This window comes from Schistocerca gregaria, chromosome 1 (assembly GCF_023897955.1).
Source record: "Schistocerca gregaria isolate iqSchGreg1 chromosome 1, iqSchGreg1.2, whole genome shotgun sequence".
NCBI classification, from domain to species: Eukaryota; Metazoa; Arthropoda; class Insecta; order Orthoptera; family Acrididae; genus Schistocerca; species Schistocerca gregaria.
Window position 1 is genome coordinate 263,032,749 of NC_064920.1, and position 72,089 is coordinate 263,104,837.

At 40.6% G+C, this 72,089-nt stretch overlaps 1 pseudogene; it reads left to right on the top strand.

The window, feature by feature from the left end:
* Positions 1 to 40,088: 40,088 nt before the first annotated feature.
* Positions 40,089 to 54,822, top strand: LOC126341974 (V-type proton ATPase subunit E-like; annotated as a pseudogene).
* The last annotated feature ends 17,267 nt before the right edge of the window (positions 54,823 to 72,089 follow it).

Sequence of the window (72,089 nt, forward strand, 5' to 3'; positions counted from 1 at the left end):
CTACAGTGTCCGACTTTTTCGCAAATTTGAGCGTAATACAGTTAAATTTACAATTCGTCCCGTTCTATTGCTCTTTTCTTAAGTACTTCAACTATTGGCACAGCCTTCGTGATAAACACGCACGAAGGCGGTGTTAGTAGGTGACACCAGGATCGGCAATGTTATCGTTGATCGACCTATAAGCGAATGCAAATATCGATTATTTAAAATTTTCGTTTCGTATCTTCGCTTTGTATTGGCTTTCTGTAGTGCACGTGTGATTTGCGAGTGTAATTTTTAACCCAGTGAGTTACGTAAAATATTTGGCTATGCCTAAACGAAAGTGTAGATCTTCTGAAGTCCTTTCCTGCAAATATCCGGCTTTCAAGAAAGGGAGAAATGAATTTGAAGCGGAATGTAAGATATGTGGCCAATAAAGGTAAGAAATAACTCGACGGATTAACTGTCATGGTTTTATTTCATTGTTTCATAGTCATTCAATTTATTTGTATTCGGAAGGTTAAAGTGCAGTTTATATGTCGTCACCTGCTGCTTGAATTGTAGATGTTGGTAGCGGTGCGTCGAATGAAGGGAGGTGTATGGTCTGTATAATACAGCCAATCGTTTGCATAACCCAAAAAGAATAGACAAAATGAAGATTCTACGTTGAGAGAATAACGGGTCGAACCTTGGATCTTCAGAGATATAATCAGTAAAAATAGTCTCATTATAAATGAAAACAAATGTTTGTTTAACGCTTTTGAACGTTGCTCGCAACTAAATGATGTTTTGGATTATGTTTCTTTACACTTCCAGTCCGGAAATGTTGGTTTCCCCATTGCTTACCGGACTCGGATTTTACTTGTCGATAGCATGCCACATGCCACTGTTTTCTGTGCAGGTTTACATGAAGAATATTTTTCCTCTTTTTTCATATTGTAGTATCTTATTAATTTGTTTTTCGGTAGATTATTTACTAATTTTCATCAGTACATATTTTTGTAACTAACCAATTAACGATTTTATTCATTTTGTGCTAGGTACTGTCGTAGTCATCTTTTTAATAATTATTTTGTTTTTTATTCTCTTTTATACACTGAAGTGACAAACTCGTGTCGGACGTCCTTTTGCCTGCCTTAGTGCAGCAGCTCGAAGTGGCATGGACTCAACAACTCGTTGGAAGTCACCTGCAGTAGTAGTATTGAGCCTTTCTGCCTCTAGGCCTACAGTCGTTCATAACTGCGAAAGTGCTGAGGGTGCATGATTTTGTGCACGAACTTACCTCTCAATTGTGTCCCATAAATGTTCGATTGGATTCATGCCGGGCGATCTGGGTGGCCAAATGATAAGCTCGAATTGTCTAGAATGTTCTTCAAATCGATAGCATGCCGCATTGTCATTTATAAAAAATTCCATCGTTGTTTGAGAAAATGAAATCCACGAATGGCTGCAAATGGTCTCAAAGTAGCCGCACAGATCATTTCCCGTCAATGATAGCATCAGTTGGACCAGACGATCCATTTCATTCCGCGTAAACACAGCCCACACCATTATGGATCCATCAGCAGCTTGTGCGGTGTCTTGTTGACAACTTGGGTCCATGGCTTCGTAGGATCTGCGTCACAATCGAACCCTACCGTCAGCTCTTACCAACTAAAATCGGAGCTCATATGACCAATTCTAAAGGTGGCAGGGGTAAAATACAGGGAGCGAAAGGCTATTTATAATTTGTACAGAAACCAGATGGCAGTCATAAGAGTCGAGAGGCATGAAAGGGAAGCAGTGGTTGGGAAAGGAGTGAGACAGGGTTGTAGCCTCTCCCCGATGTTATTCAATCTGTATATTGAGCAAGCAGTAAAGGAAACAAAAGAAAAATTAGGAGTAGGTATTAAAATTCATGGAGACGAAGTAAAAACTTTGAGGTTCGCCGATGACATTGTAATTCTGTGAGAGACGGCAAAGGACTTGGAAGAGCAGTTGAACGGAATGGACAGTGTCTTGAAAGGAGGATATAAGATGAACATTAACAAAAGCAAAACGAGGATAATGGAATGTAGTCAAATTAAAGCGGGTGATGCTGAGGGAATTAGACTAGGAAATGAGACACTTAAAGTAGTAAAGGAGTTTTGCTATTTAGGAAGTAAAATAACTGATGATGGTCGAAGTAGAGAGGATATAAAATGTAGACTGGCAATGGCAAGGAAAGCGTTTCTGAAGAAGAGAAATTTGTTAACATCGAATATAGATTTATGTATCAGGAAGTCGTTTCTGAAAGTATTTGTTTGGAGTGTAGCCATGTATGGAAGTGAAACATGGACGATAACTAGTTTGGACAAGAAGAGAATAGAAGCTTTCGAAATGTGGTGCTACAGAAGAATACTGAAGATAAGGTGGATAGATCACGTAACTAATGAGGAGGTATTGAATAGGATTGGGGAGAAGAGAAGTTTGTGGCACAACTTGACTAGAAGAAGGGATCGGTTGGTAGGACATGTTTTGAGGCATCAAGGGATCACAAATTTAGCATTGGAGGGAGACCGAGAGATGAGTACACTAAGCAGATTCAGAAGGATGTAGGTTGCAGTAGGTACTGGGAGATGAAGCAGCTTGCACAGGATAGAGTAGCATGGAGAGCTGCATCAAACCATTCTCAGGACTGAAGACAACAACAACAACATGACCAGGCCACAGTTTTTCAGTCGTCTAGCGTCCAACCTATACGGTCCCGAGGCCAAGCGATGTCGTGCTGTTCGCAAAGGCACTAGCGTCGGTCGTCTGCTGCCGTAGCACATTAACGCCATATTTCGCCGCACTATAGTAAGGGGTGCGTGAGTTGCCAATCCGACATTGATTTCTGCGGTTATTTCACGTATTATTGCTTGTCTAGTAACACTAACAACTCCCCGCAAACGCCCCTGCTCTCGGCCGTTAAGTGAAGGCCGTCGGCAACTGCATTGTCTGTTGTGAAAGGTAATCCTGAAATTTGGTATTCCCGGCAATCTCTTGACGCTGTGGATCTCGGAATTTGGAGTTCCGTAAAGATTTCCAAAGTGGAATGTCCCACGTGACTAGCTCCTGCTGCAATTTCTCATTCAAAGTCTGTTAATTCTTGTCATGTAGCCATAATCACATCAGAAACCTTTTCACATGAATCATTTGAGCACAAATGACAGCTCCGCCCATGCACTGCCTTTTAATGCTTTGTGTACGCGATACTACCACCATCTCTATACTTGCGTATTGCTATCCCATGACTTTTGTCACCTCGGTGTAATGTCCTTGCTGTTACGCTATGTACAGTCTCTTCTGTTTAAAATACTTAACAGTGCATCATACTAATGTATTACTGCTTCAGTTACATATTTCATACAGTAGAGCGTTTATCACGAAAGTAGCACCCTGCAGGTTGCGTAGTCTGTGCTACTTTTACGTGAAATCGCAACTAGTTGCCACACTTTAGTGGAGTAATTCTAACTTTTTAAATGGGGGATTTAATCTATGATTACCACTTGTACGAATATCAAGAGCTCAGATGGAAACCCAGTCCTAACCAAAGAAGGGAAAGCAGAAAGGTGGAAGGAGTATATAGAGGGTCTATACAAGGGCGATGTACTGGAGGACAATATTATGGAAATGGAAGAGGATGTAGATGAAGACGAAATGGGAGATAAGATACTGCGTGAAGAGTTTGACAGAGCACTGAAAGACCTGAGCCGAAACAAGGCCCCGGGACTAGACAACATTCCTTTAGAACTACTGACGGCCTTGGGAGAGCCAGTCCTGACAAAACTCTACCATCTAGTGAGCAAGATGTATGAGACAGGCAAAGTACCCTCAGACTTCAAGAAGAATATAATAATTACAATCCCAAAGAAAACAGGTGTTGACAGATGTGAAAATTACCGAACTATCAGTTTAATAAATCACAGCTGCAAAATATTAATGCGAATTCTTTACAGATGAATGGAAAAACTGGTAGAAGCCGACCTCGGGGAAGATCAGTTTGGATTCCGTAGAAATATTGGAACACGTGAGGCAATACTGACCTTACGACTTATCTTAGAAGAAAGATTAAGGAAAGGCAAACCTTCGTTTCTAGCATTTGTAGACTTAGAGAAAGCTTTTGACAATGTTGACTGGAATACTCTCTTTCAAATTCTGAAGGTGGCAGGGGTAAAATACAGGGAGCGAAAGGCTATTTACAATTTGTACAGAAAGGAGATGGCAGTTATAAGAGTCGAGGGGCATGAAAGGGAAGCAGTGGTTGGGAAGGGAGTGAGACAGGGTTGTAACCTCTCCCCAATGTTATTCAATCTGTATATTGAGCAAGCAGTAAAGGAAACAAAAGAAAATTTCGGAGTAGGTATTAAAATCCATGGAGAAGAAATAAAAACTTTGAGGCTCGCCGATGACATTGTAATTCTGTCAGAGACAGCAAACGACTTGGAAGAGCAGTTGAATGGAATGGACAGTGTCTTGAAAGGAGGATACAAGATGAACATCAACAAAAGCAAAACGAGGATAATTGAATGTAGTCGAATTAAGTCGGGTGGTGCTGAGGGAATTAGTTTAGGAAATGAGACACTTAAAGTAGTTAAGGAGTTTTGCTATTTGGGGAGCAAAATAACTGATGACGGTCAAAGTAGACAGGATATAAAATGTAGACTGGCAATGGCAAGGAAAGCGTTTCTGAAGAAGAGAAATTTGTTAACATCGAGTATAGATTTAAGTGTCAGGAAGTCGTTTCTGAAAGTACAGGATGTTTCAAAAATGACCGGTATATTTGAAACAGTAATAAAAACTAAACGAGTAGCGATAGAAATACACCGTTTGTTGCAATATGCTTGGGACAACAGTACATTTTTAGGCGGACAAACTTTCGAAATTACAGTAGTTGCAATTTTCAACAACAGATGGCGCTGCAAGTGATGTGAAAGATATAGAAGACAACGCAGTCTGTGGGTGCGCCATTCTGTACGTCGTCTTTCTGCTGTAAGCGTTTGCTGTTCACAACATGCAAGTGTGCTTTGGACAACATGGTTTATTCCTTAGAACAGAGGATTTTTCTGGTGTTGGAATTCCACCGCCTAGAACACAGTGTTGTTGCAACAAGACGAAGTTTTCAACGGAGGTTTAATGTAACCAAAGGACCGAAAAGCGATACAATAAAGGATCTGTTTGAAAAATTTCAACGGACTGGGAGCGTGACGGATGAACGTGCTGGAAAGGTAGGGCGACCGCATACGGCAACCACAGAGGGCAACGCGCAGCTAGTGCAGCAGGTGATCCAACAGCGGCCTCGGGTTTCCGTTCGCCGTGTTGCAGCTGCGGTCCAAATGACGCCAACGTCCACGTATCGTCTCATGCGCCAGAGTTTACACCTCTATCCATACAAAATTCAAACGCGGCAACCCCTCAGCGCCACTACCATTGCTGCACGAGAGACATTCGCTAACGATATAGTGCACAGGATTGATGACGGCGATATGCATTTGGGCAGCATTTGGTTTACTGACGAAGCTTATTTTTACCTGGACGGCTTTGTCAATAAACAGAACTGGCGCCAGAATCCAGAAACAATTGAACAGCTGAAGCAGTACATCTTATCTGCATGTGAAGCCATTCCGCCAGACACGTTGTCAAAGGTTTCGGGTAATTTCATTCAGAGACTACGCCATATTATTGCTACACATGGTGGATATCTGGAAAATATCGTACTATAGAGTTTCCCAGACCACAGTGCCATCTGTTGTTGACAATTGTAACTACTGTAATTTCTAAAGTTTGTCTGCCTGAAAATATACTGTTGTCCCAAGCATATTGCAACAAACGGTGTATTTCTATCGTTGCTCGTTTAGTTTGTATTGCCGTTTCAAATATACCGGTCATTTTTGAAACACCCTGTATTTGTATGGAATGTAGCCATGTATGGAAGTGAAACATGGACAGTAAATAGTTTGAACAGGAAGAGAATAGAAGCTTTCGAAATGTGGTGCTACAGAAGAATGCTGAAGCTTAGATGGGTAGATCACATAACTTATGAGGAGGTATTGAAGAGAATTGGGGAGAAGAGGAGTTTGTGGCACAACTCGACGAGAAGAAGGGACCGGTTGGTAGGACATGTTCTGAGGATCAAGGGATCACAAATGTAGCATTGGAGGGCAGCGTGGAGGGTAAAAATCATAGAGGGAGACCAAGAGATGAATAGACTAAGCAGATTCAGAAGGATGTAGGTTGCAGTAGGTACTGGGAGATGAAGAAACTTGCACAGGATAGGGTAGCATGGAGAGCTGCATCAAACCAGTCTCAGGACTGAAGACCACAACAACAACAATCTATGATTTCTGCAATATGACTTGAGCGTTTCAGCTTGTAATGTATACTTAGAAATTAAACGTACTGATTTGCATGAAGATAGTAACTGTTCTCGAAAGAACAGATACCACTGATGACCGAGCAGCTTCTCTAGAATAAATGATAATTGAAATGTGTGCCTCGACCCTCGTCTGTGCGAATGTGCACTTGTTGCTCGAACTCTTACGGAAATCGTCACAGTGTGAGCGACTAATGAGTGGATGGACAAATACCTATTAGGTACATTACATATGTATATTGTGGACAGTTGGGAATGTGGGTCTTACGGGAAGCGTGCAAGGGATAAGTCCCTGCAGTCGCCCTATTCATCTGTGTCCTCGGTGGCTCAGATGGACGCCGGCACGGTAGCTCAGCGTGTTCGGTCAGAGAGCTGCTCGCCCTCTGTAATTAAAAAAAAAAAAAAACTGAGCAAAGGAGTCAACTATAAACTTGAACCGTTGTCTTGTGACATCCGCCCAGACCAAACGCAACGAACAATAGCGAACAAAATGGAAAGAGAAAAAAAAAGATGGATAGAGCGTCTGCCATGTAAGCAGGAGATCCCGGGTTCGAGTCCTGGGCGGGGCACACATTTTCAGCTGTCCTCATCGACGTATATGAACAACACCTGTGTCGGCAACTGAGGGTTTCAGTTAATTATGCTTTGTACTGCTTTATTCCATGTACTTCAGTTCATTTTTGTGAAGTATTGGCTGGTCCCGGCGGAGGTTCGAGTCCTCCCTCGGGCATGGGTGTGTGTGTGTGTGTGTGTGTGTGTGTGTGTGTGTGTGTGTGTGTGTTTGTGTGTGTGTGTGTGTGTTTGACCTTAGCATAATTTAGGTTAAGTAGTGTGTAAGGTTAGGGACTGATGACCTTAGCAGTTAAATCCCATAATATTTCACACACATGTGGACACTTTGTGAAGTATTGGTTAATTTAAATGTTTATTTTGTCATATGTTTAAAATTGTAGGTGAGCTTATTCCTTATGAAGAAGATAGCTCTAGTGATACACAGACCTGATCAGTCCTTACTACAATAAACATTATGCAAGCGATGGGTTGTACCTATCCTTCATAGAATATTTAAAAGGCTGTGTATTTCGGTGGCATAGTCTATAGATGGTATGCAAATAAATCTCAGTCTGGAACAATTTCAAGAAATAATGAAATTTAAAATTTTCTGTCAGAATCGAGTGTAACTAAGTTTCTATACATAATCTGACATGCAAAAATATTATTTGGCATTTCATTGAAACTGATATACCTTAGTATAGTTCGTTGTGTTCCTGAAATATTCTTGCATGTAGACAAGTTTATTATAAAAATAGAGTACTGAGTGATAAAAATTATAAATATTCACTTCAACATATCCATCCAGTTATATAAGAATTTTAAAATAATGAAACAGCCAAATGTAACGGATACCTCTTTGGTGGATCTACATTCAACAGTTATTCAGTGTAAGGTTTATTTGGACCATTCTGTTGATAATTATAGTTATAACATTCTGCTGAGTGATTTAAAATTCACGATCTTTCGACCGCGTGCTCCTGTCAAATGGTGAATGCCGCGCAATTGCTGATTATGCCGTTTATAGCCGCGAGCCTCGGTGACATCACTGGTGTTCGCTCCTGTGCCGTGTATGGTAATGTTTTCGTTGCGCAAACTCAATGCCGACTTCAGCCTTCCAATGGCCAGATCCAAACTGTACTTATTTGCGAGCCACCGTCTTTGTTGAGAAGTTGTCACTGATTTTTAATTCGGTCGCTTATATTAAGATGCCGTCTTAGAAGCCGTTAGCGTGTTTAACAAAACTTGTCTCGTCAAAGGCAATTATTTTTCAGACCATATTGTATATCACACAGATTTTTCTGGATACCGATGGAAAAACCTTTAGTGTTCTATAGCGTGCTGTTCAATAGTACACAGTCTGTCCGACACAGAACTGTCCATACCCGCACAGTACTTTATATACTACAGGTTCTCTGAGGCTTATATTGTCTTTCTCAGGCCCCATAAGTTGTCGAGGTTTTTGTGAAGGCCTGAAGACAGAAGCGATTTTATGCCTCTTCAGGAGACAGCTGCGTATTCTCAGAGAGATGGCTTGCGATATTTGTCGGTTGCTGTGGGTGTTTTCCTTGAATACTTTCCGTAAATAGCCAATTCCTTCAGGAGGTTTCCACATCTGAAACGGCTTTCGCTCTATGCACCACCGTTCTCAGAATAGAACGGTTCTGGGATGGTTGGTTTTAGCTGGTCGCGTGCAGGTATCAGTCCGTGTGCGCAGGTTTCCTGTAAACACTCTAGCTGAGACATGCATTTGCTTTTCGCCGAACGCGGGCGGACATTAAGAAACGGTGAGGCACTATCCATCTTTATTTACATTGTGAACTTGATGCTGTCGTGGACGTTTTTCACACGGTCCGAGAATTCTCCCAGCTTTTCAAATCCATGAGACGTAACGGTGAAAGCAACCATGCTTTGTAGGAGCCGTCCGCAGAACGTTGTCTTCAAAGTACTTCATAAAAAGGTTGGCTACACATGGAGCGAATGGCCTTCCCGTCTGCCTGGGTGAAATATATTCTCCACGGTACTAAAAATACCACCACCCCAGAGTGTGCTTAAATAAATCTATAACGGCGTCGTCGAGTAACCAGGAGATCAGATCTTTGATGGGAACTTGTGTGACTAAAAGGACCACATTCCTCAAGACACAAAGATTCAATTTAGCTTATGAAGTCGGTCATATTCTTGATATGGGGCACGCAGTAACCTATTTGCGGAGTAAGAAGCCTTGCCAGATGTTTTGCTCGTCTGTAAGGCGGTGAACCAATGGTGCTCTTGTGAACTTTCGGTAGGCCATAAAATGTGGGTGATCGAGATGCCCGAGGGAGAAGATTTTTGATGTCACACTCTTCTAGTGAAGACCACTGGAGAAGATTCGACGTCTTCTCATTACTCTGGATGTTGGGTCTGATGATAATTTTTGGTACGTCTCCTAACATCAACCGAATCTTCGCCTCACTATCGGCTTGCTCCATGATGACGGCTGCATGGCTCTTGTGAGCTGGTAAGACCACAGTGAAAGGATCGTTGCGAGCTCGCGAACTATTTTATGCTCAGTTATTGGATGAAGTCTTCTCGGATTATCAGCTGAGTCAAGGCGTCGTTCTGCGGCAACGTTTCAATAAATTTCCTACTAGTCATCTTCAGGCGAAGTGACAATTATTGAACTGTATGAATTAAAATTGTAATACGTCTGAACGGTTTGCTTTAGGACTTTTAAACTGCACGGTCGGCCGCGGGGCATGATCGAGATTAGTGTACTCATGTATGGTTTGGTCTAGCGAAGAAGCCCACTTTCACTTGGAGGGATTCGTCATTGGCGCATTTGAGAGACTGAGAATCCGCATTTCGCTATCGAGAAGTCTCTTCACCCTCAACGGCTGACTGTCTGGTGTGCAATGTCCAGTCAAGGAATTATGAGTGCGTTATTACTTGATGGTACAGTGACTAACGAATGGTATCCAAAGTGCCCTGACTTCGACAAGATGTGGTTTATGCAAGACGGCGCTCGGTTTCATCGAAGCGAGAGAGTGTTTGGTGTCCTAGCGGAGCACTTTGGAGACCGCATTCTGGCTGTAGGGTACTCAGAGGCCACTGACATGGGCTTCGATTGGCCTCCATATTCTCCGGATCTGAACACGTGCGACTCCTTTCTGTGGAACTATATTAAAGACAAGGTGTACAGCAATAACCCCAAAACCATTGCTGAGCTGAAAACGGCCATTCAGGAGGTTATCGATAGTATCGATGTTCCGAAACGTCGGCGGGTTATGCAGAATTTCGCTATTTGTCTATGCCACACAATCGTGGTAGGCATACCGAACATGTCTTAACCTAAATTCGAATCTGTAGTGACGTTTACGTGTTGAATAAAGTGTGTGCTCGTCGTCGTTTGTAACTAATTTACGTTTTTTGATATAGTTCAATAATTATCACCCTGTACGTGTAAACAAACAAAAATATTTAAAATTTACAATAAAGAAATTACAAAAAGAAAAGTTATACGTGAAAATGAGACAGCTGAAAATATAAATATGTACGACAATGTGAAAGAATGTTAAAATACGTTACAGAAAATAAGACAAACTGGAAGTAATATGTATATTGGACTTTGCTAGTAAAATTCTATAATTTATTAAGAGTCAATGACGTAGCTTATAGAATCACTAACGGACTAGCGACACATTTCAACAGTAAATCATTTAAAAAGACGCAGGAAATAACACAAAAGTTTAGCTGTACAAAGTTAAAAAAATGTGTCACTGTATATTTAAAATGAGAATTTCAATCCCCTGTGAGGGAGACCACTGCAATAGTGTCGTTTTAATGGTGTATAAATAATTATTTTATTTTACAATATGACACAGCTCCATTTCCAGATAATTACTCTATCTGATGAAGCCTATGTAATTACATCTGCGTTTACGGTTCAAAGACATGAAAGCCACATGAAAATCAAAAGCTTTCGCGGAAAGTATACGGTTCATTTCTATTTTAATAACTTCGATAAGTTCATTGTTTCTATTAAATCACTGTGCTCTCGACTTTGTGTGCATCTGTACAGTATAGCATTTACGTTGAATCAGGCTTGTGTCAACTGAACAAAATTTATCTTCATTTGTCCCTATTCCAGGATCCACAGCTGACTTTTTGACACCAGTGAGTTCAGAGCAACTCCAGAAATTTGTTTAAATTTGAGGACATTTAAAGAATCAGAACTGTGACTCAGTGTAATTTACTTCTCACTGTCAGCCATTCTCATTGGTTCAGACTCCTCTAAATCTAATGACAACAGTTTTATATTCAGTGCCGCTGCCTTTTCTACATCTACGTAATTATTCTGCTATTCACAATAAAGTGCTTGGCAGAAGGTTCAATGAACCATCTTAAAGCTGTCTCTCTACCGTCCCATTCTCGATCGGCACTCGGGAAAAGCGAGCACTTAAATTTTTCTGTGCGAGCCCTGATTTCTCTTATTTTATCGTGATGATCATTTCTCCCTATGTGGGTGGGTGTAACCTAATTCTGTAACTAACCAGAAAGGATTCCTTGCCATCTGAATACTATTAGGCTAACTATGAAACTCCAAGCCATAAATCTGCCGTCAATGGTAGTAATTTCAGCTGTTATGCAGGCTGGATGTTCACTCCTACTTTCGTCATTACGGCGGTCACTTGTTACGGAATTAAAGCAAATAAAATCGCTCTGTGGAATGAAACCTGGATAGAATTATTACTTCTCCGAAAAATCATCGCTACCGGCTTGGAAGATCTGCGTTGTTCACCCTCATTTGTAATTATTCACTTCGTGAATGAACAAAAAAATGTTTAAGAACACGATTACATTAAAGTAAAGAGCTCGGAGGGTGAAAAAGAATATTTCGGCAAGGGTCGATCACTTACAAACTGATTTCCAGCGGAGATATGCTAGCCGGCAGCTTGATTAATGTGACGAGGTGAGGGCAATAAATTCTCTACGAAGGACTAGGAGCACCTGAAGGCAATAAATCCTCGTCTCCTGTCCGCAAGAGAGAAAGCCACCGAGTCCGACCGTGAGCTATTGCTGCCGGAAAGTCATATCGCCTTCTTGCTGAGGTCAGCAGAGATTAGTAGAGTCAGCTCTTTTTACAGAAAAGGAAATTAGTTCGCTTTCTGCGGTGAAGTTAAAGCATAATTTCACACTAGCATCTCTTCAACCGTCAGGTTTCCTGAAACCAATTATTCTTCTCTGATTACCATATCAATTTTTCGTTACGTCCTTGTGCAAGCACACTATCCGGGCACACATTTAGAGTAAGAAGCATATGCAGCACACAAACCACGTAGAGGCTGAAATGACTCCATAACTGCAGTGCTTCCGACAGCTGTCGAGGCACTTTCTTGCTTCGTAGTGTTGCCAGAATGCTAACGATTTCATCACGTTTATATACACATGAAGACTGTTTTACCTGAAGAGGATGAGATATTTCAGCAAGATAAGCGCCTTGCCACTTGGCTAATAGTGACCATGAATGGGTGCATCATCACGACCAAGATTTCAAAATACTGTTTTCCTTTCTGGGTGTAAACTGTCGAGATCTTATCATAATTGAGCGTATGTGATACCGTATAGGTCTTCACGTTCACCTTCGTCGACAGCTGTGGGAATCAATGAAGTATCACGTCTCAAAAAATAGTGGATATTTATAACTTTATAACACTACCGTCTGCTACGGCTATACCATAACCTCAAAGCTGGAGGCAGTTTGTAAAATGGAACTATTTTCTTAGCGTGATTATGGTATAAAGCAACAGAGCAGTGTTACCCTCTGAGAGGATTTTGTTATGTTGACCGTAATATACCTAACGGAGGTGGCGTATCGGAAGCGAAAGTCAGAATGACATAAATATTCAAACAGTAACAAACAATCTTTTTGCCTATCTACACTGTTTAAAGAATAAGGAAAACGGTCGCCAGCCTAATTAGGCAAGAGAATGATTGACATTCTTGTTCAAGAAATTAAATATGACCAACCTTAACCGACAAACACAGCCTTTACTTTGCTACACGCGAGTGCAATGAACTCTGACGTCTGCATATGTTCACGGTAAGATTTGAACTGACAGAGCAGAACAAACAATTTTCATAAATGTAACAGCTAACGAAACACACTATTATTTTCAGACTATTAATATTCATTGCAGAATCATTAATTGGACATAGATTCAGTATCATTGTTCAAACATTTTCCTAGCTGACATAAAATTATAAATGTAGTTCACTGCAAAATTATGAACTGGTCACAGGTTAAATATCTCTTAGCTAAATACAACTTTATTTAGAATGAAAGTTAATTGGAATTCACTAACAGATTGATTCTCACTGTCTTTTGAATAAAGCAATTATTGTTTTCATAAATAGTGGTCTCTGTATTTAATTGTTATTTATTCTGAGCATAAAGGATAACCTGTGGATCCTATTACACTATTAATATGCACTTTCATTATCCAAAAGAAACAAGTATTTAGCAAGCGTGAGTATATAAGTTTCCACTATTGCAGTTTTCCACTTTTACTACAGGGAGATACAATGTTGACAATTTTGCAAGAAACTGACTCACCTTTTAAAATTTACTACAGGCAGCACTATGATCCTTAACTAAGCAAAACTTGATAATCCTCAGTTCTAAGAACTTTTAATCTTTAAAAGAAAGAGCAAATTGTCATTATTACCACAGTCTTCTACTTTCAAGTAAATGATTAAATAGGTGACTTCGAAACTCCACAAAACTTTAAATTCGACTGTTTCCATCACTCGGAGGCTTTCACAAAACTACATTTACTACCTCCCACAATTTCACTAAATCCACAGTAAATCTGAATACTCCCTTCTTACCAAAGATCAAACATTATTTAATTAACTGTTTGACTTTGAGGCTTTCATTTTTTCCACAAACTAGGACACTCGGTAATCATAGTTCAAATGGAGAGAAACCTGAGAGATGTTGTGATAAGGAAAAAATCAAGGTAGGTACATAAATTCAGTTATAAGTTACCTTATATTTGTGCACACAAAAACATCCAATGAGCTGATCCTTCACTGTACATTACTATAGTGCTCCATTACAGTGACTGCGCAGTGTGGTAGCGATTGCATGTTGGTAGGTGGAATTGCAGGTAGAATTGCTGGACTATGTCATTTCTTGGTGGCGATGATGAATACCAATTCCAGAATAGTTCCAGCTATGTATCCATCCATCCGAGGCACTGGAAAGCGGAAGGAAAAGCCTCTCTCGGAACCAGCACAATATACAACTCTTACATGGGCAGTGCACAGTTTGGTAGCTCGTCCCCGACTGACTCTTGTTTCCATCTTTTCTACCTAGCCAACCACAATTTGCGCGCGCTACACAGTTCCGTTCCCAAGGGGAACCACAACAACTTTTACGTAAAACTTAGCTAAGAACCCTAAGCGATGGTCAGCAGTTTACATAACACAGAACAAACATTTTAAATAAAACAGAACCTTTGAACATACTGACATTTCTAAAAAAATTTTAAACAAGTTTCAAATATATTCAGTAAGTTTTTGTCTCCCTACAATTGGGACAAATAATTTAAATGACAGATACACTACATTGCATAGAGTCAAATCGTGATATCAAAGTTTTTACAAAGAAAGGAGTATACAATTTTGTGTTATCGATTCGATCAAACAACATTTACAGAAGTTCTACGATGTAACACTAAATGAAACAAAAGCAAAATAAATAAGTAGAGTTATGGTGTTACATCTTGCTTACTGAGCACTGATTAAACCTCTACATCATTACAAAATAGGCTAAAATGTACTGCTGAAAAACATTTACTGATGACCTCTAAAAGTAGTAGGGTAAGGGAAATGCTGGTGCCATTTTGATATCAAATTGATATGCAAAATTAATTAAACTGATCAATTAATTATCTTCGGCCACGCTCACTCCCATTCCCACTATCAGATAATGTTATGTGTCTTCCTCATCTTGCACGTTGGACCCGGCTCCCACCCCACTCCCTACCCCTCCTCCTTCCCAAACTACCTTACTGGGGGAATTTCGAATTTTGGCAGGAATTTCATTGTAACAGGCTGTGATGATGTCCCATCCCTCCCTCAAACCTGGAATCGGCGGGAAATTAAAAATGGCAGTGCTATTTCTGTGACTCAAACCCTCGTACTTCTGGACAGAAAGCCCAAGTGCGCCCCCAACACATGGCAACTGCCCAGATGCAGGAGAGGAAGGTTAGGTTAGTGAACTTTATTTACTTCGGTTGGAAAACTGAAGTACAGATCGATGTTAATTACTTAATTAAACGTGGATCGTTCATAACTACACAATTATACGCACAGCACTACACAAAGACTACCTAAAATTGAAATACAGCTCAAAAATTGACGATGTGATGGGACAAAATTTCACAATACCACTCGAAACTAGTGGCAGATGCACTTAAAGTCTACCCTTCACCGCCGCGCGGGATTAGCCGAGCGGTCTCGAGCGCTACAGTCATGGACTGTGCAGCTGGTCCCGGCGGAGGTTCGAGTCCTCCCTCGGGCATGGATGTGTGTGTTTGTCCTTAGGATAATTTAGGTTAAGTAGTGTATAAGCTTAGGAACTGATGACCTTAGCAGTTAAGTGCCATAAGATTTCACACACTTTTTTTTTCTAGCCTTCACCAAAAAGCTGGTGGGAAAAAGTGTGGGCTATCTTCATTTTTTTGGTGGGAAATATATTCTATAGACAAGAGCCGAACAGAGAGGAATTTAATAAGTGTTTTACCTGCAAGCATATACACTAATGACCATTAAAATTGCTACACCACAAAGATGACGCGCTTCAGACGCGAAATTTAACCGACGGGAAGAAGATGCTGTGATATGCAAATGACTAGCTTTGCAGAGCATTCACACCTACAACGTTCTGACATGAAGAAAATTTCCAACCGATTTCTCATACACAAGCAGCAGTTGACCGGTGTTGCCTGGTAAAACGCTGTTGTGATGCCTCACGTAAGGAGGAGAAATGCGTACCATAAACTTTCCGATTTTGATAAAGGTCGGATCGTAGCCTATCGCGATTGCGGTTTATGGTATCGCGACATTTCTGCTCGCATTGGTCGAGATACAATGACTGTTAGCAGATTATGGAATCGGTGGTTTCAGGAGGGTAATACGGAACGCCGTGCTGGATCCCAACGGCCTCGTATCACTAGCAGTCGAGTTGACAGGCATCTTATCCGCATGGCTGTAACGGATCGTGCAGCCATGTCTCGATCCCTGAGTCAACAGATGGTAACGTCTGCACGACAACAACCATCTGCACGAACAGTTCGACGACTTTTGCAGCAGCATGGTCTATCAGTTCGGAGACCATGGCTGCGGCTACCCTTGACACTACATCACAGACAGGAGCGCATGCGATGGTGTACTCAACGACGAACCTGGAAGCACGAATGGCAAAACGTCATTTTTTCTGATGAATCCAGGTTATGTTTACAGCATCATGATGGCCGCATCCGTGTTTGGCGACATCGCGGTGAAAGCACATTGGAAGCGTGAATTCGTTATCGCCATATTGGCGTATCACCCGGCGTGATGGTATGTGGTGCCACTGGTTACACGTCTCGGTCACCAGTGGGCGTTACATTTCAGATGTGTTACGACCCTTTGCTCTACTCTTCATTCGATCGCTGCGAAACCCTACATTTCAGAAGGATAATGCACGACCGCATGTTGCAGGCCCTGCTCGGGCCTTTCTGGATACAGAAAATGTTTGACTGCTGCCCTGGCCAGCGTATTCTTCAGATCTCTCACCAGTTGAAAGCACCTGGTCAATGGTGGCCGAGCAACAGGCTCGTTACAATACGCCAGTCACTACTCTTGATGAAGTGTGGTATCGCGTTGTTGCTGCGTGGGCAGCTGTACCTGTACACGTCGTCCAAGCTCTGACTCAATGTCTAGACGTATCAAGTCCGTTATTACGCCCAGATGTGGTTGTTCTGGGTACTGATTTCTCAGGATCTACGCATCCAAATTGCGTAAAAATGTAATCACATGTCACTTCTAGTATAATATATTTGTCTAACGAATACCAGTTTATCATCTGCATTTCTTCTTGGTGTGGCAATTTTAATGGCCAGTATTGTAGCTGAGTACTGTGTCTGTCGCTGTTTGACATTAGTGTTCGCTGCAGATGACTGCTCGACAGTCACCTTGCAGCCCAGGTAATCGAAGCCAATACACGATACCACTACTAGTGGAAAAAATGCTTTACTGTTCTAATTACTCATCGAGATTGTCATGAAAAAAAAACCAGCACACATAATGAAAAGGTCATAATGCAACACATGTAAGGGGAAAATTGTCATCCCAAAAGAGTCCAGAGGGGGTGGTAGTTGAACGTGCGTTCTCCTCGATGTATGATCACAAACTGCCAGAAATTAGAGATCCTCTTACCTATCCTCGTACCTCACCCACCATCTCTCCCTCCGTCCACCTACGGGGGTACACAGGCTTTTTCAAATGGCTACCTGCTACTGCCAAGCGCCACGCAGCTTTTCTGTGGCCTAGCGCCATTCTGCCAGCGGACGAGCAACAGCCAGTCTCGTCTTGATGCGATAGCCCTTCTATAACAAAAAAGGGAAATTTAGTGGCACCGTCTCACACTATATGCCGCTCTCCTGGTCGGAGGTAATTGCATCAGCGTTCTCACAAACACTTCCCCTTTGCAAGCGACAGCCGTTCTGCGATGGGTAACACTTTTATTTAACCTCAACACAACTCTTTCAATCAAACATTTTTTTAAAAAGGAAACAATGATCAAGATGGTAAAAAATGACCTCTTTGCATAAAAACAGACACAGTCCATCAGTTCTTTTAGTTTATGAAAAAATCAGTATATTTTTGATGTTCGACTGCAGGATATAATTCTCAACTCCATATTTTGCGACATCCAACCAAGTGCACAACCGCCGATTACAAATGATTAGAAGATGTTATGCCCTTTACCAGAATGAATTTTAATGTACTTATAACCCTTACAGATTCGCTTTACAAAGACACTTTCACTATTTGCGGGGTTGTAGTATTGTCTAAAACAATATACAAGCTGTTGAAACCGAGACTTCATGATTGGTAATATGCATGCATAGTCTTTACATGTATCTGGGTAGAATTGTCAGCAATGGATGGTTCCGGTTTGGATGCATAACTTACTGACTGTTCATCTATAAATTACGTTGTCTGGGGTGCACACTCTTTAGGTATGGGGAGAGGGAAATCTCATGGTCCAGGATGCTATGTGCAGTCGACACGCCGGCCGGTGTGGCCGTGCGGTTCTAGGTGCTTTAGTCTGGAACCACGTGACCGCTACGGTCGCAGGTTCGATTCCTGCCTCGGGCATGGATGTGTGTGATGTCCTTAGGTTAGTTAGGTTTAAGTAGTTCTAAGTTCTAGGGGACCGATGACCACAGATGTTAAGTCCCATAGTGCCCAGAGCCATTGGAACCATTTTTTTGCAGTCGACACGCTGTCATCTAACGAATAACTTATTCATCATCAACATGATCATGATCATCATCATCATCATCATCATCATCATCATCATCATCATGCAGGAGGCAGGAATTATTACTAGGATAAAAAAATACCCAAAATCTACGGTTCGTAGATGTCCTGTGGGGCTGTATCAGACTTGGAATGTGTAAACAAAAGCAGCAAAGCTCATCTGGTAAGAAATAAGAGTAGACACTTATCGGGGGAAAAATATCAGAGCAGCAGCAGAAATCAACTCTGTACACATGTCAACTGCTTGTTGCAGATCCCTACGTGTTAGAGTGGAAGTATGAACGTGTAGAACTGTGCCAGACTTTGAGTTTCCATCAACCAGATCACTAAATGAGTCTGCAGACAAGCTCTCTGAAGTGCCGTAGCAGTACATGGATTTGTTTCCAGACAATGAGTTTCCAATCTGCACCACTCGTTGAGTCTCATATAGGTATACTTTTCATGATTTTCCTATCCAAAATGCATCTATGTAAATCATTGTGGAAAGGGAAACTCTTAGGATTTTTTGGTAAGCTGTTGTATAGGACACACAAATATCCTTGTATAAAATCCGACAACACATGAATATGCCAGCAATATCACCATATACACACGGAAAAACGTCAAAAAATATGAAAAATTACATAAAATCGGTAAAATCTAGGAAAACCTGGTATAATTACGAAAAATTTATGGAAAATAGGTAAAATTGAGGGAAATATGTAAAATCACGAAAAAACTTGAAAAATTACTTAAATTGCCTGAAAATACATATAATTAAAGAAAAACTGCCACAAAATGCAGCGAACTGAGGTGAGTTGAGGGTACCCAGACACTCAAGACCGAGAAAAGCTTAAAAATTATGCTCTGGCTGCATTCACTTTTAAGGCCCCCCCCCCCCCCCCCCTGCAAACTACGTCGGCTTTTATAATACATACGCCAACAAAGGTGACAGAAAAATTACGCAGAGGCGCCATATTAAACAGGCGAAGCATATGTATCCCAGTCCATAACTATGTTCTCACACATGCAGTCCAATATAGATATTACCAAATTATGGTTAGTTCTCACTAACAATGTTATTCCTTAAGTATTAAGCAAAAGAGTGTTCTGTAGGAGAGGAGACCAACGTCACATATATCTGCTTTAGTAGTGTGATGGGAGTGTACTCAAGAGATGTGGTGTTAGCACAAAATTGCTATATTATCCTACACATCAGCAAAACTACCTAACAGGTGACCAGGACTTCTTTGTGCAAGAGGAATGCTACCAGAGGTGTAGTGATGCTACTGTAAACAGCAATGAGACTGTTACATCTCCTTTGGCTACTGATTGTGCTTCTTACTCCCTCGTAAGAAGTTGCTGCTTCTTCGTTTGTATTTTCATGTATGAGGGCGTGGATCGTACCTCAATGTATCAGCTACCGAAAATATTCACGTCGGAGTTTCCTCTTTTTAATTCCTAGTGAGACATAGCTGCATCTATCAAAACTGATACTGCTACAATGTATGATAAGCATAATTGATGTGCGAAGTGTGATTGAGGGCACATGCGTTTCCAACTTAAAGAGACATATAAAATCCATCAATCTTCTGAGAGACAGAATAGCAGTCTCCACAGTTCGTTCTAGTTGGTTTATAAGCAGCTTGAACAGTGGATATACTCTGACGATGCCTTCCTAGGGCACAAGAATGGTGTAGAAGGAAGCAGTTTTATCATTTTAAAGTTTGTCACTATAGTGATTGGGGTAGGAAACTTGTGGCGTGGTTGTATGTCTGATGTTGGACGAATATATCCTGCATTATAGTATTAAGAGCGTTGCAATCTGTGCGACTAATACTTTGGAAACCATATGGGTTTTACAATATAGCATTTTTAGGTGCAGAACCGTGTAACCATTGAAGTGTTAATTCATTTCATTCGTGCCGCTACCTTCCTGGTACTAACTCCAGGCAATGGAATAATGCTTTGGAATTGATAGCATGGTTGACTTACGTGAAATGTTTCAAACTCCATTCGTCTAGAGCTCCATCATCTACAGACCACACAACTGTCTGTTGTATCACCACAACAGTCTCATGTCTACTATACACCGATGAGAGATGCTACCCTCCTCGACACGCACGCATCGGGAGAGATCTTGTGCTGTTGGATGGGCGCCGTGGGTAAGATTGGTGTTGCAGGGAGGATTGGTCAATCTCCAGCTTCGTCCTACGAATGTGATATTACCCATTGATGCCCATGTGCAGAGGGAAAGTAGCCAATCGTAATCGTAAATTTTGATCTTGATCGATGTGCCGGAAATATGATGATACAGAAAACGGGAAGCCATTTACCATGTCAGTGGCTAGCGCTGAAATTACGGAACAACCTGTTACTTTGACGTGTATGACCAAATAGACGTGCTACGCAGTCATCTACCTGTATTTGCAATCTAGTATACAGTACTTCCACAGTATTGGAGGCGTGATTTAGTGATGATGCAGAAACTGGGAAGCATTCTGTTATGTTGAAGGACGGAGTTGAAATTACAGATCAACTAGTAAAATTGTTAAAATTGATCACGGTATCAACTGAGGTGTGCGTTGCCATACATCGTCCTGTACCAACAGTATCTTTCCCATTCTGCCCGTCCACTGGTACATTGTTGATTACCGCATAGTGACTGTCTGATACCACTTGGTTGAGATGGAGGGAGCCTTGGTGGAACACTGGATATCTACTAGTTGTCACTTTGGAGCATCGGATTAGATGGAGAGCCCTTCACCTTCAGGCAGTTCTTTTGTAAGTGTTCCTCAATACTGAAGTCTCGTCCTATTTCCATAGGCTGCGACGCCCAGAAGTTTTCATTTTTTAATTTTTCCACCAATAAAATAACTACTTCTTTTTATTTTTATTATCTCACACGTGTTGTAATTGGCACCTACCGGTGATGGTCAACATTGGAACAGTAACCACTTACATGACTGCAAATGAGGAAATAGTGCTCTTCGAAACGGAACTCTGAGCTGTGGAAGTTAAGATTAACTGTAAACATTATCACCTTTGGATAGCTGTTGGAAACGCTCTACGATGTCGTAAACTTTACCAGTTTCCATATGTTGTGACATATTCCACATATTTGCTAATGATGAACATCGCCTGTGTGTTTTATTTCTGACAACCTATGTGTGTGTGTGTGTGTGTGTGTGTGTGTGTGTGTGTGAGTGTGCGTGTGTGGGAGCTGCATAGTTTATACCATGTGCTTTTCAGATTTCTGTGAGGCCAAAATAATCGACACGTGTTAATGTTAGTTTAGTACCTGAGACAGACTTCGAAGTCATATTAGAAAAACAAAAAGTATGGCGGTTACACTGCTCGGATTTGTTATAGCCAAAGAAACACTGTATTTATCTGCTTATGAAGGACTAATACAGGTACCCTCTCTTGTCTTCCTCCAGTACAGTCAACAAAACTCTACCCAGATCTGTGCAAGCTCTTCGACCATTGGTCAAGTGCTGCAATGGAGCGATACGTGTGTATGTAATATGCTCGATGTCAACACGCAGACGGTATTTGTTTTTTCGATATATCGGAAGAAAATGATGTGAAATCTTATACAAGGTTCTGTTACAAGGAGTGGTATAGCTAGTTAAAGTTTTGATGTAGATAGTTCTCTCAAAACTACATCAATTTTACTCATTAAACTAATAGAAATCGGCTGTATCTATTCTCATGGGATATGTTTTTATCGTTAATTTCCCAACTGTGTTTTACAAATAAGTGTTACCAAAACTCCTATATTATTTCATACCTCATAGCATCTAATTATAGACACCACTTGAATTATAGCTCGTTTTGGAACCTAGAAATGATAGCGTTTTTTCTTGACATGTGAGTAGATTCCGTGAAACAGGCTGTGATGAGCAAACAACTTACAAAACTAGAACACAAGACTCTGCTGTATGATAGAAACTTTCCAAACATGTGGGTAGAGGTGAGTTACGGACCAAAAATGGCAAATGTAAGAACGCAGAGGGTAATTGGTTTCGACGTAGCAAAAGGAGAGAGAGAGAGAGAGAGAGAGAGAGAGAGAGAGAGAGACACGGTAAAATGTTATAGGAGATTCTGTTACAATGGAGGTGTGAAATAACATCACATCACTAAAATGGGACTTGCGATAGTGTGCAAAACAGCAACATCCCCTGAAATTAAGCTTTTTGTTGGCAGATGTAAAATGACTGTGCTTTTTCTTGACACGTGAGTAACAGCGTGAAAGATTGTATTCTCTAATGCTATTTCAAGTGTCTGAAATGTTAGTAACACAGCGGTGCATGACAGTTTATATACAGACTCTGATTTGAATGGAAGAGACGCTCTCAGATCGCTTAATTTGCCCATTAAGCAGAAAGACATTGCTTAAGATAGACTTTTTCTCAGAGTTTAAATTGCCACTTTTTCTATACTCTGATGACGGTTTCGAAATAATTAGGGCATTCTGTGGCGATCGCTAATTTTCGCAGCAAAATATTGGAAGTTTTTTTCCCACTTTTATACAGGATGGACATCACAGGCATCTGCAGTCTGTTTATTCGTAATCGGCTGTGGTGTACTTCATCGTATGTCGCAAAATACTGGGATGCGAATTGTATGCTGTAGTCGAATTAAGAAACTAAACAAATTTTGCTCATAAACTAAAGCAAAATGGCTGCTCCTATTTTCGTGGAAAGAGGACATTTATTACTGTCACGATTGAGAGATGTGTTGACATTAAATAAAAGTATTCTACATTGTAGTACAGCAGTCGCTTGCAGGGGGCACTGTGGGAGATGGTGCATTGTGTATGGGGTCCCCAACGCAGCTGCACCTGACCAGGGGGGTGGCGTGTAGGCGGGGCAGTGCCGCTAAACTTCCCTTTTGTGTTAGCGAAGAATGTGGGTCTGGGTGTCGTCGCTCGTCCGCTAATGAACCTAGGTGGTAGCAGCTGGCCATTTGAAAAAGCTTGTGTACCCCCGTAGGTGGAGGGAGGGGGAAGGATGAAGGGAGGTAAAGGGGCCTCTAATTTTTAGCTGCTTGTGACAGTACATTGAGGAGAACCCACGTTCAGCTACCGTCCCCTCAGCAATCTTTTGGGATGACAATTTTCCCCAGTACATATGTTGCATTATGATCTCTTCATTACGAGTGCTGTTTTTTTTTCACGACAATTCCCACGTGTAATTAGAACTGTGATGCCTTTTATCCATCAGTTACAGTAGTGTGTATTGGCTTTGATTACCAGGGCCACGAGGTGATTGTTGAGGAGGCGTCTGTAGCGACCTCTGACGTCAAACAGTGATGCATACAGTCCTCAATTGCATGCTTATTGGTAATACCCTTATTAAACTCCTCTCTGTCCAACACGAGCATCTCGTCAGCTGAATATATTTCCCATCAAAAAAATAAATTTAGTACCTTAAATCCCAGCATTTTCCCCACCAGATTACAGTTTGAGCGCGTCTGCTACTAGTTTCGAGTGGTATTGTGAAATTTTGTCCCATCAGGATAACACCAGTTGTGTTGCATAGTCAATTTTTGAGTTGTATTTCAATTATAAGCAGTCCTTGCGAAGCGCTGTGCATGTAGTTGCGTAGTTCGGACAGATCTACCATTAATTACTTAGTTAGGACCGATTTTTTCTTTAGTTTCCCAACCAAAATAAATAAAGTACACTAACCTAACCGTCCTCTTCTCTATCTGGACAGTTTCCATGTGTGTGGGGGTGCGCTTGGGCTTTCCATCCAGAAGGACAAGGGTTTGAGTCCCAGAAAGGACACCGCAATTTTACATACCCGCCAATTCTAGGTTAGGAGTGGTGGGGGGATGTCACCACGGCACCCGAATAATGAACTTCCTACCAAATTTCGAAATTCCCACTAAAATCTGAAATTCCCACCAAAATTCACAATTCCCGCCAATAGCGTAGGCGGGGTAGGGGGTGTGGTGAGGAGTGTGGAAGGTGCATGGACCCATGTGCAGGGTGAGGAAACACTTAATGTCATCCGGAGGTGGGAGTGGGGTGGGCATGGACAGGAGGTAATTAATTGATCAATTTAATTAATTAGCATATCAATTTGATATCAACATTGCATCGCCACCGCCATTATCCTATTACCTCTAAAGAGGTGACTCACACACACAATATTGTGTCTACCACTCTTGAAGTGAAGCCAATTATTTGGTGTGTCATACTTTGAAGAGAGTAGTATACATCTACTGGACACCAAAACGATGGTTTCAGTAAAGGCGAGAGTTTTCCCTAGAGGTACCTACGAATACATTATGGTTTTCGGTAGGTACTTCAGAGTAGTGACTGAGTTTAGAATCATATGAAAGAATGCGCACTAGAGAGCACCATAGGCTGTTATGTAATTTTTAATAGTTTTTGTTGTTGTTAAACATGATATCATCTTTTGCACAGCATTTGTAGATGTTTCGCGTTTTACACATTTAACCCTTTTACGACGTAATAAAGCTGTTTGGAATATATTGATATTTCTTCAGGTACAGAATTTTATGCAGGGTAAAATACTATATATTTTTAGAACTATTTGTATAGCATGGGGACAGTTAATGGAAATGGGTAGAATACATGTTGAAACATGGCATCTTGAGATTTCACTGTCAACAAATTCTCCATTATTTTCTGTGCTAGATGATACCCACTTTATTGTGTCTGTTTTCGTAACTACTAACTGTTTTCAAAACTAATACCAACGAAAGAAATAATTTAAATACGTTGGCGTCCGTGTAAATAACCGATTTGCCCCTGCCCATCCTTTAAGATGGTATACATTCATCAATTTTTAAGATAAATTCGTGGAGGAAATTTTGTTTTACATGTCAGATGTGTGGTTAACCTCTTTTATGTATCACAGTGTTCACTTGTTCAATATGGTGTCTGTGCGTTCTTTCTGAGCTTGTAAAGGTAAGTTTGCTGTATTTGAAATAGTGCTCTTGGCTACGTTTTAGTTGTGAGTATATTTTGTCATTAATAATGACATGGGCTACGAAAGTGTAACCTAAACGAAAATTTGGAGATAATATATACATGTGGGCAAAAGAACACGCAGTAATTAGTCAAGAAAATGAAAATATTGTGTGACAAGAAACAGTTCGAGGTGATCTTGCTCCTCCACTAAGCACATCAAGAAAGAAGCTTTGTAATGTGAATAACGTAACTCTTCCCGAACAGGCCATGAAGACTCAACGATATTGACCGGCCGCCGCCCACAGGCGTCACTGAATGCGGATATGGAGGGCCATGTGGTCAGCACACCTCTCTCCCGGCCGTATGTCAGTTTCCGAGACCGGAGCCGCTACTTGTCAATCAAGTAGCTCCTCAGTTTGCCTCACAAGGGCTGAGTGCAGTCCGCTTGCCAACAGCGCTCGGTAGACCGTATGGTCACCCATCCAAGCGCTAGCCCAGCCCGACAGCGCTTAACTCCGGTGATGTAACGGGAATCGGTGTGACCATTGCGGCAAGGCTGTTGGCTTGTAATTGGAATGACAATGTGAATAGGCCTAGTGTCAAGCTAATTTTAGATTCTCGAACGTAAATGTGCATCTGCACTGAAGATTGTAGATTCACTGCCCATAGAAACTATACAGTTATATGAATTCGTGTGTCTTCTACCTTGAAAATGTGATACTTTGCAAATGAACTCAGCTTGTTTAATACCTTAATAATTTTAATTGTATTAACAATGGAAGCTCTTGTTAGCTTCGAATGGCTTCTATTTCAAACTTTATTCATCTTGTTACTCGCTTTTGATAATTCGTCTTCTTAATTTGATTGACTTGAAGTAAAATAGTGATGTAAGAAATGGACTACTACATACACTATTTACAAGATTTTATCGATTTGCAAAGCTTTTAAATTTCAGTTATATGAATGCGTGATGTCTGTTCTTTCGGACATATCCAAAACAACAGACGTCACGAATTCATATAACTGTATCGCTTCTATGGGCAATGAATCTACAGTCTTCAGTGCAGATGCATATTTACGTTCGACCTCCAGCGAGAATCTAAAATTAGCAAGCATGGTGGACATGGATGGGTACTGCGGACAGGTGGTGCTAGGTAAAAATGTGGGTTAGCCGTCGATCATGCCGAGATATTTAGCGCATTTGCGATAAACACTACGTTTTGGTGGGGCAGTGGTTAACGCAACTGCCTAGAAAGCTGGAGGTCCTGGCTTCAAGTCCCAGTCTGATACACATTTTCACTCGTCGCCGCTGATTCCGCATAAAATCCCGATGTGGCTGATATCATTAGTTCCTTCCCTTTACTTTCCTTTCTCCCCCCTCCATCTTCAAATTCCATAATTTTAAATTTCAATGAAATTTTTGTTCCTATGTATATGACCATCTTGTGCCATGAAACATGTTTCTGCGAGGAGCATTCAATAAGTAATGCAAAACATTTTTTTTCTGAAAGCAGGTAGGTTTTATTCAGGATTCCAAGACACCATATTATTCCCTCACTCTTTTGGCTACAAAATGCTAGTTTTCAACATAATCTCTGTTCAATGCGACTGCCTAAGCCACCTTAGTGGGAGGGCTTGTCGGAGACGCTTCGTCGATAGTCTCTCCACCCTTCCCATACTGCTTCTTGTAGGGCGCATCCTTCCTTGCGCCAAGCATATGGAAGTCGGAAGCTGCGAGATCAAGGATTTAGGGTGGATGGAGAACAAGGGAAAGCAGTTTTGTGAGCTAGTTTCATGGATACGTTGTTATGCATTTTTGTGGCCACTAAAACGCTGAAGTCGTTTGTTCAGCTTCCCGGGGGTAGCACAATACACTTCAGAGTTGATCGTTGCATCATGAGGGAAGACATCAAAAAGCATAGCTCCTTATAAGTCCCAGAAGACAGTCACCATGAGACGCTCATTGGACTGCCGTTTTGTTTCCATTTCGAAGTGATGAACCTATTTATTATCGCCTGTGACAATGTTCGAAAAAAAAATTGTCGTGACCAGCCTTGTAAAGCTCAAGCAATTCCGCATAGATGGTCCTTTATTGTTCTTTATGGTCTTCTGTTAGGCGGCGAGGAATCCATCGGGCACGCATCTTTCAGTACCCCAACTAGTGGCCAAGTGTGTCAGCACTACCAACAAGACGTCCAGTTGGACAGCGATGTGCTTGATTGTGATCTGTCGATCACTTCGAATGAGAGTCTCCCCACGTTCCAACTCTGATAGAGTCACAGAAATGTGCGGCTGGCAGGCACACGGGAGATAGGAAAGGTTTGTGCGACCTTGTAGCGACGGTGACAGACGCCTTGCCCAACGACTCGTGAGATTTTTTTCACTGCCAGGTGTCCCTAGACATTCTGCAAGCACCTACGAATTACTGCAATGCCTGTTTTCCGCCAAAAGAAACTCAGTGATGCTTGGAATGCATCTCTGTTGCAGACGCCATTGTGAAATGTACGTATAGCGCCGTCACCTATCGAAACTTCAAGGAAGTATTGGGCTGAAGCGGGAATATCGCACGATGTCCCACAACAAACTCCGCATTCTTTCAGCTGAAACTGGGTGAGAAAAATAATGTGTTGCATTACTTATTGCACGCGCCTTGTACATTAGGAAAAATCTTAATTATGTGTAGTAATTTTTGTAATTTCAGAAAATGAGTGCTGCTCATAAAAAATTAATTTCATCGACTAAAAATGGAATAAGAAAATAAATTAAACTTCTATTACAGAGGCAGAGGCGAAAATTTGTAAACAAATTCAAGGTACAAGACTCTCCCTACATTTTACTGAAAGCGAGATCTGTTTTCTCCAGAGTTGTACTATTGTAGCAACCATTTTAGTCACTCTGGAGAGGCCTGGACATGGAAACTTGTGTAGTTACAGAGGATCTTCAGGTGGTTGGTTTGTCCTTCGGAAAAACCTAGTCAACACATCTGACGTGAAGTGCATTAGTGTTGGTGCTGGTACTCCAAGGAGGTTGCAGATGCTTACTTCCTCGTCGTCCTGAACTTGGACAGTTGCGGGATGGAGATTCACAGATGGCCACTGCATAAGACAATATCGCGAATGCAGCACAAGTTACGGATCGTGTTGCATCCATTTAGTCAGCTAGGGCCATCAGCAAACATTACCAGAGACTATGCTGCTGCCAACAGCGCTATTCGCTAGACTTCCAGTCACTTCATCTCGTCATATGGAGCACCACATTGGGGCGATGAAATGTGTACATGACCAGTGGACGGCGAAAATTGTGATCAGCGATGAGAGTGATAGTCAACTGCAAGTACAGAATGTGCTAGGAGAGTTGACATCACTCAAGCCTACTGGAAGAGATGTACAGAAACAACTCTGAGCGTGGTGGGGAACTGTGGTCTTCTTCTTTCTTCTTTTGCTTGTGCATTTGTCCCATGGTTTCGCAGGGTCGGTATGGTTAGGGTTGGATTTGTAAAGGTTAATTTAAAGGGTGGCCGGATGCCCCTGCTGTCGCCAACCCGTACCCTCTGGGGCGGAATTAGTGTACCCCAGCTGTCTGCGTCTAGCATAATTCATGGAATAGTGCGAATGTGGTCAGATGTCTGCGAGTCGTGTAACTGAGGCGGGAAGTGCCGACAGTCCCGGTATTCACGTAGTGGGATACGGAAAACCGCCTAAAAACCACAACCAGGCTGGCCAGCACACCAGCCTTCGTCGTTAATCCGCCGCGCTGATTCGATCCGGGGTCGACGCGCCTCCCCTATTCCAGGAAGCAGCGCATTAGCGCTCACAGCTAACCTGGCGGGTGGGAAAGTGTAGTCTATGAGGATTATACATCTTTGCTGACTATTCAGGAAAGTACGAGCAATGCAAGAGTGTAATACAGTTCTAGCTGTTTCAGTACGAGCATACATTCGCACTTGTTGCATTATAAAACGCGCTGTTGAAGATGGTCGTTAGTTCTTCCAAACCGGGCACCATGTGACGTTTTCAGAGTCGTTCGGTGGACCTTTTGCATCTATCTTTCCTTCAATTACAAATTGTAATAAGTGATATCTCTCCCTCTCAAAACATTGCATGGCCCAATAATGGTCTCTTTCTTTGTTTTCTACTGGATAGCAATTCTTTTTGATTTTTCATCCCATGAAAGACCTCGATATTTGATATTTGCATTATCCTGGGTGTAAGCTAGAGGTGACTATACCATTTCATAGTCCTCAATTCTTTGTTCGATACTGGGCTTCAAGAGCCAACTTTTTCACCCATAAAAGAGAAGAGAGAATGTGTAGTACTGATGATCTCGGTTGTCAGCTGCAAACTGAAGTCTGATCTCTTGAACAATTATCTCACGTTAATGAATTGTTTCCCCACCTATTCAATTCTGGATTTTATCTTCAACTGTATTGCCATTTATTGTGAGATAATTTGAAATTTTATTTTTAGAAACTACCACGATTTTGGCGTTAGGAGTGTTAATAGAGTGACTGAACTCTTCACTGCGCTTAAATAGGCGGTCTGTCATATATTTTACAGCAGGTGGCTCCCCCGCTGTAATGGCGGTGTCGTCCGCGTATCCCACGCAATTAATAACTTTCCATATAATTATTCTTTATCATATACGTAAGAAAAATTCTGCCTTTTGAAACTGAATTTATTTGTGTGACACAAAAATCTTTCACCTCTTCATGCTAGGTATCTTGAGCGCTCTGCAACAAAAATGAAACTATTTAATTTGAAAAGTTTTCAGTGGTGTTGAACTGCGGTCATGCAATACTTTTTGTAAGAGTAAACCGCCATTTGACTGTGTATAACTATGTTTATCTCCTGTACTGTCTAGATTTTGGCTTTTAGCATTGTACTTGATGATGGCATAAAAGCCGAAATCTATAAAGTACAGAAGATAAATATAGTAATACATAGTCAAATGGTAGTATACTCTTTTAAAAAGTATTTAATTATACATATTTTGATATGAGCTCTGTAGTGACCAGCAGCTTATCTGAGTGTAAATATTTCTGTTCACTCTATTTCTGTTTATAACTATAATGTTGTGTTTTTCTTTCTTTGATATAAATTCAGTTTAAGAATATGGAATCTTTCCTTCTCTATCTGATAAAGCATGATTGGAGTAGCAGCTGAGGAGAAATTGCCTCAAATATCAAAAAACTTACCCACTTTTTGTGGTCCCTGCAAAATCTTGTCAGCGCTTCCCTGAAACTTGCGTCAGATTAAATATTGAACAGAACAGGAGATAATTCACAGCGTAGACAAACATCTTTCTCGACTGATGTTCCTGAAGTTCCTTGATCGGTTTTGAGATGTGCTATGTGCTTCCATTATCGCACCGAGACTGTGTGGAAACCACTGCGAAAACAGCAGTTTTCAGAAGAATCCCTATTACCTTTTTATACCTGACACAATTAAAGGTCTCATTTGATCCATCATCACTGTGAGGGATGACAGGACGACAACCAACATATATATAAGCAGCAAGAAGTAAACCAACAACTGTATTTTCATCTCTGATTTGTTCTAGAGGCACCGGTTTTAGTATTCCATTATGTCCTCATCAGCCGCTATGAACAACGTAGTAATAGCAAATACCTTGGGGCGCATGGCACTGTGGGCAACAAATTTCATATGAATTTTACATTATTATTATACATAATTACAATACGGAGCCTATAATTAAATGTAACAACCCGGAACAGTAAATTTTGAATGTATTACTACATCACCATAGCAATCCGCGTAGGTTCCAAAAGAAATAAGCTAAGATATGAGTAAATAAATCTATCATCCTAAGATCAGTGCCAAAGAAAAGCAGCGAATCACATAAGATATGTACGTGAGGAACCTTTAGGAGACATAGTTACACAATTCCACGTAAGACGTCGCTGAAAGAAAATAGAATACACAGTATCTAGCAGACAAAGTTACATGTCAAATGTAGTGTGGTGTCAAAGCAAAGATAATCCTGCTCGGATACAAACTCTACTTGAGTGCAAGAACATAATGGCGTTTTAACACCTGGTCGAGAAAACGAAAGGCACAAAAACAAATAGTGCGATTTCTCAGTTCCGTCAAAATTTGTTTATGTGTAGGACGAAACTTCGAAATCGAACAGTCAGCTACACTGCTGAACATCACAAAGCAGCAGACAGCCGTGGCACAGGATGAAAACTGCCCTATCAAAACACCTCAGAAGTAATAGAAACGCCAGAATATATCTTGAGGATTCAGAGGATCGAGAATTAATCTTTCGACAACACAATGTACCCGTAACTGAAATATTGATCTAAATTTCAGGATTATAGTCTTATTTTATTCAAACCTTATACTTAGTTTTTTCTTTTAGTAAGTAGTTTATTTGTAATCTAGGTGTATTGCCCTATTGTGATGTAGTACTATTTCTAAATTTTACTATGCCACATTGTTACATTTATTTATTGACTCCTTAATGTAGTGATGTATACTAACAATGTCTACATCTACATCTACATGATTACTCTGCTATTCACATTTAAGTGCTTGGCGGAGGGTTCATCGAACCACTGTCATACTATCTCTCTATCAATCCACTCCCGAAGAGCGTGCGGGAATAACGAACACCTAAACCTTTCTGTTCGAGCTCTGATTTCTCTTATTTTATTTTGATGATCATTCCTACCTATGTAGCTTGGGCTCCACAAAATATTTTCGCATTCGGAAGAGAAAGTTGGTGACTGAAATTTCGTAAATAGATCTCGCCGCGATGAAAAACCTCTTTGCTTTAATGACTTCCATCCCAACTCGCGTATCATATCTGCCACACTGTCTCTCTCCCCTATTCCGTGATGATACAAAACGAGCTGCCCTTTTTTGCCCCCTTTCGATGTCCTCCGTCAATCCCACCTGATAAGGATCCCACACCGCGCAGCAATATTCTAACAGAGGACGAACGAGTGTAGTGTAAGCTGTCTCCTTAGTGGACTTGTTGCATCTTCTAAGTATCCTGCCAACGAAACGCAACCTTTGGCTCGCCTTCACCACAATATTATCAATGTGGTCTTTCCAACTGAAGTTGTTCGTAATTTTAACTCTCAGGTACTTATTTGAATTGACAACCTTGAGAATTGTACTATTTATCGAGTAATCGAATTCTAACGGATTTCTTTTGGAACTCATGTGGATCACCTCACACTTTTCGTTATTTAGCGTCAACTGCCACCTGCCACACCATACAGCAATCTTTTCTAAATCGCTTTGCAACTGATACTGGTCTTCGGATGACCTTACTAGACGGTAAATTACAGCATCATCTGCGAACAACCTAAGAGAACTGCTCAGATTGTACCCAGGTCATTTATGTAAATCAGGAACAGCAGAGGTCCCAGGATGTTTCCCTGGGGAACACCTGATATCACTTCAGTTTTACTCGATGATTTGCGTCTATTACTACGAACTGAAGTTTGTTACCCATAATTTTATGCAGTCTCAGGTGTTCCGTTGCTGTTAACATGTTGTTCATAGGCCCTGAAGATAGCATAATGGAATGCCGAAACTGATTGCCTCTGGAACAAATCAGCCATGAAAATACAGCTGTCCATTTATTTATGGCTGGTTGTACAGTCAAAGACCGTTCTGCAATCGCTGCCAAATGTAGTGCACGATAAACTTTCCCTCGTGGCAATCCTTTCAGAAGTTGTTCGCAGCGGAAGATGCGAGGCAGTCGCTCGCAAGCAGCCCCGGCGGATCACCTTTTGGAGCGGGGAGCTGCTAGTTGCTTCTCTCCCGGGTCCCGCAGAGCTCCTCATCCTCATGAATTACTTATGCCGTGTTAGGTGGCCGGCCAAGGCACTGCACTCTGCGGGTACGCAACTGCGCCCCCGCGCCCTGGGAGCGGTAATTTGCCGACGCACGGCTGCCGGTGGACTAGAGGAAGCTCTTAGCTGCGCGCTGCCTGCCATCGGCCATTACTCTTCCCATTCGGAAGTTGCAGCGGCGATGAGAAAGCTAGACCTGAATAGTTTCACCAGCACTTGAGCTAAAGCTCTAACACTGGTGGAAAGAGCATTAACGCGAAGCATGCATATCAAATGATTTTGTGCAGCATATTAGGCATGCTCATCCGACAAAATAGTAGTTACCCTCGTAAAAGAGCACAGTAGTCGCTTTGGAGCGCTGTAGCTCGTGCAGAATTTGCATCAAGCGGTCTTGTGAGTTGGTTATCAGTGACGTTTCTGGGGACGCCCCTCCACAAGCCTTAAGCAATTGCATGATAGTTGTCACGAAACATAAAATTGGCAGGAAACTCATTCCTATCTCTCCCAGCCATTGGGAGCACAAAGAAGTAGCGGGAAACCCAATGGATCAGTAGCAATCGAATCTCCCTCCTCTCCCTCCATGTTTTCAACTTGAGCAGACGTGGGTAACTGTCGAGCTGGACAGCGTAGGTAGACATTGTAGGCTTTGTCAGTTTATTAATAACAAATCACGTTAAGACATGTCACTTGTGTTATATTTGTTAATACCAATTAATAGTTCGTCATTCCAGGCAGCAGTAGAGACCACACCCCGGCAGATATGTAAGTACTCTCATTCTTCCACATTTTTACGTAGTTTTCCATATTTTCCATCTTCCTTCATATTTTCCTCCAATTTTACGTATTTTCCAAACATGTTCATATTTTTTTCATTTTCCTCTTTTATAACTGGGAATTCTGGAGATGGACAGCAAAGGGAGAGGCTGAATGGTTCAAATGGCTCTGAGCACTATGGGACTTAACATCTTAGGTCATCAGTCCTCTAGAACTTAGAACAACTCAAACCTAACTAACCTGAGGACATCACTCACATCCATGCCCGAGGAAGGATTCGAACCTGCGACCGTAGCAGCCCGGCGGTTGCGGACGGCAGCGCCTAGAACCGCACGGCCACCGCGGCCGGCTGGAGAGGCTGAATGTGTGTCCATTTGTTAATAAGAGACTACGTTCACATCACTTGATTTGTGTTTGCTACTAAAAATTTAATATTTCGTCATTCAAGGCACCAGCAGAGGCAATACCCAATCAGATACGTGAATAATGTACACTGAAAAATCAAAGAAACTGATACACCTGCCTAATATCGTGTAGGGACCCAGCGAGCATGAAGAAGTGCCGCAGTAGACGTGGCATGGACTCGACTAAAGTCTGAAGTGCTGGAGGGAACTGACATTGTGAATCCTACAGGGCTGTCCATAAATAATTAACAGTGTGACTGGGTGGAGATCTCTTCGGAACAGCACGTTGCAAGGCATCCCAGATATGTTCAACAATGTTCATGTCTGGGGAGTTCGGTGGCCACCGGAAGTGTTTAAACTCAAAAGAGAGTTCCTGGAGCCACTCTATAGCAATTATAGACGTATGGGGTGTCACATTGTCCTGCTAGAAGAGCTCAAGCCCGTAGGAATGCACAATGCACATGAATGGTTGCTGGTAGTGAGACAGGCTGCTTACGTACGTATCACCTGTCAGAATCGTATCTAGACGTATTAGGGGTCTCATATTATTCCAACTGCACAGCCGGCCGCGGTGGTCTCGCGGTTCTAGGCGCACAGTCCGGAAGCGTGCGACTGCTACGGTCACAGGTTCGAATCCTGCCTCGGGCATGGATGTGTGTGATGTCCTTAGGTTAGTTAGGTTGAAGTAGTTCTAAGTTCTAGGGGGCTTATGACCACAGCAGTTGAGTCCCATAGTGCTCAGAGCCATTTGAACCATTTGAACCAACTGCACACGGCCCACGCCATTACAGGGACTCCACCAGCTTGAACAGTCCCCTGCTGACATTCAGGGTTCATGGATAAATGAGGTTGCCTCCATACCCGTGCACGCCCATCCGCATGATCGAATCTGAAATGAGGCTCATCCGACCAGGCAACAAGTTTACAGTCATTAATAGCCCAATGTCGGTGTTGATGGGCCCAGGCGATCCATAAAGTCGTCAAGGGTACGCGAGTAGTCCTTCGGCTCCGAAAGCCCATATCGATGGTATTTCATTGAATGGTTCGCACGCTGACGCTCGTTCATCGCCGAGCATTGAAATCTGCAGCAATTTGCGGAAGGGCTGCGCTTTGTTTCGTCGAACGATTCTCTTAAGTCGTCGTTGGTCCCGTTCTTACACGATCTTTTTCTATACCACCGCGTTCAAACTCACTTAAATCTTGGTAACCTGCCATTGTAGCAGCAGTAACCGATCTAACAACTGTGCCAGACACTTTTCGTCTTATATAGGCGTTGCCGACCGCAGCGCCGTAGTCTCACTGTTTACATATCTCTGTATTTGAATGGGCATGCTTATAGCAGTTTCTTTGGTACTTCAGTGTAATTCTTCCAGTTTTTCAAAGTTTGTTGTATTTTCCACAGTTTTAAGTACTTTACCCAGCTATGCAAATTCTGACCCATTGCTCAAGAAGTCACGTCGACGTCATGATGTTCTCAGCCGATCACAATCCAGATTGAGTCTGAACTATTTATCATTACTATTGAAGCACCCTCCGCCCCAGCTTCATCTTTTATAACTGGGACATCTGAGTGAGCACCAAAGGGAAAGGTTGTAGAGTGTGTGCTTGTTAATGCCAATTTAATATTACGCAATATGAAGCACCAGCAGAGGGCCCAAGCAAAGGTCACACCCAGACAGATATGTAAGTACTTCAATTCTTTCCAAATTTTTCAACCAATTTAGTACTTACCACAATTTTTTCATTTCATCCGAGTATTCAGAATGCAGCATGGTCCCGATTTATGTGTCATTGCTAAGCCACCATTCCATTACTAATGTGTTAATGTGTACGTTTGACATCATGGCGTATATGTTATAAACGAAAACATTGGTAGGAATAATGAACTCACATCATATAAATGTCATAGCAAATTCTGTAAGCACTACAAATCTCTAACCGAAGGTGCTCTATGTATAAGAAATACCACACCGCAATAGATTAACCCCCAGTAAACCACCATAACATGACTAGATTGTGTGATACCTTATCAAAATGCTGATGACTCCAACCTAAAATACTGTGTGTAGCACGACACTACAACAAATACTCACCAAGAGGTAGAGTTGACCAGTAACTGCAACCAGCGCAGCGAAAAGTATGTCACCTGCAGGAAAGTCCAAGATAGAGAAAGCTGCATAATTACAAGTGTAGTCGCCGGCCGAAGTGGCCGTGCGGTTCTAGGCGCTACAGTCTGGAACCGAGTGACCGCTATGGTCGCAGGTTCGAATCCTGCCTCGGGCATGGACGTGTGTGATGTCCTTAAGTTAGTTAGGTTTAATTAGTTCTAAGTTCTAGGCGACTGATGACCTCAGAAGTTAGGTCGCATAGTGCTAAGAGCCATTTTTGAAGAGGTGTAGTCACCTCCAATATGGTGGCGACAAAAAAAGACACTTCTGCTGTATCAGTTCTAGCTGACAGATCTCCCGTCCAGCTGAGCGGTTCTAGGCGCTTCAGTGAGGAACCGCGCTACCGCAACGGTCCCAGGTTCGAATCGTGCCTCAGGCACGGATGTGTGTGATGTCCTTAGGTTAGTTAGGTTTAAGTAGTTCTACGTTCTAGGGGACCGATGACCTCAGATGTTAAGTCCCACAGTGCTCAGAGCCATTTGAATCACCTCTCGTCGATGATAATAATGCCAAACAGATCCAAACACATCAGTGGAAATATCGAAGACTGTAAGAGTTACACACCTGGATTACCAAAAAATCTGAACATGTCTGTCCGACACTAGGCCATATCACCTTCTCACCTTCCCCGCTATACAATTATTACAGAAAATCTGCAGGGAGAGAGCTTCCAGCACCCGTAAACTAATCATGACTTGTTGACACCCGTACACTCACCAGAGGAAAGCTGTGGACGCCTTTGCGGATAAACATTGTTAACAATTTGAGCACCAAGTACTTCCTACCTCTTTTTCTGTGGGCCAGTGTCCCCACCTTCCCCAGTGCAGCAAAAATAAATTATTCCGAAATGTTCAAATGTGTGTGAATTCCTGAGGGACCAAACTGCTTAGGTCATCGGTCCCTTGACTTACACACTACTTAACCTAACTAGCTTATGCTAAGAACAACGCATACATCCATGCCCGAGGAAGGACTCGAACCTCCGGCGGGAGGGGCCGTGACATGGCGCCTCAAACCGCGCGGCCACTCGGCGCGGCAAATTATTCCTCCATACAAAGGGAACGACTCGCAGAGATCACGACATCTCTCTCTCTCTCTCGCTATACGTCAAAATGTGACCTTAGCTACAGAGTTCGCGTATCATCTGCCGATAAGCATCTTGTCCAAAGACCAATTATTACAATTAACCTACCACCAACGATATTCAAACAGCGAGCAACACACTGTGGAAAAACGGACATACTTGGCAACAGTAAAATCAAAACCATTTCTTCTCGATTGCTATGATCACCGCAAGACTCCAGACCGCTGCCGCCCTACACAGTTCTGCAATTGTGTCCCTCTCGTAGATGAAACGACTATTCCCAGGGCCCAGAGCCTAAAAGTACAAACATTGGGTAACAGCAACCGCGGGAAAACGGCCTACGCAAAGCTGATAAATGGGGGGAGGGGGGGGGGGGGGGGGGACAGCGGTCTATGCGTCTCACTCCCAGAAACAGACAAGAAATCCCTGCCCCCTACCCACCCATGATCAGAGCGTTCAGAAGACGGAACCCGCACGGTGACTGTTAAACGAAACAGAACCTGAGGGCTGACCACGCACTAGCGACGGCTTCTCTAATCGCAAGAAGCCGGTGATTGATTTGCCACCTGACGAGGATGCGAAGCAGTCTGGCCCATGTATGTCGTCGAAAGCGTCTGTGAGCTGATGGATTTACCCACACATTCTTATTAACAAAAACGCATTATTTATTAAGGAAAACACACTCTACTTATTATACTCGTTACAATAATATAATCAGGTGTAAATTGTTGGACATTAAGATTTTCCCACAACTCCATCTTTCACCTGGTTCACATAAATCGTTAGAGCTCCGACAAGAACCCGTCTATAACATAGTCATTGATGACGAACTGCAAATCCGCTAATATCGGAGCATAAGCGTGGTAACAGAGTTTACCCGCGAAGAGAGAATGTATTAGGTCGATTGTACTAAGAAACAAACTTTCTAAGACAAATACGTAGTAAATTGTGTCGTGATTACCATCATGATGGGAACCACTAAATTCATTCTGGCTATGTATTTAGTGGTAAATTTTGATCGAACTGACTCGTATACTGTTTCCTACGAAGAAGAAAAAAACCAGCTCACGCGTTTTATACGGTAGCTGGCCACATTTTGGAGCAGTGAATCTTTTGTAGCTCTGACACACACCTTACTACGTAGAAGCCTTCTCCAAAAACCAATAACGTAATGCTGCACTTGGTACTAGTACATTCAATCAACGCGCTACTGTTAGGTGAAATCAAATCGGATAACGCTCTTTTGGTGAAAACGGTACCGAGAAGTGACATTCATAGCTAGCAGACATTTTGCGTAAGACAAAAGAAATTTGGAGTGATAGACGTTTTCTCTTTTGCACTATTTTTGTGACCGACACAAAGTACCTTATTCAGTCTCTCTCTCTCCGTCTGTCTCTCACTCTCTCTCTCTCTCTCTCTCTCTCTCTCTTTCTCTCTGTGTGTGTGTGTGTGTGTGTCTTAGGAAGAAAGACATCATGTTCATTTGATCTTCTTGCAAGCAAAAAGAGACCTAGAGTTCGGACAAGTATTAAAAAAAAAACAATGAATCTGTGTCTAATACTTGTTCCGAAATATACGTGTGTAAGCTCTTAAGTATTAGTAAAGTAGGTTTCTTTTGACGTAATTCTCATGATAACTGTAGTCACATCCATTAATCCAAGTTGGTGAGTGTCTCAGATTACACGCACTCAATGGATCTGTGTCTAGTATTTGCTCCGAAATATACGAATGTAAGCTCTGATAACTGTAGTCCACATCCTTTAATCCAAGTTAGTAAGTATCTCAGATTGTCGATCAAATATCATATCTTGTCGTAACACACACCATTCTAACCATGTTATGATATAAATATAGGTTCAAAGGTATTTATTTATAACACCATACTGATATTAGCAGCGTATGGTGAAAACGTAACCAATCTGAAAAACTATATTTCTGGCAGCCATAGGCTGAGTGTATAATAAAGGCTGTTTCTCAATCTTTGTTCTGTAGTATGCAGACGAAATGATACAAATCATCTGGCAGAGTAACTTTCAAGTCCTCCATAAGGTTGGCTATAAAGCAGCTGCCAGCATTGCTGTTTCTAGTGCAGTCGATTTCCACGTTAAAACTACAGGCATACAGCGCATACTTTTATAATCTATTATAGGTCTGATCGTCTTTGTTTTTGAGTAGAGTACCAAGGTATTGCATACTACCATTACGGAATATTCCAATAAAACTGCAATTTGTCACAACTGGCATACATTCAGCTAAAAATGTAACATTTATGTGTTTCAATTTACGAGTCATAAGCACAAAAGATGTCATGATGAACCATATTGAAGCTAGCAGTATTTACTCAATAGACGAATTACACAATATTTTTAGGACTACATATACGACACCTCTAATAGGTGAATCTCAGTCCGCTCGACCGACATGGCCTCCTTCATGTGTCAGGAAGGTAAAGTTTGTTCGATATTTCTGGACAGTCAGACCCTCCAGAGATGTGTAGTTGTTCTTTGCGTACTCATAATTACGGTTACTAGATTTTTCCATATTATTAACACACTAACAAAACGCTCTGAGGAGAGCACTGGGTTTGGCGTTCATAGAAACCTCAAATAACAAATACTCGTGTGTTTCTGACACGTCTAACTTGGCCGATAAAACGATCAGATGAACAGACAGTACATCCTTCTGCCATTAGCAAATCATTATAGATCATGATTGTCTTTTTTATGTAAAGTATTGCGGTATGATATTGAGTTCTCCAATTATCGAATAATCTATTAAAACTACTGCCTTCCACAACATACGCCATCCAACTAATATTACAACTGTGTTGTCTAATTTTAGGTGCTACAACCAGAAATACGTTACGGTCAACTGTGTCTAACAGTATCTGAGGTAGTATTACATCCCAATATATGTTAGAAATGTTAAAATGTGTGTGAAATCTTATGGGACTTAACTGCTAAGGTCATCAGTCCCTAAGCTTACACACTACTTAACCTAAATTATCCTAAGGACAAACACACACACCCATGCCCGAGGGAGGACGGGATCAGCCGCACAATCCGTGACTGCAGCGCCGTAGACCGCTTGGCTAATCAAAATGGTTCAAATGGCTCTGAGCACTATGGGACTTAACATCTGCGGTCATCAGTCCCCTAGAACTTAGAACTACTTAAACCTAACTAACCTAAGGACATCACACACATCCATGCCCAAGGCAGGATTCGAACCTGCGACCGTAACAGTCGCGCGGTTCCGATCTGAGCGCCTAGAACCGCGAGACCACCGCGGCCGGCGCTTGGCTAATCCCGCGCGGCAATAGACATTAGAACTACATATACAATTATTTTTCTAGATAATGGTCTACGTCTGCTCGACAAACAATGTCCCCTTTATGTATCAGTAAGGCGTAATTTTTTCTCTGTTGTTACCAGCAAAACAGCCAGGATTCACCTTTATATTAGTGTCACTACTATATTACTGTCACTAGTTCCGGTTTAGAAGTCATATCAGTCTGCCTTAGTATTTGTAAAAGTCTGGACAAACACTGGAAGGCAATTGCTCACTCTAATAGCAAAAAATCAACGGGTAAACGTCGTGATGCTGCTTCCAGTCACATGATCTTCTGGTCACACGTTCTAAATGTGACTGAATTTTCAGTCTAATTACACTATTTCGTGTGTGTTGCGATGTGGATACACCAGGACGAATGAGGAGGGACACAGGTCCAACAACGACAAGCAACGTGCACTCAAGATGGCAGCAGTTACGGTTACATCATCTGAGTGCAGATTTAGTTTCTCTTTTTATGTGTGTGCTGCACCTTGAATACACCAAGACCAGGGCGTAGAGTGGATGTGATTTTCTTCTGTATTCATGATGTTACTCAAAATGCATATAAATGGGGGAAATTCGCTTTAAAGACACGCAGGCCACTTTATAGCAAGAGAGTAATTGTTTAATGAGATAATAATGTATGAGCCCCAAAATGTTACATAGAGGTGGAGAGAAGAGATCCCATGATGACAAATAGAACTACGAGGCGACGGTGGCGCTTAAGCTCAGAGGTATAAAACAGTGTCTGCACTGACTGAAAACTCGCCATCCATCGCCAAGGTGTGTTCACTCCCCTCCAAAACAGTCAATATTCTATGTTCCGAAAGCGCTAAATTCCCCATAATTGATACCGCCGGCAACAGGAATAAAGAAAAGATTAAATGCACGATAAATGGGTGTAAAAATTAGACAAACGCCAATAAATAGTGTTTGGAGCTAATCTAAGACATGCAGATAAAAATTATGCTATCCCTATTCACCACAAAGCCCCTTTTTACCCTATATCCTCAAATTTCTCGTGACTTCATTTACAGTAAATCAATAATATGCAATCACTTTGTTTTGCTTCTTTCGATTCTAGAATCATACCACTTTGCACTGCATGTGAATATTTTTAGGACTCGAAATACGTATGACTTGCAACTCACATTCAAGTGGGGTGGAGAATACGACTGCATTCAGAATGATATATTACCGGTTCGTTACGCTCACACATTTGTTTTATTTCTCATTATATGTGTGTCGCCATGCCTATTTCTCTCCTTGTACAAATAACAAAATCCATATATTTTTGTTTTACAAGGGGTCTACGCGCTCTCTCTCTCTCAATCTTTAGTGCAGATCTCTGTCAAATTGTCCGCAGCTCGTCGTCGTGCGGTAGCGTTCTCGCTTCCCACGCCCGGGTTCCCGAGTTCGATTCCCGGCGGGGTCAGGGTTTTTCTCTGCCTTGTAATGACTGGGTGTTGTGTGATGTCCTTAGGTTAGTTATAAATCTAGGGGACTGATGACCTTAGATGTTAAATCCCATAGTGCTTAGAGCCATTTGAAACATCTTTTCTACAGTGGGAAATAGTTTATACCGGAGCAGATTCTTTAATGTTTTGGAGGTGTTTTTCGCGCTATGACTTGAACTGATTAATTCAGGTTAGTGTCAGCATAAACCGAGATTTTATTTCAACATGCTGAGTTGGTTGCAGTATACATAAACAATGCACTACCGGATGATAAAGTGGTTGTGTGGGGAAAACGCTTCCAGTGTGTTCAAAAATGTCTGAATGAGGAAGCAAGAAGTAGCAGACAATCTCTCTGCGAAAAAACAGGAAAAACGATAGAAGCGGGTGCTGTGGTGCTCAAAGACCGGTGTATCACAGTTCCGGTGACAGCGGAAAAGTGAGAGTCACTGACAGATCAGTTTTCAAGATCTGGCACAACATTCTGAATATGACATGCGTTGCCACCCTCTGATTTCAGCTCCACAGCAACTGAGACAGTCGAACATGCTGCTGCTTTGGATGATTAAATTTTACCTCATCAAGCGCATTCTCTTGAAGTGGCAACCTGTGGTTTCTCCCTCCTTCCTCTGATGATGAAACAGGTGTGTGCATATTTATAAAATGACGGCAAGGTGAATTTTGAATTGGAGTATTTCTTGAACAGCCAAGAATTCCGGTACCAAGTCATCCGTCGTTGGGAAAATGTGTGTGAAGTGTGTAATGGTACTTGAATTACGTAACCACTACTGCAGCTCAGCTCAACCTCTCGATACCAGCAATATTCTATTGTGTTTCTGTAAAGTAGTTAACATGTTTCTGAGACAACATTCAGATTTGATTTCATTACTGTAGAGGTACTTCGATACATCGATATGTTTATGTTGCAATGATATTATTCTTATGTGTAATCTTTCTTTTGTCACTATGATCTTTGTCGTACCTGTAACTCTGATTTTTGTGCGCGTATGCGATTATTAGTTGCTAGAGAGTCGGACCTTGGAAAAGTCAAGTATTGGACGTCATGTTGAAAAGACGTATATTGTAGTCAGCTTATAAAATGTGAACTTTAACAGTGAGGAAGATGTTTTCAATTATATTTTGTATTGTGAAGTGATGTTTTGTGTGTTACGTGATACTGCAACAAAAGCAATAAAAAGGAAATGTAACTTAAATTCGGAGTGCTAACTTTGAAAGGTTTGCTCTTCAAGAATGGTTTGTGAAGCGCATCTAGAAAACTTTTGAATATAGCAGAATAAAACCTAAATCTCTTTGCATACGAGCTTGGAATCATCACTTCTTAGATTTTCGACGATTGAGCCATGATTTTACAACGAGACCAGCGTTGGAAACACGTAAAGATGAGTGCCTAGTTTACTCTTTATTACATCAAATGACTTTATTAACTGTGCGCTAATGACACCTGCCACATAATAACTTTGTTGTTGCCCGAAAATGCAGTATTTAGCAGCGTGAGCAACACCACAATCATTATTAAATTTTGACCATTGTTGTGGTAGGGTTGTTAGAAGTGTGAATATGTATAGAAGGTCTCACACCATATAAAAGTCTACGACTGACACTTACAATGTGATACGTGTGCTACAGCAGTTTCCAAAAGTCGTATTGTTTTAGAAATTTTATCGTAAGTATTTTATGCGCAATGAATTTCATTTGTATCTTCTTGTATACTTTTTATAGAAAGAATTTGCAAACCAATGCAATATTCTCCGTCACATTTGACACTGAATCTGCAGTTTTTATCTCAAATGAGAAACGCAAAGCGGGTAGTGGGCGCAACTTGGCTCGGGGAACTAATGGGCTGTTTCATCTTCTGCAGAATCTGCTTCTGCGGTCGCACGTTGAGAGGTGCGGCCTGCGAACACTGTCCTGAATTATGTGTTGCGCGGCTGCGTGACAGTGAGCAATGTAATTACTGAAAGCACTCAGGCCCGCAGGGGCGCTCCAGATTGCGCAGTTGCTCGCCAGCCCTCCCAGAGACCCGCCCATCCCAGACGCCCACGTCGACGAGCGGCATAACAGGCGACGTCCTCTGGGCACGTGCCAGACACTGCGACTGTCACGTTGTTTGCTCTACATCCGCAGCGCGCAAACGCAAATATACGGCAAGCGACGTCGAAAGAATACGCTCGCCGGACAAGTTCTTAGTAGCCCCTATTAAAAAAAGAAAACTGTTCGCTTTGGAGCACTCTATACGGTACAGAACTGGCACTGCGAAGTTTTGTGACCACTGACGTGAATCAAGGCAATGATGTGGTTTGTGTGTTTGCCAGTCGGTTGTGTGGAATCGACGCAATAAGATGCGCCGACGTGAAGCCCTGCAGAATGACGGAAAGACTATCGTGTATGGTAGTGCTCATGACAAGCGTGGCCAGAAGGAATGGTGTACCACTCGCAACCATGATACACTGCGTAAGAACCGCGGCCGTACATTGACGGGAAAAGATCGCAACAGTAAGAAATAACACAGGCCAATGAAATTTTTTCTGAATTTTTTTTTACTTAGATAGCTCATCTTCATAGGTTTTTATGAGCTGAATCCAAATTTAGCTTTAGTTTTTTGTATCACCCATAGCTTTCGCGCAATATGCTTTTTATTATGTAGTATAAAAATCCTATGCTATACGGTAAATGGGGAAATTAATGAAAGGCTTTGTTACAACATAAGCATGGTTTGTATTACAGTGAGCTACTTAAAACAATGATATGTGTTAATAGAGGTTTCACTTGTCAGCTGGAATTGGTTTCTCTTTTTTCTTTGAAGCTTCTTGTCTAACTTTTTGTACGATGAGTCGCTTGCTAAACTTCTTGGTGAAGTGAACAACAGTAATCCCCCATCATGTTGGTGTACCAGCGGCCTTGGTAGCGTTTTTCCATCACTTTAATGTCCTTGCTCCTCACTAACATCTCCCATATTGTCCGGGAAGGAATGAGGGTGATTTGAAACTTCTTTAACATTGCAGCTATAATAGAAACATATTCTGGGTCTGTTTCACGTCCTAAGAACCTTGTAACGACTTGCTTGAATGATACCCATGCTTATTTCTCATTTAAGGTCATTGTGGATTCAAAGTTAACATCAAACATCAATTTTCTAATGTCAGGTCCGACAAAGGCGCCTTCTTTGAGTTTAGCTTCTGAAAGGTGTGGAAACTTTTGGCAGAGATACTTAAAACATGGTCCATCTTTAGGCAAAGCCTTTACAAACTGTTTCATTAGGTCTAACTTTACCTTTAGAGGCTATAGGGGTACGTTTTTTGGATCTATAAGGTTTTTGCGTAGAGTTCTTCCCACAGCCCAGTTCTTTTTGCACCAGCGTTGATCCCTAACCTACTGTCCCATTCACACAAGAAACATGGAAATTTGGTAAAGCCACCTTGCTGACGAAAGAGCATACATGTTACTTTTAGACCGCCACATTTCATCCAACCATGAGCAGAACAGTCTGTTTTATTTAGCACTATTTCTAGGTTTTCATAGCTTTCTTTCATGTATACAGAATGCCCAACAGGTATAAATGCATACATGTTACCACTGTGTAATAAAACAGCCTTTAAACTAGTTTTGCATGAATCAATAAACAGCCTCAAGTCTTCCTTTTCATATTCAATACCAAATTCACTCATCAGACCAGGAATGTCTGAGCAGCACACTAAATCACCTTCTTGTAAAAAAAAAAAAAAAAAAAAAAAAAACTTGGAATATTGCTGCTCTCTCTTTCTATACATGTATATGCTGGTTCGAACTGCCAACAAGTTCTGTTCTTTTAATCTAGAGTCAAGTTATTCGTTCGTTAAGCCCAGATCCCTAAGCAAATCGTTAAGCTCGGTCTGAGTAAACAATTTGGGCTCTGGAGTTTCTGTATTACAATGGATTCATCATCATCTCGTTCACCTAAATCACATTGTACATCAGAAAATACTTCTGTTGGAACAGAATTTAAATCATCTGGTGGTTCAGGAACCAGGAAATCTGCACCATACCCTACTGGTCGGATGGTGGATGGAAGGTTAGGGTAGCTTATTACTTTCTTGTTTTTCGAACTATGACCTGTAATATCAACACTGCAAAAGTAGCAGTCATTGTAATGATTTATTGGCTCCCTCCATACCACTGGAACAGAAACATAACATCTCTTATGTGGCGCCCAAGATTTGTCTTGATCACCAAGTTTAGATCCAAAGTATGATAGAGAAACCTTTTTCACAAAGTTTGTAATGTTTTTTGGTGTTTTTTTTATCACAAATTCACCACAAATATAACAAAAACTGTCGGCAGAGTCTTTACAACGACTATTAGACATTGTAATGAGGACAACTACAGGAAATGGAAAAGTGAGGTTAGGTTGACAGTAAACAAAACGCCATCTGTTAACACAAAAATAGAATCGACATTTTTGCCAGCAAATGTTTCTCAGCAGTGCTAGCAACGTCATCTACATTCATTACACCTCCTTTTTAAATTATTTCAACTATATAAAAGCTGTTAAATTCTTTAAAAATTCGCTTAATTTAATAAATTTAACGGTAGTGAATATGAAGAAATTGTAGGTGATACAGTTTTTTAAGTATCATATTTGGATTTTCCACCCTAAAAACACAAAAGAATAAGGTGTTTTCAGCAAAAACGTTTTTCCATCGTTGGCCTGTGTAATTAATGTGGAGTAGTCAAAAATCGGGAATACATTTGATTATATATAAGTGCGAGGAAAGCAATTGCAAATGTGCAATGATAGTACGTTAGTAACCGGTGTAACCACGATATGTTACAACTGCAGTCGTCATTAGCGACATTGTGTTCTGCAGCTGCCGGATGTCAATTTGTGAGATGAAATTCCATGCCTGTTGCAGTTGGTCGGTCAGTACAGGAACGGTTAATGCTGGTTGTGGGTGGCGCTGGCGCTAGAGTTATCGTCTGACGGTGTCCAATACGTGCGCAATTTGAGACAGGAACGGTGACTAAGCAGGGCAAGGTGACATGTCGACGCTCTGTAGAGCATGTTGGGTTACAGCAGCGGAATTTGACTGAGCGTTATCCTGCTGAAAAACACTTCCTGGAATGCTGTTCATGAATGGCAGCACAACAGGTTTAGTCACCGTCGTGACATCCAAATTTGCATCGAGCGTGCGTGGGTTAACCATGAGAGTTATCGTGCTGAATGGCAACACAACATGTTCGAATTACCAGACTGACGTACAAATTTTCAATCAGGTTGCGTAGGGTAACCACGGTAGCGCTCCTGCAGTCATATGAAATCGCACCCCAGACTATAAATCCAGATGTACGTCCGATTCGTCTACGCCACTGACAGGTTGGCTGCAGGTGCTCACCTGGCCTCTTTCCAATCAGCGCAGGGCTGTCGCTGGCACCGAGGCATCATAAAGTACAACAGACTTCACTCTACCCTCCAATGAGCCCTCCCTTGGCACCGCTGAAGTCGCGAACGGCCGTGGTTTGCCGTCAGTGGAATGCACGCTACAGGGAGTCTCGCTCCGAGCTGTCCTTGAAGTAACCGATTTATGACAGTTCATTGTGTCACTGTGGTGCAAACCGCTGGTCGAACCGCGGCTGAAGAAACAGTGCTATGCACCATAGTCATACGCCGAATACCACGATTCCCTCTCGGCAAAGCCACGCGGCCGTTCGGATACCGGTCTTCTTGTGACTGTACCTTTCTGTGTTTCTTACAGTCGGCAGCTGGGTACAGTAGCTACAATCCTGCCTAGTGTTTCTGCAATATCGCGGAAGGAACACCCAGCTTCTGACAGTCCTATTATGCGACCACGTTCAGACTCAGTGAACTGATGATAATGGCGCCTTTGTCGCCTTAAAGGCATTCTTGGCCAACACTAGCTCATTACGACTACTCTCGATGGTAGCTAACGCTCAGGACCGTTACAGCGTGTATTTTAAGCAAACGTGATTTGCATCCTCGCAGTGGCTCTACTGGCGCACAATTCCTTCTTGTCGTTGCCTTTTTTCTCGTCAGTGTACAAAGGTACTAAAGGCCAGGGATTGTCACTAACAGTCGGTTCCAAAGGCACACGAATTGCTACTGACAGCAAATGCAGATCCATCTCAGCCCAGCGAATACGTATGGCATAGACTTTCAGAGCCGGGTACCACACGGAAGGCCATTGCTTACAGCGGCACAAAAAGCAGCAGGTCTTCAGTGACTAACTCAGACGCTGGTGAAACGCGCGTCCGCTACGGTCGCAGGTTCTAATCCTGCCTCAGGCATTGATGTGTGTGATATCCTTACGTTAGTTAGGTTTAAGTAGTTCTAAGCTCTAGGGGACTGATGACCTCAGATGTTAAGTCGCTGGAGAGTAACTGACTGGAGGTGTGTATTGTGTCCCGACGAGTCGTGACTCCAACTCTGCCCAAGCGACGCGAGGGGTCGAGGGCACCGACAGCCTGCTGAGGCGTCAAACCCGAAGTGTCTGAAGTGTGTAGTTTCGACCGGAGGGTGATTCTATACTTTTTCTTTGGGGGGGGGGGAGTGGGTACGGTGTTCCGTATCGTAAATTAGGCCCACTCACTCAAGTTGCCGTAAATGTTAATCAGTATCTCTTTGGTGTTTGCTTCTTGAGATGACAATCGAAAGTTTGACAGCAATGACTAAATTGGCTGTCAGTTTACCTTGTTCCCCTAGTGAACTGGCGATGCTAAAGATCAACGTCATTCCTGCTGTTGTCTCGACCACGGTCGCCATCAGACTCCATCACGTCTAGCTAGGGTTTCAGAATTCAGTTGATAACGCAAAGGAACGACAGTGGTAAACCACAGACCAAGAAAAAACTGACAGGTCTGGTAATATGTTGCATATACTGTTTCAGAAGCATACATTAAACGAGAGTAACCTGTAACAAGTGAACAACTGTTACTGCCCACAAATTAAGCTAAGAAACTATCGAGGACTAGTCTTGCTGCAGGACAAGAGACAATAACAATTAAAAAGGGAACAAATTACAGACACTGCGATGAATGGTCCAACCCCGGAATTAAGAGAGAGTGCACAGAGAAATACTTGAAATGCTAATACTTGATGAGAATTGAGGGGACGGGCCCAGGCAGGAGCGGTTTAGATTGCTGTTCCAGAAACATGATACGATCACCCCGCCCACTGTTCCGTGCACCCACTGCTGCATCGCCTCGAAATTATTACCGATTAGCATGCGGAAACTGATTACTGATCGCATTATACCGGGTCGCGCAATCAATGGCCACTATTGACATAACAAGCATCCCTATCCGTGCACAGTGGCGGCAGTTCACTCACTAACGATGGCCACAAACTGACTCCAAGTGGAACGTCGATGGCGTCTCTTGCCGCCTTGGTCTAGCACAGGGATTCCCAAAGTGAACGATATCGACCCCTTGGGGTCGATACCGGTGTCCTAGGGGTCGACATAAACGAAAACTGATTTTGGGGGTCGACGAGGTCTAAAAATCGACCCCTATTAAATTAACACAAGTTCTTATTTAAAACTTTCAAGATAGGTAGGTACTGTATTATTTATGTCGTGTTACGTGTACTAAGAATAATTAATATTTTGGTAGGAAATAGCATTGTTGCAGTAATGTAAAAGTCTCAAGTTCGTGCAAGATGAAAAACTCGGCAAGTCTGTGTGGACAAGTTTGTGCAAGATAATGAGTTGGAGCGTGCGTCTTTCAGGCGCGTTTTGACTTGCTCTCTGTTTGATGCTTACGTGATTTAACACGAACGAATTCATGATCAAGTCCAAACATGTTGCTGATATTTTACTATTTAACGACCTTGCACTTAGGTTGAAAGTTCATTTGCGTTTTGAAATTCGTTGGAGCTTGAACGATAATAACTCATTTAAGTACTCATTTTTTTCAAGAGATTACAAAGTTATCACATAGTTAAATTAAGTGAAGTAAAGTGACTGAAAAAGTGGTAAACACAACATACAACATATTTTAAATAGGTAGGTAAAAAAGTATTTGTAAAAATTACTTACACTGAAGTTCTTAAGTAGGTAGGTACCTAAACTTTGAAGTGTTCAGTTTGCTTTGGTTTTCGTTCTTATGTTGATAGGTACTTACTTACCTAATACAAATTTTCTATACCTAATTACCAACTATAGTTACTTACCTAATATAGGTATCCAAGTTTATCAATGAGTAAGTCAGTAATACCTAACAAGAATCCATTGGGTGTGAAAAAAAATAAGATAGTGTGCAAATTTAAAAGTTTATTATTGTTTTTTTATTTAGGTAGCTTTTTATTTGCAGAATTACTGAGAGTTTTATGATTGGCGGACACGAAAAAAAAATGTAGACAATACAGTTTGGACTACTTGAAGTTCGGATTTATTGCATCTCCATCAAATCACCACTTGCCGATGTCTCTCATATGCGAAAAAGTAATCAGTAGCGATGCCATGAAGCCTTCAAAAATGGATGGCCACTTATCAAGAGTACATGCTGACAAAATAAGTAAGTCCTTGTCATTTTTTCAAGCACTTAACGAAAAACTAGACAAAAGGCCATCCATAAGAACGATGTTTGCGTCATCATCTATTAAAGACGATGATGGTTTACGAGCGTCATATATTATATCTTTACTAATAGCGAAGTCGGGGAAACCCCACATAGTTGGAGAGCAGCTTATCTTGCCACCCATTGCAGAGGTCCTTAACAATGTATTGCACAAACCCGCACATATTTTAAAGAGAATACCTTTGAGCAATAACACCGTTCAGAGACGCATAGACGAGATGGGACGCGATGTGGAAAACATTTCATGCAAGTTCTTACAGACCAATAGATTCTCTCTCCAGTTGGACGAGTCTACATTACCCGGCAATGAAGCTCTGTTGTTAGGATATGTTCAATTTATCAAAGATGAAAATATGTGCCAAGAACTGCTTTTTGCTACATATTTAGAGACTGATACCAGAGGAGAATCGATTTTTCAGGCCGTGGAACATTTTTTTACTGACAAAGCTATTCCATGGAAGAACATTGTTTCTGTTGTGACTGGTCGTGCACCGTCTATGGTTGGTCGTCATCGTGGTTTTATATCTCACTTAAAGCGACAACTGCCTTATGTACTGCCCATTCAGTGCGTGATTCACAGGCAGCATTTATTAGCAAAAAAGCTGAGTCCTAGATTGCATAAGTCTTTACAATATGTCATAAATGCTATCAAAAAATGGTTCAAATGTCTCTGAGCACTATGGGACTTAACATCTATGGTCATCAGTCCCCTAGAACTTAGAACTACTTAAACCTAACTAACCTAAGTACATCACACAACACCCAACCATCACGAGGCAGAGAAAGTCCCTGACCTCGCCGGGAATCGAACCCGGGAACACGGGCGTGGGAAGCGAGAACGTTACCGCACGACCACGAGATGCGAGCTAAATGCTATCAACAAGATTCGAGGCAATTCTTTGAACTCTCGCTTATTTGCTCAGCTATGTGAGGAAAACGATGAAGTCTTTACTCGATTACTTGTGCACACTGAAGTTCGCTGGCTATCAAGAGGCTCTTGCTTAGAAAGATTTTCAGCCATTTTTGAATCTGTGTTGGAATTTTTACAAGAAAAAGATCCGAATTTGAAACAAAATCTCAACAATTATAAAACAGATATTTATTACTTGACTGATATCTTTGGAATGATCAACAAAGTTAATTTGCAACTGCAGGGTGACGATCTTAACTTGATTAAAACAAAATCAATAAAATCGGCCTTCGTGGGTAAACTAATCCTTTATAAACAAAATTCAGGCAGAAAAGAATATTCGCAGTTTCCGCATTTGTCAAAATCACCAGAAATGCTTCAAGATGATGACATTTTATTATATGTCACTCACTTGGACGCATTACACAAGGATTTTACGGAGAGGTTTGAGGATCTTTTAAATTTACAAATTCCTCAATGGATAACAAATCCGTACAATACCACAGCCATAGAAGAAGCCAATGTGATAATGCAAGAAGAGTTGATTACCATCAGCACAGACGAAGAGCTTAAGCAGAAGTTCAAGCAAGGCTATCAGAAGTTCTGTTTGCAACGCAACATTGAAACACAGTATCCTACATTGTGGAACATTGCTGAAATATACCTTATCGCTTTTCCATCATCATATCTAGTTGAAAAAAGCTTCAGTGTGGTAACAAACATTTTGACGAAACAAAGAAAGCGTTTGAAAATCAACGAACGTGGGGATTTAAGGCTGCAACTCACCAATATTGAACCGGATGTAGCTAGATTGGTAGATAGTCACCAGGTTCATCCATCACACTGAATGTTTTATTTTCTCTTTGCGAATTAATACTTTTTTAAATAGAATTTACTACCTACTTAAAATTCTGTAAGTACTTAATTTGTAATAATCATTATAAATTAAACTTGATATTTACTGAATTGTATGTCTCTTTATTTTGTTAAATTTTGATGAGAAAATGAAGTCAACTTTACTCACTGAACCAAGTTCAAAGTTTTTCAGTTGGTGCCTTAGTACCTAGGTATTTTGTATCAATAGGAAAAAACTAAAGATAGGCCCCCTTGTTCATAATAGTCTGCTAACTTAAAGCATTACTAATTCTCACTATGCCTTCTTCTATTGACCTAAGACAGAATGAAAAATAACACTCTGTATAACTGTTTCAAGTTAGCGGACCATTATGAATATGGGGGTTGATCTTAAAAGTAGGTAATTTGGCCGTGGGGGTCTGAGGTAACAGTTTATTTTGGAAAAGGGTTCACTTCTCCAAAATAGTTTGGGGACCCCTGGTCTAGAAAGACCCATCGACGCCGTATACCTACACTGGCAGGAAGAGACGCCTCGTGATCAACCTAACAGATACATCGCTTGCCAATTTCTTCAGGCCTGTGAAGGTAGAGCTGTGGCCCATAGTTTGGAAGACTTGGAATAGCTGATCTTCAAACGAAAGCGGCGGGTGGGGGTGTTTCCCTTGGCCACTGGTGTAGAAGGACTGAAAATCAAAATAACGGCTATCTTGGCCTTTCAGGAATACGCCATGTTGTACAAATTCTACATTAATTAAACCAGATATCAGAAAACTATAATCTCATACCGAGCGAGTGGTTCTGTTGTGATGCAAGCCAAGCCTACGGAGGCCTCTAAATGCTGGGGAAAATTTATTTGATATAATTTAATCGCCATTTAATTAAATAAGTTTTCAAACTACTGGCCCTATTAGCTCGTTACTTTCATCAGTCGCCTCATAATTTGAAGATAAAGCTGAATCTGTAATTAAAAATACTAATTAAATTTTATTTGTCAGAGGGCTGGACTAGCTGCTGTAATGCGTCCATATGCTATGTGGCAAGGTAGCACAATATCAGTGCTATATCTTTATTTGAACATCGACCACGTGTTGTCTTTGCTGCAGGCTGAGGATGTTGTGTGCAATCCCATATTTTAAGGTGACATCAGTATCTTCGCGTGACTTCCTTCATAATTTTATGGTCTGAGGAACATTCAGACACCATGTCGCAACTCCACTTCCCGGCTAAATCACTAGATCTTATAGCAGCAGAAAATTTTCGGGGCTCTTTCGAAAGTCCACCTTCGCAGCCGCGTGGTAAACAGATCTGAGTCACCGGTTGTTTCGTGTGCCTGTAGGCTAAATTTGAAATCAACCGTGGCTTTATGTTGCTCTGTCGTTCAAAACTAGATCAAACACATTATTGCCTTCATCATGCAAGAGGCAAATGAAATGGCTGAAGAAACCGATATAAAAGATGAAGAGAAGTTCAATAGCGAAAAAGGCCAATTGGTGCAACAACAACTGTTGAAAATAATGGAATATTGTGAAAGATAGGAAAAACAAGTGGAACTTCAACAGAAAATTCTATCATCAAACAATAAACCAGATACGCTAGAAAGCTTTGAAAGTTCATGAGCTCGCGTCGCAGCGTATTTGAAGAGACGAGAAAGAGAAGACCACAAAGAATCAGTCTCGATAGAGCCATGTTGTTCATCAGTTAATAATGCAAGAATTGCTGAAGCTTTCCGAGCTTTTCGAGACACATGAAGTTAATCAACGTATTGTTGACAGCAGCCTTCAATCTATTACACAGAAGTACACAGAAATTATTGGTGGGAAGGATGTAGCATTAAAAGTGGAACTGAATCCTTGTTGAATCCAGACGTTACTGGTGGAATAGAGATGCTATCACAGAAAAGCAGAAAATTTTTGATACTATCGAAGCACAGCTAATACTAATTGCACAACAGCTTATTCCCGAGATAAGAAGTGCGCTATTTGGCCGTAACCCGAATAGTAGGTTTGCTGTCTAAATATGTTTTATGCATAACTCTGGATATTTAATTCCATACAGTAACAAAAATGGCTAAAATGAAATGACATAAATAAGGTGACAGATAATTGCAGTCATAAATTACAGCATTCAAAGAATGAGTCTTTAGCAGTAGCACAATTTAGCGCCTTCACTGTCACCTTCAACTGGTGGCAGATCAGCATGCACATTTTCTTCTTCTGGAGCCTGAGGTTCCTCATCATCATTTCCCAGACCCAAATTAATCATTCAGTAAATCCTTGATGTGTATTCCTTCCAGGGTAAATTACGTGGACAGAAGAGCAGTCCCGAACTGCGACGTCGCAAAATCCTTCACTGCCTTGTTATTTTCGTCAGTTCCATCCTTCTAAACGCATCCATAGGGAGTTCAAGAATTTCCTTTATATCAGACACCAGATGTTTGTCGTCATATTCTTGTATCTGCTATACTACTGATTTATTTTTCTTTTTTTGTGGGTGACTTGCAGGTGAGGTTAGGGTCGGGAACGTGATCCAACCCATTCCCTCTCTACTAGGAATCCACTTCCTAATCTATACCTATTCTGTTGAAGACAATTCTGAGCATGTTACCAAGTTATTAGTACAGTAGCCTCTTAGTTATGGAACTCCTACTTCATGAGATTTTGTTGTTGATTATATGTATATTTCATGTAAATATTTAATGCTGCTTGTTCATAATAGTGGGAGTTATGTGAGACTTATCCTTGTGCTCTTTTTTGTTAAATTATTTCAACAGTAGTATAAAGCTCTGTGTAGTACAGCTAAATATTGTGTATGGTACCTTTTTTACTAAAGTATGTTACCCCCAGTACTATTAATTATTTCACCCTTTCAGTATTAAAAATGGTTAGGACAAAGGGGTACTGCAGTTTTAATTTGTAAATATGCATTTAAAATAAATATTTGCCAGAATATGGAAATAAAAAAGATTTTTATTTGAAATAGGAAAGACTGAAAGCATAATATGAAAACAAAGCTGACAGTGTATTTAATTCGTTGTCCTCTGGCTGTTTTTCATTTGTAGTCATATTAAAAGTTCTATGTGTTCACGTGGTCGTTTTCTTGTTAAGTTCTAGCGGTAGATTTTATTATGAAGCATACATCGATGAATCTCAAGGACGGTTAAGAAAATAAAGGTATCCAGGATATGTTTAAATACGGTTTACTTTCATCGTGAACTAACGTCGTTGATTTACTTCTGTAATAGAAATTAATTACAGATATAACGTGTATTTAATTATCAGGTTTTATAGTCTTGCCCCTAGCAAAACAAAATGTACTTTGGTTCTATTATGAAACTACTTTTTCGAAGTAAAATTCTTTCAATGCCTGCCTTCTACAGCGGCCACAGGTGCTAGGCTGATAGTTAATATTGGTCAATTATTGAACAATGGACTATCGCTTAGCGTAATGTTCGATACGTTAAAATTTCGAGGAACGAATATCGAGTGTTTCCACTTCAATGCTTTTCACTTTCCGCATTCTTTATCTGTTAATAATTTAAGTCTCTTTACCTATCTGCCAAAGTAACACTTTCTATTTCTTTATTTGATTTATCACATGTGGGAAATACTCCTGATCTTTGGAATCAATGCCGAGCACACGGCGAATTCACTTTTTGGAACAAATCGTGTGAAACACTGTTTTAATAATACTGATATATTGTTACAACTTCCAATCCACAATCATCACATCGAAGCAACTAGGATTAACGGACAACGTTGTTACAGAAAATATGTGAACACAAGCGAGAGCGGAACAATATTGTGGCTATTCCTTATATATTAATACAAACAAATGAAATGTAATGTATTCTTACTGCTTTACTCTCTTAGAATTATATTGTATTCTTTTTTATAACTAATACTTAAATATTTCATTTAAACTAATTAAAGTTTATTTTTTATTAAAATTACGGCTTAAAGATACCAAATCGTGGCTATATTGCGCCCATCCCCTTTCTCTCCTATCGGACTGAGGGCAGTGAAAGATTGTATCACTGGCGTCATTCCCGAAGGCGCCACGACAGCGTCATATTTTCAAAGATCAGTTTTTTATTCATATTTAAATATATTTTTAACACATATTTGAGCCTACTGGTGACTGATCATCATAAAAGTCCAATTATTATTAGGTCTCCATTCTAATACTACATGAGCTTAACAACCTTCTCCTTAAATATTCCATGTACGGATTTCAAGTCATTTTAAAAGATTTATTAGTTTTTTTACATTGGTTTATAATTCCCTTTATTGGCTTTGTCTTGATCTGTCTTCTGGTCGGCTGGAGACTAATGATCTGGAACATCGATAGCCCAGATGTGCGAACCCATTGGGGCTGTGGCTGACAATTTAAGAACTGAGACCAACGGGATCACTTTCTCGAGATCTTCTTCTGACAGTTCTGTGATTAAAAGATGATCTACACTGAGAGTAACGTTAGCAGGCAGCTCTGAATACAGTATCCAGCGCTTTAGACCAAACGACATTAATCGAAACTGACAGATTCTACTAGAGAAGATAGAGGCTATGTATTTCCTAAATTCTTTATCTATTTTGACCTGACAGTACATGGATTTTAAGTTCACGGATGTTAAGAATTTCACTCCGTAGAAGTTCTGTAATAGCTCCTTTAAATTTTCTTGTCGCTTCCGGTCAGGTATGTTTAATTTGTTAACATCCAAAACCAAGCTTGGTCATTGCGAGTAACGGACTGCTATACCAAGAATTTGTAGGCTCAATTATCTGCCAATCTAACATTTTACGGATCTGTTTGATCACTATTTCTTTTTTGGACCAAGTTACAGGATAAGGAGATCGACAGAACGGTTCTTTTGGGATAAACTTCCATATGGTACCCGTAACATTTTATTCCCAGGCTTATCGTCAAATACCTTAACATAATTATTCAACAGATTACCAAGTTCCTTTTGTTGTTCGTCTGTCAGATATTTGGATTCAGTCACTTTAATAGTTATAAGTTCTGAAATCTCTATCTCTTTCCGATTATGGGCACCATTCAAACTAAATCCATCTTCAATGTTCAGCACCACTGGACTGAAGCATCTTATGTCAATTGGTTGGTAGTATTTACTGTGAGATTTCGGCATTTTCAGAAGGACCGGCCTTATACTGTTGCCTTTATTTTCTGAAACTAATATTCTTGCCTGGAGGTCTATTATAGTTTTCCTTTTGCACAGAAAATCCGATCCCCAAATACAAGAGACCGATAATTTCTTCAACGCCAAGAAGGTCCTTTTCAGTACTTCCTTCTTGATTACAACGTCGACCTATATTTAAAACTTTACAGTCTATGACTGCCCCCCAAAATGCTCCAGTAACATTACGTTTCTGAACGGGGAAAACGGGAACCTTACTTATCAAACTTAGCTGATTGTGCAAATTACAGTTCATCTCGGAAGTAGTAGCTCCAGTATCTGTAATTATATCTATAGGTATATCATTGACAGATACCTTAACCAATGCCTAATTTATATTTTTTGAGTTCTTTGCGAAGTTCATTCTGTAACTTTCTGCCATCCCGTCGCGTCTACTATGCGTACACTAGGACAGTTTGCGGCCATGTTTTTGAGGCGCTTGGGTGACGTATTATTACTCTGGTATTGAATTGTTGTATCTGTAAATGCTATTGAGTAGCGACAGCAGCCTGCCAAGAACCTTGACTTCAATTTGACGCCAGTGATTGTTCATGTTTTGGTTATCACGCTGATAATTCCCATTATCGTAGTTACCGTTATATTTTCTTTTGCGGCTATTATGATTGAGTTGTTGATATTGGTTTGAATTCTGATTGTCAGAGGACTGGAAGTTCTGATTAAAATTAGTGGGTGGAGCTGGCTGACGGATAAAGTTTCCATTTCCGTTCCCGCTTCCATTTCCGATCCCACTTCCATTTCCATGGTCATTTCTATTTCGCTTATAATTATTATTGTCCCAATTCGGCTTGTGTCCATTATTTTCGTTGTGTCCATTATTTTGGTTTTCCCTAAAATTTCCACCAAAATTTTGATTATACTCATTTCCGTTCATTTGTTTGAGGTCCTCTTGAATCAGATCAAGGGAATCAACTAGTGACAAAAAGTATTCAAGATCGGTATCTGGTACGTAAATCAATTTTTCTCGAATATTGACAGATAAATTGGCTTTCAATACTCGCAGTATTTCGCGAGGTGACGTAGGTTCTTCCTAATGCAGTGTTTTATTAATGTAGCGCTCGAAATATTTCTATAAGGTACCTTTCTTGGGACTGTAGTATTCAGGACTATAAACCTTTTTCTCAACTTTCTGTTTGCTAGCAGACCAAAATTTGGCAGTGAATCTGCATTCGAAACATTCATACGTGTCACAAAAATCCACAACTTCATTTGCCCACAAGGCAGCATCGTCGATTATGTGCACACAACAAACTGTACTTTATGACGTTCGTTCCATGATCGTGGAAAGATGATCCTAAAACTTTTGATGAGCACTGTGGGATGTGGGTTATCCTTCTCTGATGAATAAGCCCATAACTATTAATTTAAAAAAATGCTCTTTTAAAGTTTTAATAATGACAGAGACGGACAGCAACTTTTTGGCTTATCAGTGCTTTCCGAATATGGTATCGGCTTAACATGCTGATTGCCGTATCTGTACTAAGGTCATTCATTTTCACTCAGTTTCGTCTTAGCTGGAAAAGTGCCCTGCTCTTTACGGTTACTGAGATATCACTTTCCCGTTATTCAACCTTTCGGACAGCTTCGTCCTGTCATTTAGGAAGTTCAAGTACTACTTCGTCTGTAATTTGCCGAAATTCGGATTTGACATCTTCGATCACAGATTGTGATTATTGTCTGAACCTTAGTTAACTATTTCGGAATTTACTTTTGTATTAATTTAATTCTACTTTTTTCTTGGATTCTACTTCAAGGAGCGAGAAGTTATCAGCCACTGACTCGACAGTCTTTCAAATCTGAGTTTGTCTCTGTTGGAAACGTTCTACGCCTGATTTTAACCGAGCAACTAACGCTGGTAAACTTCGTACGTCCTGTTTATTTCAGCCAACTCATTACGGACCTGATGCAAGTCGCTGAAGATTCTACTTCCGCGAATTTTATAGCTCGTTCTGTTTCCCTTTATCTGTCCTTTTCTGCCTGTCTCTTTTTCCTTTCTTTATCTTTCTCCGCTAATTCAGCAAGTATTCGCTTATCCTTTTCTTCCGGTCTCTTTTCCCTTTCTTTGTTTTTCTCTGCTAGTTTAGCGAGTAACCGCTTATCCCTTGTCTCCTGTTTTTTGTGTAATCTCATTAGAAGAGCCGTAAACGAATCAGAAGCCATCTGACAGATAGGTACTTCGTCTGATTTTGCATCTTACTCTTTGTGTTCCTTAACCTTATAGGATAAAACTGTTTCCGAATTAGGTTCACAATGTTTACTAATCGAGGCAGAGGGACCTGGGTTCGATGATTCAAGATTATTGACTCTGGTGCCTGCTGGCATAGAGATGCTTTCTGTTTTATTATCATCAAAATCTGCTAAGTTTTCTCGTGATGTGAGACCTCTAAATTTCTCGGAATCCATCCTACCTCTTCTGGCCCTAACCGTTGTCATATGGACATGACAGCCTTAGATAGTATTCTTGTAATTACAAAGTACTACCACCAAACTCAACAAGACTATGCCCTATCGATGTTGACACACACCTAACTGGGGAAATTCACAGTGTTCTAAAAACTTAGCAGTAGCTACAAAAATCTTGCGTTGAATTAATTACTAGTTTAAATTACTGCGCTAGTACTCATCAAGATAAATATGCTACACAAAATGCAAGTTTTCAAGTACCAGCGTTTTTACCTTTTATAGTCGTGAGCAATGTAACCAGCACTACTTCAGTATTCAGATAAACCTTCACTAATCAAATATTTTCTCAATGAAGTTATGCTGAAATCATGAATTAATGCAAGACAGGAGCATGAAACAAAATGAATCACAGAGTAATTACAATAAACTTAACAATACACACAATTAATATAACGCTTTACTAATTGGATGTGATTTTACAACTAATAAAGTCTTCGAATATTACCAGAAATATGGTTTGTTGTTTTACTGTTGGTTGTTTTATATTAATTGTAAATCCCAGTCGTCCGAGCTGAACGAATTCTTCTCCGTCATTTTGTTGAATTTTTTCTTGTCTCTGCAGTGGATCGAATTTCACTTCTTCTGCTTGGTAACATTAGGATCAAAATCTTTTCTGTCGTGTTATAGGATTTTCACAATATTTTCTGCAGTGTCGAGCTGGGCTCGAAGTATTATCGGTGTCGAGCCCCACGTTGGGCATAAAATGTGCTGCTCTAATGGCTATTTTTTTATTGATAGTCGTGTTAAAAGTTCGATGTGCTTACGTGGCTTCTTTCCTGTTAAGTTCCAGCAGTAGATTCTATTATGAAGCACACATTGATGTATCTGAGGGACTTAGGTGAAGACAAAACTATCCAGGAGCTGTCTGAATACGGTTCACTTTTATCGTGAGCTAAACGTCGTTGATATACTTTTCTGATGCATATCAATTACAGATAAAAACGTCTTTCATTATCTAGTTTCATAGTTTTGAACACAGAAAACTGAAATATACGTTGGTTCTATTTAGAAGCTACTTTTTCGTAGCAAAAATGATTTCTGTGCTTGCTTTCTACAACGTTGAGACATGCTAGGCTAATAGTTAATACTGGTCGATCACTGAACAATAGACTATCGCTTGGCCTAGTGTTCGCTAAGTTATAAGTTCAGGTAACGAATATCAAGTATTGTAACTTCAGTGCTGTTCGCTGTCTATAGTCTTTGTCTGTTAATAACTTCAGTCTCTTTAACTATCTCCGAAAATAAGGACTTCTGTTTTTTTAACGGATTTATCACATTTGGGAAAAACTCCTGATTTTTGGAATCAATGCCGACGTCACAGTGAATTTACTGTTAGGAAAAAATCGCGTAAAACACAATTTTATTAATACTGACATACTGCTCGCACTTACAGTTCACAATTACTTAGCATATCGAAGCAGCTAGGACTAACGGACAATATTATTACAGAACAGATCTGAATACAAGTAAGAGTGAGACACTACTGTCTCTGTTACTTATAGATTAATATAAACAAACGAATTCTAATATAGAGTATTCTTACTCCTTTGCTTTCTTAAGATTACATTGTATTCATTTATTAAACTGATACTTAAATATTTCAATTAAAATAATGAGATTGTATGATCTATTATAATTATGGCTTAAGGTCGTCAAAGCTTTGCTACAAAAGAATAACAGTTCATCAAAAATCTGAGTGCTGCATCAAGATTTAAATTCACTAGAAGTAATGAATTGATTTTCATACTGTTAGTTTATCTATCATGGAGTAGAATAACATGCAGAATATTTAAGATATAGTAAAAGCCTAATGCTGCAAATCAGAGCAAACATGTAAGCTGGTCATCATATCATGTAAGTAAGTAATTATTAATTAGTGGTCTCTATATGTATATACAAAATATAAAGAGACATGGCTGTGGATGTTGACAAATTGCGTGTTGACAGACTGACAGAGTGCCAGTATAATATTAGTGATTGTAAAAACTTTTTTCTCTTGGAGAGATTATCATTGTATTATATAGTTGTCTAAGGAATTACTCTAATTACAATTTTTAATTTCATATGCTTAATAATGTATATTAATCAAGTGTAGTATATCTGTGTAGAGTAATTAAAGAACAACATGCTGACAGGGGAAGTGCTTCTGAGTTCCTCAACTTTTTAAGTGTAAGTATTTGGCAGGGCACAGTAATTTTTCCACACAAATGCATTTTATTAAGCACTTAAACCATATTTGACATAAAACACCAGCACCTGTTTGATACCTTGTATGCTATACGTCATGAAGAGATATGTGAAGTTTTACATTCACTTTCCATGTTCATGGTGCAGTTTCAGGTTAAAAATAAATCAATATGACAAAAAAAAGTGGTCAAGGAGACAGATCCTAATGTGGCTAACCCAAGTTCGATTCCCAGCACTACTAGGGATTTTTCCTTGGTGGGAGGACTGGACTGGGATGCACTCAGACTCGTGCTGCCAACTGAGGAGCTACCTAGTTGGGAGGTAGTGGCTCCAAGGCCAAGGAACGGTTGGGAGCGCGATGTGTCGACCTCAGGCCCCTCCATACCACATCTGATCATGAATGATTGAGGATAACACGGCGGCCGGCCGATTATCGCGAGGTCTTCAGGGCCCAATCGCAAGTTTCCTGTCCATTCCTTTTTTATTTTTAAGAACAGCGGCTGAAACGTAGCACTGAACATCGCTCTACAGGGTGTAATCGATGAGTGCCTTCGGGTGGATATGGTATACTTGTAGGGACTCGTGGACTCTCTTTTCCTGGACTGAGCCCATGTCTGTGGTAGACGATATCAAAGTGATGTCTCTTGAGGTAAATATCTTAATAAATGGATATAAAATTAAATTCTTCATGTACTTGCTAGAAAGTCACATAGGCGTCTATTCTGTGAACAAAAGAAGCGAAAATATCAGTATGTGTGGGGGAGGACGTCATAATCTATTGTTCACAAATGTATGCACTACAGTGCAACATTTACGTATTTTCAACAAGGTTCCCAAGACTGAAAGGTGTTAGTTATGTATTTTGTAAGCAAAATTTGAAGGCATTTGTGTTTTCACATTCCCTGTATTCCTCGTAGGAATATCTAAGATAGCTTTAATGGTCATTATTAACATGAATGGAATGTAGGCAATACTGTTTTTGTATTGAGTGAATTCGCATTACGAAGGGTTAAAGGAAGGATGACAGATTCTCGCCACTATCGTTCTACGTCTATGTCGGAGAAACAGCGAAGAAAATGCAATTTTCAAAACAGGAATAAAAATGTAGAGAGAACCGATGCTCATTCCTGAGCCCACACACGACGTAATCCTCCTGGCGGATAATAAAGAATACTCAACAGACTTGTTAAATTGCATGGATAGGATACACGGTAGGAAGATGCTTTAAGGATAAATACAGATGAAAGAAGAGTGATGAAGACTAGTGATTAGAATGATAATGACTTCCTTAACGAAGAAATTGCAAAAAAATGGTCGACCACACATGTAATCAAATTATGTTATCTACGAAGGTTGAATGGCAAAGCATAGAAGTTACTGGTACACTAACGCAAGTAAAGAAATCTTCAATCAAAACGAGAGCCCCAATAATATGACATATTCATAAGGTATTGAGGAAGAAGTTTCGGAGAGTGTATGCATGGAGCATATCACTGAATGAAGCGAAATGTATGCCGTACGAAAAATTCTGAATGACAAATTGGAAACATTTTAAATTTGGTGGTTTACAAGGAAACTTAAGAGGACAAGTGAACAACTAAAATAAATTTTACTGGAAAGTACGGACAAAGAAAGATCGCTATTGGAAGCTCTTGCTGTACATGGGACAGTTTAATACGGCAACGACTGTGGCATCAACAAACATTTAATTTGGCACTGATAGGTGAAATACGGAGCGAAGACAAAGATTAGAAAACAGGCCATTGCTGATATTTAATTTAACAGGCATGCATATTGAATGTAATAGGACAGGATAGAAAGGCATGAAAAGGCAACCACAAAAATAGAAGAAAAAAAATTGGTGATTTAAAAGAATGAAGACTCAAGTTTAGTATGTGGTGCAGTCATCCTGATTTAGGGTTTCCAAGTTTCTTTTCCAAAACAATAATATGAATCATTAAATTGCTCTAAATATGTTACGACCGCCATCTTCCTTAGTATTTATCTGTTAGCAGTAACTTGAAATTAACATGCAAGCATGTTATTGTATTATTATCATTCATTACATTTAATTATTATGCACTTTATGTAACATTTTATTATGTTGTCTTATGACCATATTACCATGGTTCTGCAAGATAGAAAATAAGATAATAGTAAATAAATTTCATATATTCTCTGTGAGTGCAGAGGATTCATGGTGCTGGAACAAATGACTTTTTGTAGTTGGTCAAAAAATAACACCTTAATGAAATGTGTCAGTCGGCACAACAAATTCACTTAGGACCGTTAAGTTGTAATGTACTTATTGAAGCATTAAGGCACCAAGTATCGTGACCAACGAGAATTTCACATCTTGTATATCGCAGTAAAATACCGAAAACTTCCATTCTCGCACCTGTGTCATTCCCGACAAATTAAGGGCCATCTATTGTAGAAGCCTGCTCATGTGCCCACTAATTCGTCAGAAGGGGTAACAGGACTGTTTTGACAGCGTCTCTAAATATGAAAACGTGATAGGATGCATTTCGATCTTTGCCTATGACCTCAGAAATGGCCCCCAGGATATCCATCGTTTATGCAACAAAGCATGAACGGATGCCTTACTCAAACTTTCATGAATACGACCAACTATAGGTAGCCTTCCTATAGAGGAACTGTTTCCGAAAGGCAACCTATCACCAACTTTTCTTTGGTTATCACCATGTTAATCGCTTTTTGGAAAATACGAGGAGTTGTATCACCGCTAAAAGACGAATGTCACCAGCTGAAATATTGTTATGTTCTCTTCTCGGAAACGTCATATTTATTGTAAGTCTTTTTCAGCAAAAACTAAATGTAGGACTTTATCCGTACAACATCGTAGTTAATGATCTCCCTGAAACTGTTTATAAAAAGTTCGCGATATATGCCATAGATACATTAGTGTCTTCTATTGTTCCCATTAAACATCTAATTTGTCAAAGGGGAAGAAGCGACAGCCTTTCTACTACTCGAAACATGTGACGTTGGTGCAGCTGAGACTTTCACCATTTCGATGCTGCTCCTCCTCTACGGCGAGGTTGGAGCCTGGGTTTTAGAAAATGAGCCCTCTAATTTGTTGGCTAACTCACTGCAAGGCACAGCGTCATTACGTGCGGAAAAGTCAAACGACGCTTCAGAATGAAATTAGATAACGGCGGCCTTTTAAAGCAAATGAGTGTCGTCACTTAAATTTCCCCGCTAAAAGCTTTTACTGCTGCCCACTGGGCCCACGGCTCTTTTTCTCTTCCATAGCCTTCCAACCAGACGCGTTTACTTCCTCCAGGCTCAAAAGTCAAGCTCTTCCTTTTTACCGCCCTATACCTCGAAAAACCCTATTTATAAACACGTATGAAATGCGACGAAAGTAAATTAAATATTAAATCATTTACTTATAAGTAGTTCGGAGAATATCGTGAACTGCAGAACTACTGGATAGAGGAGATAGGGGCATATTGCAACAAGATGTTTTTATTCTAAAATGTTTAAATTTGAAGATGGTAGTGAGAAACTACATAGTTTTACTGATACGTGCTTTTTACTGGAATGAAGGAAAACGTGGAAGGGGGCACCGATCAATATAACTTTCTTTTCAGACAACCTGTTTATTTAACAATATATAAACTGTGTTTTATAGATAATCGAAGAATTTAACTATAACGTTTTCTTTACCAAAATGAAGAAATTTGCAGATTATTTTGACCTTAAACCTGAAGTTGAATAAGCCTTTAATCTTTGCAAAAGAAATTTGTAGTGACGTATAGCAAAACGGCAAACAATATGACATTGATTACAGTTGAAACAGATGAAAGCTGTTCCGATGTTCGCGGTTTGCGTCAGTATCGCTGCTGTAACGAAGTGTATTGTTCTAATGAGTCCTTATTCATACAAGACAAACTGTTTGCAACAGCTTCCTGCGCCAGGCGACTGACAAGGAAAAAAGTGTCTTTGACCCAGAAAGCGCAGCAAAACAGAAACGAATTATGTCGTGAAGCCCTCTCATTGGCCAATGCCGGTCAACGATCTTAGCTCTTGATAAAATAGGATCGCCCTTTCCCATTCTTTCAAAGACACCTCGCTCTTGCAGTAAGAGGCATAGAGGTAAAAAAAAAGAAGGGAGGTGGCACTACAGACTTAACGCTGTACGTTGTTTTGAAGGCAGAGTGGGCTTGGCCTGCCGCCATTTTAAGTCACCCGAAACATTAGCAGACTGTTGTTTACGATTGCTTCTCGTTCATTACTACAGTCGTGTGCGCGCAACAAATACTAAAAATTATAGAGCTTACATGAATAACATAGTGCCAGGAAGGCAATTTCGAGCGTTTTTCTGTTCTTGAATGCGTATTTGCTCTAGTTGGGTTGGATTGATTTGGGGGAGGAGACCAAACTTCGAGGTCATCGGTATCATCAGATTAGGGAAGGAAGGCGGCCGTGCCATTTCAAAGGAACCTTCCCGGCATTTGCTGGCCGGACGCGAGATTGAACCGAAGTCCTCCCGAATGCCAGTCCAGTGTGCTAGCCAATGCGCCACCTCGCTCGATTGCTCTAGTAATACGATACATTTGGCCCCGTTAATGTAACTGGTTTATTGCTACTATATTTCGTATAACCAGAAACAGAAGAAAGCGATGTGAAAAACATGCTGTCATGATACATTTAATTCCACTTTTACTGTTTCTGTATCGATAGCAAATGAAACTGGAACTCTGAAACCAATGCTTGTTTAGTTGCCTGTATCGGTATTGCCTTTTGTTCGTTTTGAGCTTTCGACTCGTCTGCTCAACATTTTTAGTGTTCACGCTTGTAAAAAGCTTACCTACGTGTTCTTCGTTAAATGCCTGCAATGAGGAAAGTAGCAAGGCATACCTATCGTATCTTGTGCATGTCAACAAAGTAAATGATTCAAAATGTTCAAATGTGTATGAATTCCTAAGGGACCAAACTGCTTAGGTCATCGGTCCCTAGACTTACACACTACTTAAACTAACTTATAGAAAGAACAACACACACACCCATGCCCAAGGGACGACTCGAAACTCCGGCCGTAGGGGGTAAATGATTATTGAAATGTCGAAGAAACAGAATATAGTTCTTGTTTCATTAGATTGTCGGTACGTTAGTCTCATTGTAGTTTATCCATTTTCTCTCTTTGAAATCTTACCTGTGATGCGTCATTCAGTGTGTGGCCAATAATAGCATCTTACAGGGTAAAAAAAATATAAGTTTTTAAACATCTTCCAGCATTGTGGAATGCTATAAATGTGATTAAGGCCCCTTGAAATGGATATTTTGCTTTAACATGTATGTGAGTAACGTTTTAGTAATTAAGCCTAACCTGTGAAAGATGTAGACCTACATTTCAACAGTTGCTTATTTACTTCTTTTTCCGGAATATTTCTCTCCAGTAACTGCATCAGTTTTTCAGGAATAACCAAACATAGCACAATTTGAATGTACGTCTACTTTGATCATCTGTTTGATTTTACTTCTGAATTTCATTTGGAGGTTTTCAGAATATATAAGTCTATACCATGCTTCTGGTATATCAATAGTTAATAATTTAGGTTCATGCTCCATGTATCAATTGAAAGATAAATCTTTATGATACGGAACGAGTCATTATCTATTGAAATCAATGTTTTTAAAATATGCGTCAAAGGTGATCATTTATTAGTTTTTATGTTTTTTAGTTAAAGACAGAGAGATGTTAGTCAGTAATTCCTACCCATTACCATTTACACATCACAATAATAGGTAATCTTCTGCGCAATAGGGGGAGTTATCAAAGAGAAACGTTTTCAGTTTGGTTTCAAATTTTACTTTAGTGTGTGTCAGGCATTTTATGTCAATGGCTAGGTGATCAAAACTTTTGGCTGCAGCATTGTGAGCTTCTGCTTGTGCTACAGACAACCTCAATGTGGCATAATGGTTTTTTGTGATACTGTAATTATGTACATCATCACGCACAGTGGATTATTCACAACAAACTTCATGATGGAATAACTATACTGTGAAAGGGATAGCTAGCTACTCACGCACCAAGCACAAGGCAGTCACGATGAAAAGAGTGTTCACATAAATTTTCAGCCAAAGCCTTCTTCAGGAAGGAAGCAGAGCAAGCATAGACGTTCATAGAATCATACACACAAAACTCAGGCACACATGAGCGCTGTCTCCGGCTGGTCTAGCCAAAATATTTTTTAAAGAACAGTGAATAATAAGTACCGGTGAGAGGAATTTAGAGCATCAGATACTGCCCCAGTATCAGCGCGGTTACATACCAGTATTGGTGTATGGACGAGACCGTTGATATAGGGTAGCTGAGATGTCCGAGCATTTGCACCTTGGAAGACAAAGAAAAACACAGGAAAGATGAGAAAGAATGGACATTGAGTAAAGCAAAGTAAATATAAAGTCAAATGACAGAAATAAAACCACTGAAATAGAAGTAAACAGTGCAACAATAATTCATGCATACAAAAGACAATATTGCTTGAACTGCTCCACTTATGAAGGAAGTGTGATTTATTTAAACTTTAGATTACGATCGGATGGATTAGTACACAGGTGAACAACACAAGCTGGCATTTTTGATAAAACAACTAAATCTACACATAATCGAGACTGATCTTGGGCGCGTCAGAGTGACGTCACGGGGAAGTTTCAAAGCGATGAATCAAGGAGGTATAAATGCAGTGAACCTAATGTTTTGGGCTAGGTAAGTTGGCGGACATCGGCTTCATGTTGGTGACGCAATGACACCTCTATTCCATTTTTATCTCCATGGTAAGGGGTGATTCGTGACTGAATATCTGTGATCGAACATATGACTTATGCCGAGCGTGGCGCAATTTTGCCCTGCACGCAAGGCGCTCGTTCTGAAATGGCCGCCTTTCAAATTCAATCAAGGGCTCAAACGGTCCTCAGAGTTAGCTATAACGCAACGGATCATCTGCAAGTCGCGAATGAAATTATAGAACGTACGAAATGAGTATCAATTATTGCTTTTCCTGGGATTCATGGGTTTTGGAAACACGTTTGACTCACCCCCAGCTAAATCAGTACTAACAGCTCTGGAGAGAAATGCGTTGATTCTAACCGTGTTAGTATAGTGAGAAAGGTATACATAATTGCTGCAGTGTCCATCACAGTTCATCGGGATAGTGAGTAATAAATATTATTTATCAGAACAGAGTAGGAGATATAACAAAAAACTGTAGACGGGTTTTTCAGACCGTCAGAATTGTAAAAAGATGAAGGAATAAATGAACCAACTGCGTCTTGCTAGTGACATTGAGCTGTTTTTTTTTTCTACTGTTGATAAACTTCTCCAACGAATGGAGAACTTGATAAAGCTAGCTTTAAAGTAGAATCGACAAAAGCAGTATGTGACAGAAACACTGACATATTTTAAATATTTTATTTGACCATAGACATTATTAGTTTGTGTTATTCGGAAGAACATCATACCATTTTATTAGACATGTCACATTTTTTAAAAATTATGCTCTTTAGGTGTTACAACTGCCCAAATGTCTAGAGCCCCTGACATTCGTTTGGTGGCAAAATATGTAAAAAAAAAAAAAAGTTATTCTGACCCTGACGGGAGCTACTGGCAACAAATTATTAACACTATTGAAAGTTTGACTAGCAGAAATATTATGAAGCTAACAACGTTTATTACAAGGAAAGAACTAAATAAAAGACTATCGAATTATACGAAGCATGAAACTCTAAATAAAGAATTCAAAATATATGCCTTACGAAGATTAACACCCAGACAAGATAAAGTGATGAGAGACAACATTTATCCAAGAAGAGAATTGTAGCCGCATCGAGCTGTAAGTTCGCTGCTACTACAATGTAGAATTTCAATGGAGATATAAATTCGCTCTCCTGTAGACGTTGCGATAACAGTACGCCTACTGACCGCTACTAGATTATTTCAGACCGATCTGGAGTTTTAAGGCTTTTCCAGTATCGTCTTGACGTACTAGTCAGAATTCTGAACAGATGTAAGATAACAGTTACCGTTTAGTTAGACAATGGAACAGTTATTATACGTGACGGAGAAGTAAGTCGTGTGATTTTTAATCAATTCTGGGACTTAATCGTCGTGATCTGTGATAGTCACGAACATTGAAGTATATAGTAACATACCAACCGCCGACATAAGCTTTACAAATAGCCTTGAGTAGGAAACATCTACAGGCGATCATGAGGAATTCACAGGTACGCCGTGTTGTCGGAAGTTGTAGTCAATATCAGAATTGCTGATGTAAATCGTAGCTTCAGTTCCCTGAATGACAGATCGGTGTGCTTTCTAGTGCAGTGGTTAAATAATTCAGAAGTTCAATAAACTCAGCTATAACTTTATGCTTTGTGTCGGCTACATCATGTAATGAAACTTTACTGTATAACTGTGAAATAATTATTTCTTGAGATAACGTCGAAGTTAAAGGTGATTTAGTGACATTATTAACAGGGAACCGTAAGTTTACATCGAAATACGACGCCTTCTGTACGTTGTTTAGATAATACATTATCTCTGGATTTACGAAGTAGGAGTTCCTTAATTAGCCTTAACGACGCTATAATACTTCACAAACCAACGTCCTTGCAAGACTGCAATGTGGCATCGCCTTGAATGGCGGAACTTATAATTCGAGATATCATATTATCTGCGTTTGAACATTCATTTGCAAACCGGGTATAAAGAACTACTGTTATCAAGTTTCGCGTAAGCTTATAAGCCCGTCACGAACACGCGAAGGATATTTGGTTTATTGTTTCAGACGAAGGGAGTTGTTGCGGTACCGAGTGGTGCAGTCGCTGTGTGTGGCAGTAGAGAAGACAGACATCCTTCGAAGACCATTGATTCAATTATAAGCGAGGGCCGCTCATACATTTCGGCGTGCTGTTGCATCGATACGCAGATATCTGTTAAAAGGGAGGTAGTATCTGAAACTAACCAAACAAATCGAGGAGTTTGTTTTAACAGTTACAGATCAGAGTTGTCGCGATCGACGGACGCCGACCTGTGTCAACCAGACTTGAACCATCATCCCCATCGAGCCGACACACACACACACACACACACACACACACACACACACACACACACGCCACCGTGTCCACTAATGTATGCAAGGCAATTGTCGTCGGGAATACGTACACTTGCCATGTGGAAGGCGTCTCTTGTTATGTGGCCTGCGCAGCTCTGCCCCCCCCCCCCCCCCCTTTTCCCTAGCGCATGGGTATGTGTTGTCCTTAGCATAAGTTAGTTTAAGTTACATTAAATAGCGCGTACGTTTAGGGACCGATGGTCTTAGCAGTTTGGTCCCATAAGACCGTAACACTCCAATATTTTCTTGTTATGGCCTTGATTTCAGTGTGAATGT